The sequence below is a fragment of the Emys orbicularis genome, chromosome 23 (assembly GCF_028017835.1).
Source record: "Emys orbicularis isolate rEmyOrb1 chromosome 23, rEmyOrb1.hap1, whole genome shotgun sequence".
In the NCBI taxonomy this organism is placed as follows: domain Eukaryota; kingdom Metazoa; phylum Chordata; order Testudines; family Emydidae; genus Emys; species Emys orbicularis.
This window is the reverse complement of record NC_088705.1, coordinates 3,723,381-3,795,469: the sequence shown is the minus strand read 5'-3', so window position 1 is coordinate 3,795,469 and position 72,089 is coordinate 3,723,381. Positions and strand designations below refer to the sequence as shown.

The 72,089-nt window shown below is 46.0% G+C and overlaps 1 protein-coding gene across 1 annotated transcript; it reads right to left on the bottom strand.

Annotated features, from left to right (window-relative positions):
• Positions 1-43,853: 43,853 nt before the first annotated feature.
• On the bottom strand, positions 43,854-70,247 carry CLSPN (claspin). Its single transcript, XM_065421740.1, has 25 exons — positions 70,236-70,247; positions 68,201-68,336; positions 65,393-65,862; positions 64,795-64,959; positions 64,291-64,380; positions 63,938-64,010; positions 60,854-60,962; positions 58,756-59,321; positions 57,353-57,544; positions 55,863-56,047; positions 53,903-54,105; positions 53,306-53,370; positions 52,760-52,965; positions 52,051-52,211; positions 50,915-51,141; positions 50,526-50,640; positions 49,710-49,794; positions 49,261-49,361; positions 48,550-48,714; positions 48,307-48,428; positions 46,240-46,370; positions 45,474-45,585; positions 44,682-44,764; positions 44,316-44,477; positions 43,854-43,970 (listed from the first exon to the last, which is right to left on the bottom strand). Exons 1-25 carry the CDS (start codon positions 70,245-70,247, stop codon positions 43,854-43,856), a joined length of 4,053 nt encoding a protein of 1,350 aa, XP_065277812.1.
• Between the last annotated feature and the right edge of the window lie 1,842 nt (positions 70,248-72,089).

Below are 72,089 nucleotides of genomic sequence, written 5' to 3'. Positions count from 1 at the left end.
TTCCCTGGCCTCTACAGTGGGACCAATGGGAAGAAATGAACTCAGATAGCCTGAACCTTTGAAACCTTTTGCTCTGCATGCAGGGCTTGGCCCATGGTGCTTTGGTCCCCAAAACGAAAGAAGGACCTGAATCAACATAGCAAGTGCCTCATCTCTTTTCCCAGCCCTTCCTTGGGTCCCTCTCCTGGGACACAGTGGCAGTCAAAGAGGAAACGTGTAGCACCGTTGGTATTTACACTGTTCCCTCAGGTAGTGGCTTTCTAGTAACATCGTTATTTAAATAGCTAGCAACAGTAATACTACGGGTACATTGCTGCTCTGGGGCGGGGGGGGGGGGCGTTCATACCGTGGGAACAGCTAGCGATGATAACACTGCAGGAAAAGGCACTTGGATGCTGGGAGGGGGGTGGGCACCTAAGTACTAAATCAAATGGAGAAAAAATTCTCATTACAAATTTTTCCAAAGAAGGCAGATCAGGCCGCGGTGTTTGTGTGTTTTGCCCAATGAGGAAAATCGGTTTCTCTGCTTAGCCAAAGTGTTCAGCCTTATCATTGCAATTTCCATACGGCCGGAGGGTACAATAAAATGCTTTTAAATTTGTTCTGTCATAAAGCTCACATTAAGCATCAGAAAAGTCAGAGTGTATAATTGATAAATTATAAAAACATTTTAATTTCCATTCTCAAGAACAGACACGGCGAACGCAGAACAAGGAGGCATCAAGGACCCTAAGATGTCCCGCTCCAGCTGTGTGTCGCCTGGCCGCACAGGACAGCAGGGTGCTGCTGGTATCAATGTTTTCAACCAATGTGGCTCTTCCTTTTAGTTTCATCAAGACAGCCCCTGGAATGTTCTGCTCTCACCTTCTTTATTGGTTTTGGAATAGCAGGTAGAGGCCCTGTCCAAGATGGGGGTCCCATTGTGTTAACCACTGCACTTCTACAGAGCAAGAGACATTTGCTGCCCCAAAGATCTTGCAATCCAAATAGCCCAGGCAAGGGTGGTTATTCCCATTTTACAGCTGGGGAGCTGAGCACAGTGAGATTAAGTGACTTTCCTAAGGTCGCCCAGGGAGATTGTAGCAGAGTCGGATTTGAACCCAGATCTCTTGATGCCTAGTTGAGGGCCTTAGCCACCAGCCCTTCCTTCTTCCGGAAAGCTGACTGTTTCATTGGCAGACTGAAGCCCTACCTGCCTCTCCCCAGTAAAGCCTTTCCCTTATTGAATGTCTTTTTACAGTGGGAGCTGTGTGTGCTCCCTTCCCCGCACCCCAGAATCATCCCTCTGGGGACCCTGCACATAAGGGGCGAGTTTGGGAACCAACATGAAGAGCTGAGGGATTGGTCAAAAACATCCCAGTTCCCAGCCCTGCCCAGGTGAAGGAGACCACACCTATGGGAGGGAGACGTGGGGGCTAGCGCCGGGAGCAGGGAATTGCTGGCTTCGGCCCTAGCTCACTGTGTGGATGGCATCACCTCGCGGGGTCTTAGCTAATCCCGACCCATCTCCCCAGGGGGGTGAGTCTCCAGCAGCCAGTGTAAAGGCCTGGGGAGTGACGAGGGGCTACAGAGGTGCTGCCGCGGGAGTGGGGGGGTCTTATTCCTGTAGCCCACCCACCAGCTTAGCCACTGGGAGACTCTATAGTAGACCTGCCCTTTCAAGGGCACAGTTGAGAAGGAGATAGCAAGGCTGGGAGCTGTTAAAACGGGGGAGCGGTGAGAGAGGGGGCTGCTGCTGGCACAGCCTCAGCAGACGCCCTTTCCCTGCTGGCTTTTCGTGCCATTTACTGGCGTGCAGACGGTAACAGTGGGGGGAGCCCCAGCCATTACGGCTCCCAGAGAGTATTTAGCATAAATTATTTCATTATAAATTAGCCCGTTAGCCGGCCATATTCTGGAGCACAGGTCAGGTTCTCAGGGGAATGTCAGCGGCAATTAGCAGCCTAATGACCTCTTTCCTTTGGGAGGAGGGGGACCAGGAGAGTCTGCACCGGTCCAGGCCTGTTTCAGACGCTGTGTCTTTGCCGGGTGAAAAGGTGAAGCACGTAACGCACCCGGGGATGGAGCCTTCCCTTTCCTCTGATCCAACACTTTTCCCATTCTCCCCGTCCCAGCGTTTCATTGTCTTGCTCATGGCTGCTGGTTTGCTGGACCGCAGCCCATTCCTGTACCACTTTGCATTACTACAACGGCATCTTCCAAAGGCTTTGCCGGATAGTTCGGCCCCGCCTATGCGCTGCCGAGGGGATGGCCCACAGGCTAGGTACATATCACTAATGCCGTGGCGATAGGCGCCTTGAGAATGCGATGGATGAAATATCATTTTATCCCCATTTTACAGTTGGGTAAGTCGAGCCCCAGAAACCAGAACTCAAGGGTGAGATGAATGGGGTTGCAATTAACAGAGCAGTGTGAGCTGGTGAAACTTACCGTGAGGGAAGTGATAGCGATAGCAAGAAAAGGAACAGTAGGAAGGTGTAATATAAAGTAAGTCCTTTGGGCTAGCTGCAGTTAGCACCCAGGCCTGGCAGTGAGGAGATCCTGCTGTTGACTTGCTAAGTGACCTCAGGGACAAATGCCGCTTATGCCAGCTGTGAATATAGCCTAATCTTTCTCTCTGCCCCTGCCTGGAAAACAGGACAAAAATACCCACTTCTGTAAAGTGCTTTGGGATCCATGGATGAAATGCATCAAGGGGTCCAAATATATTTATTATTATCCTACAAGTGGAAAGACCAACAATCGAGACCAAGAGTTTAGCAGGACTCAAACAAGAATTAGACTTGGGTATAAATGACTAGAGTATCATAGAGACAAGGTGGGTGAGTCAATATCTTTTATTGGACCAACTTCTGTTGGTGGACAAGACAAGCTTTTGAGCTCCACAGAACTCTTCTGCAGGTCAGAGTGTCATAGTAAGGATTGAAAAATAAACAAGAGTTCTGCGAGGGCTCTAAATCCCCATGCTTCAGAGCATAAAACAACCTCTTACTAATAGGGGTCAGGAGGAAACTTTTCTTGAGGGCAGGTTATTCCATAACTGCTGGGTTTCTTGCACCTAGCCAGCCTTGTTGGAGACAGGAGACTGAACTCGATGGATCCTGGTCCTGTCCAGTTTGGCAAGTCCCCTTTTCTATGCGTCACACCCTGACAAGATCTTGGTGGATAAGATGCTGGCTGGAGAGAACTTCTAGGTTTTTTTGTTGAATTGTGTAATTCTTATGAATATTCACACCCGTGTCAGGGAGAGAAGGCTCATTCCCTAATGGCAGGATATCAGTTGGAACATCATCTAATTGATTACTTGGAAATTGCTCTTGGTGGAAAGGGAAGGCCGCTTTTTACTCTCAAGGAATTAATTTCGCTCGTGTCATTCTTTGCTGTGCTCAATTAATCTCGTTAGTTAGCACTTCACACTAAGATACAGGAGGAAGGAGTTGTTTGATACGAGGAAGATTAGGTAATGATAGGGTAATGGAGGGTTGTTACCCTGGCAAAAGGGTGTGTGGCCCAATGCTGAATGAGCTAGGCTAGGAAGACTGGGGAAAATCGTTGGAGTCTTTAGGGTGGTGGTGATCACCTCCAATGACTGGCTAATATGTATATAGCCTACTGGTATAATAGCACGTCTTCCCGTCTGTCATGGGGGAGACCAGTGTTTGAGTTACAGTAGCACCAAGGGGCCCCAAACAGCATCAGGGGCCCCATGTATTAGCTGCAGTACAAACACATCGTAAAAGACATTCCGTGGCCTGAAGATCTTATAATCCAAACAGCCGAAGGAAAGATCACGACCCCCATGTTAGAGGTGGGGAACTGAGGCATTAAGTGACTTGCCCGAGGTCCCACAGGAAGTCAGTGGTAGAACCAGGAATTAAACCCACAGCTCCGGCAGCCTAGTTCAATGCCTGCCTTGGTTGTTCTCATGGGGGAGAGGGAAAGGCCGTTTTAGCCGCTCTCGAGGCAGTATGCTCATGCTGGTGGTGACAAAGGGGCTATGTCTCAATGTAGGTGGATAATTTCAAATGCACAAATGGCACCTCCCTCCCCCTGAAAATGAATGGTGCCCAGCTGCCATGAGGGCCTTTGCTATTATTAGTCCTGGGAAAGATTTGCCAAGTGCTGATGTCGGTTTTATTAGAGGCCTGCTATAGAGAGAGCAGTACTGAAATTTGGGTATTTCTTCTCCCATCTTTTAGCAAAGGGTCTGACAGGCATCAATGAAATCCGCTTCACACACCCCTTCACCCACACCCATGGTGGGGAAAAACAGATCAGCGTTGTTCCCTGTTGACAGGTGAGGAAACTGAGGCACAGAGCAATGACATGGCTTGCCCAAGGTCAGCCAGTAAGTCATGCCATAAGCCTATGTGCCCTCCAAAGAGATCGCTTGACATGCTGCGGAGATGCCACAGTCTCCAGGGTTAGAAAACCAAATTCTCTTCCGCTTTAATAAGTGGCAGTTGGTTACTTCAGCAGCAGCTCCTGTTCTGTTTGGGTCCCAGCAGGGAGCCTGCACTCTGCAATGGGCAGACAACAAGCCCCTTTGCAAGAGCGCTTCCAGGGAACAAAGCGCCATAGAACCTCTGAATGCAAGGACCACGTCTCTTCTCCACGGCTGTGCTGACTGCAAGTTCCCAGCCTGCAGAGCCCTGGCCCATAGCCATAGGTTTCATCCTTTCTGTTTTCCCTGATGCAGCATCGAGTGTGGGGTGGGGAGGGAGGAAAAAAACTGCTATGCCAGGGTCTGTTCCTGCTCACCTGACTCTTAAAGCCATAGCGCAGATGTGTTTGTACAGTACCTGGCCACTGGCTTTTAGGCAGAGCCACAATACAGGTGATGATCATAATGAAGATGAAAGCTCACCCCTGCCACTGGCTTCTCTTTATCGCATGGTGACAGTTTTGCATTTTGTTCATGTGTCATGTAATCAGGTAAGGGGCAAAGCCACTTTCCCCCCCCCTTTTCCTGTGGGGCAGAACCAAGCAGACCTATCAGCTCTTCCCGCCCATTGCCAGGCGGGACGTACGGCATCCATTTTTAACTCGGAGGGTTAAGCACTGGAACAATTTACCAAGGGCTGTGGGAGAGTCTCCATTGTGGACATTTTTTAAATTAAGATGTTTTTCTAAATGATCCGCGGTAGGAATGATTTGGGGGAAGTTCTGTGGCCTGTGTCATCCAGGGGGTCAGACTAGATGGTCCGAGCTGGCCTTGGAATCTAGGAATCCATGTCCCTGCTCCCCAGCTCCCTGTACAGCACAGAATGCAAACCCTAAATCAGCCTGCCATGCTAGAGATGAAAGGACCCCATCTTGCAATCACATTCTGCAAGCAATCGAAGGCTATTGAAGGGGAGGGATAACTCAGTGGAGTGAGTGTTGACCTGCTAAACCCAGGGTTGTCAGTTCAATCCTTGAGGGGGTCATTTAGGGATCTGGGGCAAAAATGTGTCTGGGGATTGGTTCTGCTTTGAGTGGGGGTTGGATTAGATGACCTCCTGAGGTCCCTTCCAACCCTGATATTCTAGGATTCTACTCACAACAGCCTGCAGACTTATTTTAGTTTGATGCAGTTTAAACCTGCTCCTAAACAACATAAGCTAAATTGAAATAAACCTGGTTTAAACTGAAGCATCCACACAGCCCTTGCCCCCGGTTTAAATTACATCCTAAACTGAATCAGTGCAGCTCTGTGTGCAGAGACCCATTTAGAGTTGGCAGGATCGGACCCTCAAATTGTAAAATCTCTAGAGCTCAGACTGTCGTCTTCTGCTTTGCTAAGTGTCGTATGCTATAAGTAATAATCACGTAGGAGCTCTCCAGACGAAAATCTGAAGACAGGCTACTTGCAGATAAATGCTTATTCAGTCGTTAGTAAGAAACAGATACACACAGAGAGCCCAATGCATGTAAAGCTACTAACAAGCTGTAACCAGCCAATAAATGCTTTATAAAGTTTGCATGAAACTCCTAGTGACCTGCCTTGGAAATGCTTTAGCTTAGCTGCCCGGGTTGCTTTCCAGGAGCTGTTTGTATCCACTGCAAGTCCTCTTGGAGGAATCAACCAATAAACTGCAGACACAAAGGATTGCGCCTGAACTTGAGCAGTTAAAGCTACTCACGCAAAGATGGGCTCCCCCATCTCCAACACCGGCAGCTGGCTTTGTGGGCCGTAATCCCCCTTCCTCTGCAGAAGGAGGTGCAGCCGGGGGGAGCCCGCAGAGAGCAATACCACAACAATTGCTGCCTTTTCTATACTGGCTATTGACCGTCTAAATCGTTCTTTGGTGATTACAATATAAATATAGCTTTTCATGGAGTAAAGGCCTTTTATGGGATCCACACACACTTAACCACTTAACCCCAGGGACAAAAAGAGCAGTGAATTAGCTGTTCAGAGGCTGCTCGTGCAGAAAGGCGAGGCCTCAATAGGATTTGGGGAGCTCGGTGTATCAATTGCTATGCTTCAGAGGTTGCCAATGGGGGTTTTGGAGTCAGAGCATGTGCCAATAAGGGTTGTGTGGATATGGATGGGGTATCAAAAAAAAAAAAAGCAGCTGCTTCCTTTTAATAAAACAATGATTTATTCATCGTGGCAGGGGGGAGCAGGAGGGGAGGAATACATTGCAGAGCACCCTGATGGCCCAGCGACTTAATGCCATCAGCGTTCGTTTTCTTTGGACACTGAGCAACAAAATGCTCCTGGGATTGTTATTAGACAAGGAGCCGTAATGGAGATTGACTGAATTGAACCCTGCCCATGAGTGAGCTCGGGGCTGGGAAACGGCATCCAGCGCAGAGGTGAGCCGGCTGAGGGTGGTGGGACCAGAATCCAAACATCCCCAAGGTGCAGGAGTACTGGGGTCTGGTGTTCTGGGGCAGCCCAATATGGACAGTGACTTACGCCAACAAGCTTGGATGTGGCCTGGGCTCCAGACCGGAACATCTCTTACCTTGGAGGGGAGAGTTCGGATTTGCTGTCCCAGTCTGGGACACTCCCTGGTGTAGAGAGACACAGAAATGAAAATGCTCCAGTGGTTCTGGGCATCGCAAGGCGCAGCCTGCACATCTCGCTGCAGCCTATGGGGGGGGGTCAAAGCTCTGGTAGGTGCGGTGCCCAACTCTGACCTTCACCAAGTCGCCCAAGGGGTGTGATGAGGACAGACTCATTCATGACTGTGCTACCAAGCCAGGACACCCAAGGTCCCTTTGAAGGGCTCACACTTGTCTATGCCCCGTATGACCTGGGGAGCAGGAACTCCTTCTCCAAGGCTCCTGACCTCCTTTTGCCAAGTCCAGCTTCGGGATCTGTGGCTATTTGGGGTGGTGACAATAAAGGGGTTGGGGGGAGTGAGCGGTTGGGTCCTACAGGGAAGCAGGTGTACAGCAGAGATGGCCTTACAGGAGTAGAGCCTTCAGCAAGGGAGAGGGCTGAGCTGCTAGTGCACGTCAGCGTCCTTGAGCCCAGAGACGCTCCCCTCACCCTGCTTTCCAGCTCGGTTAGTAGGTTATGGAAATCCCAGGCGATGCTCAAGAAGCAAGGTGGCCATGCGGACTGCGTGTTGTACTGGGATTCAGAACAGCCGACCTGCCAGTGACCCTGGGCACCCTGGATGTGTCATTTCCTGCCTCTGTTTCCCCTACCGCCCGTTATCTGTCTTGTCTATTTAGATGAGAGAGAGAGACTCCCTGCCCCAAAGCATTTATGTATGTACAGGGCCTGGTACGATGGGGCTCTGATCTCGTGTGGGTGCTCTCCGTGCTAGTGTAATACAAATAAACCATACTAGTGTAGATACCACAGAACCAAGACATTCGATACTTAATGGCTATGACCATGTACATTTAAAATAAAGAGTCATCAACTTAAAAAATACCCGTGAGGCTCTGATTGGGTGTTCTTCCTGTAAGAGTGCGGCAGGCTGGGAACCTTGTCCAGGGCATCGCACAAGAGAGTTAGCAACAGGGAGACAATCTGGCTCTACCTGCAGGGGCTGCCATGGGGGGCCTAGTCAGGGCACTCTGTTTGGAGGTTGCTCCTGAGTTTCTTTCGCAGTCACTGCTAATTAGACTGGGGTTTGGCTTGTGTGTCGTGAGTCCTTCCCCACCTTAGGCTCTGCGATCCCAATGAGCCAGCACCACTGCTGTGATAAAATGACCCTTTCCCTTCTGCGCAGTGCAGCTGTCGCTGCGTCAGTCCCAGGATATTAGGAGACAAGGTGGGAGAGGGAATGTCTTTTATTGGACCAACTCTACCTTGAATGGTCCCTTACAATCTGTGCTGACTACTCATGCCAAACGATCTGTTCCTCCTTGCATTTAGCTGTGACGCTGGAGGCTTGAAGAAGAGCTTGGCATGGCTTGAAAGCTGGTCTCTCTCCTCAACAGAAGTTGGTCCAATAAAAGAGATTGTCTCTCCTCATCCTCTTCCAAGCACCCAGTCCCAGTGTTTGGCTCAGTCCAAGGTGCATTGGGCCCAGCTCGCTCTGTGCATCCTGCCCAGACCCCGTGCATAGAGCCTGGACTCCTGAGAGGCAGCTGCCATGAGACGGGAGGTTAAAGAGTTCAGACAGATGCTGCTTCCTCTCTGTGCTGCCCCCATCTTCTCCCCTTTCAGCACCCCGTCTCACTCCCAGCAGATGCCTCCTTGCAAATGCATTCATTTCATTACAATGCACTGCAGTTTCCCCATCGCTGTGGCTGAGGAGCCAGGCAGCAGGCAGAGTGGACACATGAAAGACAGTGTCGGTAATTAGAGAAAAGAAGTTTGCAGGCGGCGGGCGCCCCCAGCATCTATCTTACAATACGGCCGGGAAAGGGTTAAACTAAAGAGAGGATTAACATAACATCCAGCCCATGCAAAATACACAAGGCACATCAGCTACGTAGGCACAAACAGAGGCAGTTTGCCTAACAGGTAGAGAAGAGGACTCCGAGTCAGGACTCCTGGGTTCTATTCTCTGTCCTTACCACTTATTTGCTCAGTTATCTTGAGCAAATAACTTAAGTGAGCTCCACTCTTCCCAGCTGTAAAATGGGAATTCAGCAGGGACACCCGTCTGGAGGGCAGAGGTTGTGAGGCTGTGAATTAGCTAGTGTTTGCAAAGCATGTGGAAATTGATGGGTGAAAATGGCTAGAGAATTACTATTATGCTATTAATATTAGTGAGGATGCATAAAGACGAGCGTCATCCCATTGGGGGATTCTGAACATGAATCCGAATGAGAATGTTGAAATGAAATGAGAATGTTGAAATGAAATGAGAATGTTGAAACTTCGTTTTGAGTTTTTCCCATCCAAAATGTCAATGAAACTGGCATATGCCTCAGCCTGCAAAGTGTAATGAGTTTACCAAAACTGCATATGTGATGGAAAACTATTCCATCAAAAAAGTTGCTGCCAGCTCTACTGGACAGTAATAGAGTAGACTGTCATTCACCCTTGCAGCTTCTGATCTGAGCTCCTCAGCCCCCAGCGACATTACACTCCTCATTGTTCCTGTGCCCTGCTGCCCTCCATGCTAACCTCTCTTTAAAATGTAGATTTTCCGCAGGAATCAATTCCGCAAGGCTATGCCACGCCTGGATCCTGGACTTGGATGGTTGTTCTGTTGCAGTCTTTGAGAGAGAGATGGCATCTGTGGCACCGTGTCCCAGAGAGGAAATGTGCAACTGTGCTGCAGATGGACTGGATTTCCATGCCAGCTGCTCGGACAGCCACTGCTCGGCACCCAGTGCCAACGAGCCGTGCAGGTGTGCTCCGGGGCTCTTGATGGCAGGCAGAGGAAGAGCAGTGATGATATCTGCAGGAACCTGACTAAGCCCAGAGAGCTCCGGATTTGTATCTGTGTCTTTCATAGGCTTTAATCTCTCCTCTGCATCCCTGAATAACAACAGGAGATTGGATCCCCTGGCTGTGTTTCCACCATTCAGGAGCTGAAATGAAGTTATGAGCAGCCTGGGCTTCACTTTGGTTTGGTCCCACAAACAGCTCCCTGTGGGTATTAAAATAGCCAGTGAAAAACTCAGATGCAAATGCATCCAGATGCTGGACACACAGATACAAATGAGAGGACCCAGGCACTCCCTGAGGGCGAGACCCTTGGTACCAGGGCATAGCAAGCCAGATGCATTCCCCACAGACAGAGGCTGCAGTTTGCTGCCCAAGCCTCCCAGTTACACTGAAAATTCACCGGGGTTTTGCTTCATTTTCCTTTGGCGTTTCTTTTTTGGTGCTTCTGGTATAACCACCTCTGGCCTGTGCCCACGGCTGAGGGCTCTCACGCTGTTCCGAACCAAACTGGAAACACAAGTGGCAGACATTTTACCAGCGTGTGTGTTCTCCTGCGATCTCCTTCACGAGTCCTTGCAGATGGGAAAGGTTTGGATTGAAGAGTCCAAGAAATAGCCAGGATTTGGGTCCTTATCAGAACTGAACCTGAGATCGGTGTCAGCTCGAAAGCTTGTCTCTCTCAGCAACAGAAGTTGGTCCAATAAAAGACATTCCCTCCTCCACCTTGATATCCTGGGACCAACACAGCTGTGACAACACTGCACACATTTATATTGAGCCTTTCCCTGCAAAGATCCCCAAGTGCTTTTTAGATGTACACGCACCAAATGCAGCCACCTCTAGGGTGGAGTGAAGCACCAGTTGGCACACACCATACTGAAATTTTGGCCAGAGGCACTGGAACAACCCCTGCCTCATTCTTTCAGAAAGTGCTACAGGATCTGCAATGTCCATGCAGAACCTCGCTCTTCAAGGTCCCAGTACCCAGCAAACTTAGCATTCAAATGGCCAGCTCAGAAGGAAGGAGGACTACATTGACCCTACTGGGATTAGAATCTGGTTTCAAGTCTCCTGGGCGTGTGAAGACTTGAAGCTTGGACCCCTGAGCCACCCGTCCACCAGCCAACAGGAGCGGAGGCAGAAGTGGTGACTGGGAATGTGTTGGAAGCTGTGGTCAAGTGCTGGGTGCATTGAGTGTTGGCTTGGTCTCCTTTCGCAACTGTGCCCCGTGTAAACATGAGAAAAGCTTTCACTGAGCGGGGATGTGGGGGAAGAATCAACTCAAAGCAGACCTGTAACACTGCTGCAAAAAAAAAAAGCCAACAGCATTCTGGGATGTATTAGCAGGAGTGTTGTAAGCAAGACACAAAGAAGTAATTCTGCTGCTCTACTCTGCGCTGATTAGGCCTCAACTGGAGTATTGTGTCCAGTTCTGGGCACCACGTTTCAGGAAAGATGTGGACAAATTGGAGAAAGTCCAGAGAAGAGCAACAAAAATGATTAAAGGTCTAGAAAACATGACCTGTGAGGGAAGGTTGAAAAAACTGGGTTTGTTTAGTCTGGAGAAGAGAAGACTGAGAGGGGACATGATAACAGTTTTCAAGTACATAAAAGGTGGTTACAAGGAGAGGGAGAAAAATTGTTCTCCTTAATCTCTGAGGATAGGACAAGAAGCAATGGGCTTAAACTGCAGCAAGGGCAGTTTAGGTTGGACATTAGGAAAAACTTTCTAACTGTCAGGGTGGTTAAGCACTGGAATAAATTCCCTAGGGAGGTTGTGAAATTTCCATCATTGGAGATTTTTAAGAGAATGTTAGACAAACACCTGTCAGGGATGGTCTAGATAATACTTAGTCCTGCCTTGAGTGCAGGGGACTGGACTAGCAGACCTCTCGAGGTCCCTTCCAGTCCTGCAATTCTATGAAATAATTGGACTGAAACAAGAAGACGCAGCCGTGGGGAACAGAGCAGTGGAGTTTAAATAGAGGAAAAACAAACACCACTGTGCGCATCAGCAAAGTGCATCGCAGAGGAGCATGTCTTGCAAACAATCCCCATGCTGTCTGACAGTCCCTTTGGGGATGGTCGTGAGTGTCACTCTTAGGTGGGCAAGAACCACGGGTGCATTGGATTATACAAAACTAGAGCCAAGCTTGAATCACGATTCCAAGACTTGGGAGAGAAGCCAGATAACTGGTGCCAATTTTTATCTTGCACGGGGCAAAAACTTGAGGGTGCCCTTGATTTTTAAAAACCTGGCTGATCCGTTCTTTGGGTTGCAAAGCAAATTCCAAAGAGGGGCTGGTTCTACTCCATTTTATCCAAAACCCCTCATGTTAAAGTCTGTGCGTACGGGGCCGAAGAGTCAGCTAAACAGCGCCCTCTTTGGGTCCAACTCCAATTTCCATGGCCCTATTCCCTTGTCATCTCAACCAAGCGTGTGTCTGTATCCAACTGGCCTTGTTCGTGTAACAAGGGTCTGAAATAATAAATAATAAACCGGCTTTGTCTGAAGGTAGGTCAATGCCCTGGGCCTTTCCTAGTTTAATGAGATATTTGTTGATCTGCTTGTGACAGCGACAGATGTTAGGGTTCGGGTCCGAGGCTGATGGCGCCTACTAACCGCGGGCCACCAGTTCTCTGCTGCACTGCTGAGGAGTATGTTCCTGGGCTGAGGCAATCGAAGGGGAAATGGCCTCGGAGCTCCTTTGTCCTCTCCCAGAGTTACAGCTCGATTTTATTCTGGCACCATTTGAAAATGCAGATCCCAGGACGCCGTTGGGAGCTGCCCCTGAGCAAAACGCTAGGAGTCTGTCCTGGGGTTTGGTCGCTCTATAAATAAACACTGTCCAGTCTTGTGATCGTATTAGTCAAGTTGTTTCTCAGCGTGCAAGTGGGAAGATCTCTGCAAAGGAGACAAATGCCCTCTGGGAAGTGAATGCACAGCTGGGAGGTAGGGGGAGTTTAAAAGAAACACAGCCACACTGGTACAAGAGACCACTCTTATTTTCCTGCTGTAGTGACTGCCACAAAGTAACCCCATACGTAGTAAGCACAGTCCCACTCCACATTCAGTAAGGACACGTCTGCTGTGACATTCAGATACTTGGCCCTTCAAAACGAAAATCTTCTGGGACAATATGACCCAAGGAGACAAGTTGCATTGCAGTGCAGAGCCAATTGGAGGGACTGGAGGGCAGAAGCATGTGCCTGCTGCTTGTTGTGTGCCAGATGCAGTGATGAGCCTATAAGACTGTTGCGGGAATGAGAGAGGGAAAGGGTTTATGAGGGCCCACCGAGCCCACCTGGAGGCAGTGCAGAGACCTAGCTGCCTTCTAGTCCCTGGTGTGTTGTCTGCAGCCTGAGGTTTTGGTGACACCGGACCTGCTGGGGCCTTCCTCCTGCAGCAAACACAATGAAGATGAGAGGATCTGACTGGGTCTCGGTCCCTTGGTGCTCATTGCCAAAGCTCCCATACACACCCTCAGGCCACCCACAAGTGTCCATCCCACTGCAGCCACCCACAAAATGTCTGTCCTCCGCTCAGCATACAGCCACCCATACACTGACGTTGGTTCTGCTGCCCTAAGTAACAGCCTGTAGGAGTAGAGTCATTCCTGGTCATAGCACCAGGACTGAGCTACAGAACTGAAAAGCAGACGCAGTTTGGGCAGGCGAGACACAAATCAGTTCCTTCCCCTCCTGTCCAGCCTGGGAAAAAGAAGGGCCACAAATGGGATTTCATTGAAGTCTCTAAAAGCTTAAGCAGAGCCGCTCAAGTCAGGCTGAGGCCCTATTTTTAGCCCCACACAGATGGGAGGATAAAAGGGGGACGTGAATGGAAATGAAAGACAAACAAACGCCGAGCAGATGTTGGAAGAGGTGCTTTCCCACTCTCAGGATGTGTGTGCGCACAGAGAGCCGGAGCGGCACAGGCACCACCGGGGTCAATCACAGAGCAAGGCACAGGAACGCTGGAGCTTCATGGGAACTGAGGAGCCAGGACACCGGCTTTCTGGGCAAGGCTGGAGAGAGGCAAATGGGGCTTAGCACCCCTAAAACACTGGGGGCTTCACAGAGATAACCAGCCTCCCCTCACCCCATTCCCACCCACCAGATGAACTCATCCTCCTGCCAAGTAAGCAGCCGATCCCGCACCAACAGGCAGTTGGCCAGCAGCTACTCGGCCTCCTTCCTCCTTCCCAGCTCCCTCGGCCCATGGAACCCAGAACCGAGCCTCACCTCGCTCGGTGTGAGGACAGCTATAGAAAAAGAAATGGAAGGGGGTGGCCTAGCTAGCTAGCTGTGGCATTTCTTATCAGCTTGGTCTCCATCAGGGCCGGCTCCAGGCACCAGCGGAGGAAGCACGTGCCTGGGGCGGCACATGCTAAGGGGGGGGCATTCCAGCCATTCTTGGGGCGGCACAGTCCGAGCGGCTTTTTTTTTTTTTTTTTTTGGCTTGGGGCGGCAAAAATGATAGAGCCGGCCCTGCTCTCCATGCACTGATAAGAGTGCACAAGAGGAGGAATTCCCAGTGAGACGTGTACCTTTGCTGAGGTACTTGGCCAATACAGCCTCCTTGCCTAATGCAATCTTGTCACCCTCTGGCCAGAGTGCAGTCCAGGAGGGTTGAACATTCCCATGATGCCTCGGGTCGGACTCAGTCACCAATTTCCCAGAGGGAGGATGGTCTGGTAGCTGAAGCACAGCAGAGAGAGCATCAGGACTCCTGGGTCCTATCTCTGGATCTGCCACTCATTCTTTGTGTGACCTCGGGCAGGTCACTGAGCCTCAGTTTCTCCCCCTAGAAAATGCAAATAGTGATCCAGACCAATCTGCCCAGGGGCAGTTCGGAGGCTTACTCTGATAAATGCCTGAGCTCATCAGCTAGAACGTGGCAAGCCTTAAAGGGAGGCAGCATGTGGCTCGGATTGCATTTGCTCCTAGTGTGGCCACAAGCCAGTGGGAAGAAATGCCGCCAAGTAAAGCAGAGATACTGGGCAGTTGGTCCCCCTTCAGCCAGAGAGCGACTGACCGGGCAAATGGGAGACATGCCTGCTCTCCATCACTAGTGTATTCAAGTCCATGTACAGGAGGCAACAAGTCTCCCACTTGCCTCAGAGAGACCCAACCATTTGGGAAGGGGAGCTCTGCGTGGGCCTCTCTATTTTAAGGGAGGCAGATAGACATGGGATTGGAAGGCTGACGCCTGGGGTGCTTTCTGGGACGGGGGGGACTCCTCGGGGAGAAGACAGGGGCTGCTCTGTGTAGCTGAGAGGGGCTGGGGAAGAGGCAGCTCAACACGCGCAACCGTTTTTACAAACAGCCTTGAAGTAAACAACGAGGTTATAAAAGTTCATGGGTCTGGGCTTTAAATAGTCCATAACTAACTGTGCCCTGGGCCCGTCTGGCGGCTTGGGCATTGGCGCCCGACTGAAATTCATTGCATTGCACCAGGAAGCCTGATGGGTGGAAAATTTTAACAAGAGCCCGGGAAACCTGTTTCGATGACAAGCTAATGGGAGAGCACAGGAGACAGTGCGGGGTTGCTGGCCTCCACTCTCACCTACCCCTGCCCTTGGCATGTTCCCTGTCCTCTCCAGGAAAAACACCAGTTTTCCCAGCCCTGGGAAGACAGGATGGGGTAGAGCAGAGGGAGAGCAGGAGGCTTAGAGAGAGAGAGACAAGATCAGAGCCCAGAAAAGGGGAGAGATGAGGGTGGTGGGGAAGAGAGAAAGGGGCATGTTCCCTCTTATGGGGAAGAGCAGGCTGCCCGGGGCCGGGACTGGGGATAACCAACAGGTGCCTGGCACCACATGGGCAAAGTGTGACCCCATTGCCATTAGAGTGTGAGTCAAGGGTTTGAACCCTGCCATGTTTGAGTGGATTCAGAACCAGGCCAAATGACTCCATCCAACCGATCTATAGCTATGGCTAGATAAACAGATACATGACACATGCATGTGCACTCACACACGCTGGCAAAAAACATACCCACATACAGTCTATTTACACAGAGAGAGAGAGAGAACTAGCTTTCTGATGCTGCTAGAACCTTTTTCCATTTGTTCCCAGGTCCTCCCCAAAGACTTCCAGCCACACCATCTCCGGGAAGTCCCCTCGCTTCTTACCTTTGGGATGCGTTTGATCTAGTCTTTGTCTCTCCATGAGTCTAAGGCTTGGTCTACACTTACCCCCCAAGTCGAAGTAAGGTACGCAAATTCAGCTACGTGAATAACGTAGCTGAATTCGACATACCTTAGTTCGAACTTACCGCGGTTCAGACGCGGTCCACACGCGGCAGGCAGGCTCCCCCGTCGACTCCGTGGTACTCCTCTCGTCTAGCTGGAGTACCGCAGTCGACGGCGAGCACTTCCTGGTTCGATTTATCGCGTCCACACCAGACGCGATAAATCGAACCCGGAACTTCGATCCCCAGCCGCCGAACTAGCGCGGCAGTGTAGACATACCCTAACTCATGCAGCCTAAAGATGGATTCTGGGATCTCCCGGGTGCTGTACATACAAGCGTACCGGAAGAGGACAGAGGGACATCCCTGTTCCAGGCACACGCAGCCCTTTGCAGCCAGCTTAAAGTGTCCCTTGTGCGGGAAGGAGGAGAGAAAAGTCCTTAACAATCATTTATTACAGCAGCAAAGTGCATTGACTTCCTGGTCAGTAGCAAGTCTGCTGGCTGCATTAACTCCAGTGCCTGTGCCAGATATAGAACAATGTGCCAGTCAGTAATTGCTGTTGGATGGTATTTGTGTTTAATTCCTCAGGGAATCTTAATTCCCTCTGCCTGGCTTACTGTGCACTGGCGAACCAAGGAGACTAAAGGCACTCTGCACTCAGTAAAGGCGTAAGCATCATTTCCCAATGGAGATAGCCCATGGCATCAGGACAGGACTGGATGCTTCTCCTCAGATTCCTGTCCAGGACTTTAGAACAATGAAAGAAAAGACTCCACTCCAGAGAATCCTACGGGGAGGCGGCTTTGGGCGTTAAGACATTTTGTGGGGTGGCTGATGCAATGCAGACATGGTCCTTAAAGCTCAGTGATGGACCTTACTATTGAGGTTCAGTGCACCTCAGTCACATGGCACAACATAGCAGGAGCCAAAGGGGCAAATAACTTTGGAACATATGAATTGCCATATTGGATCAGACCCACAGTCCAGCTAGACCTGGGCTGGAGTAGTCACTAGGTTTATGGCATGCCCAGCTTCTGCTCACACCAGAAACGCCAACCAAATGGTTCTGCTCACAGGCATTTGGCAAGAATAACAGACAACAGCGAGGATGAAAAATGAAGACTAAAAGAAAAGTCATCCCAACTACTTCAAACCTGAAACAAGGGTTCAGGACCATGCTGCCGGATTATTATGATCTAATCCAGTTTGTCCAGTTCCTAATTTTGTCCTTTGCAGATGTTCTGATACCTTGGCCAACTGTGTTGCCCCATCAAAGCTCTTCAGCTTCATTTTTGTCAATATAAGAGAAATAAATTGGCCAACTCTCTGGGGCTAAGGCTTGTAGGGATGTTTCTGTGCACTCCTACAGCACTTTGCTGTCACCCCACGGACTGGGGGAGAAGGCGCTGTTCCTGCCAGATGTATTATCATACTTCTTGGCTCATGTAATACATTTCCCAAAGAACACACACACAGAGCAAGCAAGATCACAGAGCTAAGGCTACCATAATAAGGCCAGATCAGGCTGTGATATCATTCTCCCATGAGGACCTGCTCATGGATTGATATTCCAAGACCACAGCCCTCACAGAAAGCACAATGGGGAACACATGTCGGCTTTAATCGACTGTTGCTTTAATTATCCTCTTTATATTATGTGATCATATTTTTATATGTTGCGTTTGTTCTGAGCTGTCTGCTAATTTGGCTTCCATTATTGTGACGCTAGAAGGTGTGTGCCTCACTACTTAATATCTGTGGGTTACGGTCAAGTGTTATCTATAGCCAAGGATGCCTCTTGTTTTCTCTGGGCAGGTTAAGGGAAAGTCTTCAGGGCCAGAAGCCTCTGGGTGGGATAACGAAGAGCCCATCTGGCTATTGCTGTAATAGTCAGTGTAGCAGGAATACTTGACATTACTATAGTGCCTCCCATCAGACGGTCTCAATGAACACTAATGACCCTGGAAGTCGGGTACTTATTGTTCTCTCTTCTGGCACCAGAGTCCCAATCTGACGCCAGCGTTGGCCCTCTGCTGCTTAGTAGCAAATGTCCGGAGTCCTCCAGGTTGGCCTCTCCTTGCAGGGGAAATCAGTGATGTGCATCCTGAGTAGGTTGGAAGTTTAATTTGTTTTTGTTTCACACATGTAGATCAGTTCTGGAAGTCTTCCCAAGCCTGCGCATTTGCCTGCCCAGTAAGAATTTGGAAGACTGTGTGTGACTCCTGCCATAACAATATCATGCCCATTTTGCAGCGGAGTAAATGGAAAAGTTAAGTGACTCACTGAAGGCCACGCAGCAAGTAAGTGGCAGACATGTGTCTAGACTCCCAGTCCTCTGCTCTAACTACTAGATGACATTCCCCAAAAAACAGAGGCTGTGCAAATTGGTGAACTACTTGGAGCATTTAAATCATACAAATTACAGCCTTCCTGTCACAGTTACAACCCAGGGAGGCCTGTTGGATCTCCATATTGTTGCATTTTATTGGTCTTCCCTGTCGGCAGTAAAGAAGAATTGACGTCAGCTGAAGTTATTGCCCTGTTCCATGTCGAGGTGTAGTGCAGCCTGGGAGTGTTAAAAAGGTTAAAATAACTGGCTATGACCATGCATTGCAGAGCGAGAGCTTTATAATAAATCTCTGACAGACCCAGCTTGTGTGGCTGAGGGGACACAATCGCAGCAGAGAGGGGGTGATTGACAGGCCTGTTAATCCCAGGGAGGGCCTGACTGACAGCTGTTGTGGCCAATGCCCAGGGCCTCGTCACAGCTCACTGAGGTGAAATGTTCGGTCAGAGAAGGAGAGCTTGTCCCCAGAGGGGCATTCAGGACCTTTAACCTGTTTTCTCCCCCTGCCCCGTCCCCCTCCCTTAGCCAGGCGTTCGGCTTCTGCTGAACCCCATGCCCGGCCAGGCTGGCGCTGCTGCATGGAAGGGGGTTCATGGGCTACAGAGACCTGGAAAACTCCTTACCTTGCTGGTGCATAAGGGAGTGCTGCTGGTGACTGTGCAGCAAGCACAAAATATTTGTGGGCAGCATTTATTGTAAACCTCAGTGCTCCCCCCGCTCATGTCCTGCTCCTTTGCAGTGCCCCTAAGTCAAATGTGCTGCACTTGGTCTTTGTTCTGTTTGCAGCTTTAGGAGCTGGGGGGCAGTGGAGGGGGGAACAAGTATATACCAGGGTGTTTAGTTTTGTGTTTTTCCTCCTAACATTCTTTACTGTGAAATGGCTGGACAGTGTCTTGGTGGCAAGGAATGTGTGTGTGTGTGTGTGTGTGTGTGTGTGTGAGAGAGATTGCATGCATGCACATGTGGGTGAATGTGAATGTATGCATATGCAGGCGTGTCTGTCTAGCCATGTGTTTGTTCATGTGGGAGATATGTGGCGAAATGTGAACATTGTGTGTGTGTGTGTGTGTATTTGCATTGTGTGTGTAAGCAGGTGGCAAGTGCCTGTATGCAGCTATAAGTAAAATAGTTTTATGTATTTATTTAGTCGTATTTTCGAGATCAGACATTCCCCTTCCTGAGTCTCCCCACTCCCCCAATATTCTTTGAGCCAGGAGAGACAACAGACCCTCCTTGGCCAAACCTTGCACTCGGGTTCGCTGTGGATCCGGTGGTGAGACCAGGGAATTAGTTCTTGTCTCTCCCTGGTGCAGGAGGGGATGGGTCAGCCCAGGGCCTGGGACGCCCTGGTCCGGGAGTTGCCGGCTGCATCGTGCCTGCCCTCTCACTGGGCCAGTAATGGAGCGGAGACAGGAAGGGAAAGCCATTTTTCTAATCTGGTATTTAATTAGGAAAGGTTGGGGTTTTTCAAAGTCCCCCTTCAGGCTGAATGTAAAATAGGAATGTGGAAATACCACCTATTAATATCCCGAGCAGCTGAGGACGCGGCCTTACCTCCTCGCCTCGGCGATTAATTATGCTTTTTTCACAGAAATGAGGCTATATTACCCATGTCGGCTGGAATTTTAAACAGCGTGAAGAGGTTCCAGCCTGCGCTGCCATGGCTCACGGAGGGGGGCGCCGTGGCTCCGCCCACGGAGGGTGTGGACTGGAACCTCAGGAGGGGGCTGAGCGGCCGGGGCCGCTCTATCCCCCCTGCACTAGATGCCGTGCAGTTCTGTGCTCAGCATTAGAGGCTGGGGAGGTGGGGGAACTTACAGGGCTTTAACAGTTAGAGCAAGGCACTCAGAGCCTGCTCTGGGAGGGGAATGGGGTCTAGTGGTTAGAGCAGGACTCCTGGGTTCTATCCCCAGCTCTGCTAGTGACTCGCAGTGCAGAACGAAGCAGTTTAGAAAGGGCTGGGCTGGAGAGGGCACAATGTAAGAACAGAGGGTCAGGTGTGGGGCAGAATGGCTCCCTGAGCTAGGAGAATACCAGGCCGTGGGAAGACAGGGATCCGGAGTGATGCTGGCTGCGCTCACTGGGAGCTGCGCCCAGATCTCTCCTGCTCCATGATGGGTCAGCGTGAACCAGCCTCTCTGTGGGGCAATAGCTCCCCAAATCAGATCCCCCCAGGCCTGAGCCCATCACAAGGGGAGCATTGGAGCCATGCGTCATGGAATCGTTTCTATCTGACTTTATCAGCCAACCCTCCGTTGGGCTCCCAGAGAGACAGCCCTTAGCCACGTCCCAGCCAACCCCAGGGGTTCCTGGCAAGCTGAGCTGTCCTCTATCGTAACGCAGAAAATGTGGCGTTGGGGGAAGTGGGGATGGGAGAGAAGCGGCACGTTCGTGCGGAGCCCCCGCCCCGGGGATGTGGCCAGATGTTCCCGATAAGGGTCTGTGATTCCTTTTAATTAATCGCAGCTGTTTTCTTGTGCGCTGGGTTTTACGGGCAGGAACGACAGGCAATAGCGCAGGAGAGTCCTGGGCGGGTGGGATGTGGAGACGCGTCGTTTCCCCAAAGCACGCGAAGGTGGCTGCGTTTGCGGGAGGTGGCAGCTTAGGTCTTCTCCTCCCCCAACCTGCTGCAGAGTGTTGCAGGCAACAGAACCTGTCTCCTTTAAGGGGAGCACTGGTTTGTGGGTAATCACCAAGCTACCTCATTCAAATAACAAATCATTTGCTCATACTTTAGCTCTTTTCCAAGGGTCATTCACTTGGCAGGACTCAAAACACTTTACAGCCATTTAGCACAGGACCCCTGTAAGACAGAAAGGGAAAAACAGAGGCACCCAGTTCACCCACCACTGAGCTGCGACCTCCTCTGGGGCAGGACAAGACACCTCTTTACCAGCCGTGCAGAATAGCAGCTTAAGGCAGGAAATGCACAATGCTGTCCCCAATTGAAACCACAGAGGGAAATTTGAAGGAGGCTGAATGTACTGACCGGGGTTAGGCTTGGGCCAGGACACCCTGCCTCCAGAGGGAAGTGCTATGAGATCTTAGTGACCACAAGGCATCCGGACCTTGGCTTTACACCCCGTTGGAAGGGTTGCTTGAAGCACTAGCTGCCTTTTGCCCGTACTTACAGGCTATTCCGCTGCCACAGACTCCTGCCTTTGGAAATGGGGCCCTTAGTCGCTCGCTGACTTGAGAGACGTGATGAAGCCGAGCACAGAGCCCAGGTGAGGTGAGAGGGAGCTGACGCTGGGAAGCCTGTTGCTGGGGAACAGTCAGTGCTCTTTGCCCTACCAGGATGGAGCTCAGCACATTAACCTGGTACCTCCAGAGACCTCAGCTCAACTCCTGACACAAACCAAGAGCAAAAACAGCCTTGAGAGTTCTCATTTGTCCACCTCACAAAACCAACATGTTTCAGCATGACCGAGAGGCTCGGGGCTGGACTAGCAGGGCCAGGAATGAGGGCGCTGCAGAGCTGGGGGGTTGGGCAGGACTCCAGTGGGAGGGGGCCCAGGACTGGAATAGGAGGGGGCTGATGGCTGGGACTGAGGTTCACCAGCAGAGGTTTGTGGAGACCAGGACGGGCGTAGCAGGGAAGTGGTGTAAGTGAGAAAAGACGTTATGATTATTTATTTGTGTTGCAGTCCAAGCATGGCCCAGAACCCTCTTGCGCTAGGTGCTCTGTGCAGTGCATTGGGAGAGCTGCGGGGCGTGGGAGAAGCTAACACACGAGTACAAACGACGAACCCCAGGTGGGCTCAGGCTGACTTCCTTCCTGTTAGTGCCAGGGCCCAGCATGATGGCAAGCTTCTTGACACAGAAGTTACTTGCTGCGGGGGCCATTGCTTGGCACTTACCTGTCCTCCCCAGTTGCTGGGGTCACAGCCAGTGGGAGCAGCTGGTGTGCAGGGGACCTCCCTCCAGCTGCCCCAGCCTCAGAATCTCCATGTTGGTGTTAAACATAAAGGAGTCCTCAGTTTGTCCCCAGAACAAGTACAGCATGTTCAGCGGCAGGGCAACCATTCCATAGGCAGGGGGGGACCGGCTCTTAGCATCAGCCAACGACAGCCAGCTCCAATCAAGTAAAGCTTCAGACATGGGTTTGGTGTGGGTGAGCGTGTTGGCACTTAATATCCTCGCTGGAGCTTTGGCGAGGGGTGGAGTTTCTCTGGAAACGTCGGAACTGGACTTCACCAGGCTGGAGAAGTTCTCAGCCGTGTCTGTGCAGTTACATTTTGTCTCCTACTACAGTAAAACAGAAACACCGTCATTAGAGAAGGAAAAGACCTGTCCCTTCCCATGGGGTCCACCTCCCTCCTAGCTTAAATTGCCCCTCTGAGTAATTCACTCCATTTCTCCTACTTTCGTCCCCCGCCTTGTAGCACCCGTGTCCAGATGGAGGCTGCCATCATTCAGAACACATTCAGGAGACACAGCATATGTGCTCAGGTTTACAATAAATCCACAGTAGGGCCATTTGCATTCAGAAATATCATCTCGCAGAATGAAGTAGAATAGGGCCCCAGATATAAATAATTGACTCATACATAAATTGCCGAGTGCTGCTTCATCCCTTGGAACACAGATTCTTGCGCCTCATGCTGCGAACGGGAAGTGCGGTAAGTAGACGGGACTGTTCTTTGCTTGGGAGTGGAAGACTGATAGCTTAGGCTGGAACACTAAAGATGGATACCGGTAATTATAGATAGGTAGAGAAAGAGAGACCTCAGACTAGAGGGTCTCTCTAGAGAAGTCCCCAGTATTGGCTGCTTCAGAAGAATGTGCGAGATAACCCGTAAACTAATATCTATCTTGGGTATTTGGCTGACCCCATTATCACAGTGTCTGGGCATCTCATAATCATCACTAGGATCCTCCCAACGGCCCTTTGTGGTAGGGAAATTCAGATGGGAACACAGAGACACTAAGTGACTTGCCCAAGGTCACACGGGCTGACGGGAGGTCTGTGGCAGAGCAGGGACTGGAATACAGGGCTCCTGAGTTTTCCTATCATATCTGCATTGCTCTGGCCCAGCTTGGGCTGAGATTCTGAGCCTGCCTGTATCAGCGCCTGCAGAGAGCACCTGAGAATGACCAAGGCCCCTGAATCACACACGGCTTCCTGAACTGTCTCCATTGTTACAAGAGGCTTGTCAATCCCTTTGCGCTTTAGAATGAACCCACCCTCTGAGCGGTCGCATTTGCTGGCAGCTGGCGTGCAAAGACAGAAGGAGCTCTCCAAAAGAAAGCTCTGGCCAGCCCAGTCCCTGATCTTCCTCCCGTTCTAAGGGATCGAGCTAATGGTGGTCCCAGGAGATGAGCGCAGCGCATCTCACCCCCACTGGATTTTGACAATTGGACCATGCCAGCAAATGTAAATCATTCAATCCCTGAGCTCTTTGCTTGTGCAAGCCCGAGGGTGGCTGCAGAAGGTGCAGCCCACAGCTCTCAGCATTCTCAGGGAGGCAGGTCAGACACAACCTGGCCATCTGGAGCCATTCGCTTTGAACGGAAAGCCAGTGACTGCGTACAGAGCAGGTACCGCATGGGAACAGCTGGGGCATGCTGGGCCCATCCTCCCTGCTTCGCCAGTGTGCTTCACTCCTGACCTGGAACAACCAGCCAGTGAGAAGGGGGTTCACTTTCCAGAGCTCACGTGGTCCTTGAGCACTGTGCCAAGACTGCCCGTCTGGGGGCTGGCTCCTGCCAGCGGAGATGGGGATCTGACTAAAACCGCCCACTCTGCTCGTATGGACGATGCTGCATCCACCAGACCCTAACCCCACTGCGGTCACCGCTGACTTGGGCCACCTTCCAACCCATCACTTAGAAGAAATGTGTCCCAAGAGCCATCCCCTGAGCCATGCAGCCTCCCTGATCCTTTCTGACTGCTTAACCAGCCCATGTGTAAAGAGGATGTCAGGTGTAGGATCAGATCAGGAGGTCAAAGATGAAGATACACAATTTTAAATGATGCAGGATCATTAGGTTGTAAAGAGAGAGAGTGTGTGTGTGTGTGTGTGTGTGTGAGAGAGAGAGAGAAATAATATTTTCTGACCAAACCACAAACCATTTTCAGGTGCTTTTAGAATTATGAAAACAGACTGATTGATTGATTGATTTCCCACCATGTCTGGAACACCTTACCTGCTTTAGACAGGCGTTAAGCCAGACCTGGTCCAATAGGTGTGAATGGGACTTAAATGGGATCGCCTTGTGAGGCCCTTTGAACACAGGTGAATTTCACCCAGAAAGCAGATTTTAATTTTGCATGCCTAAGTACTCCTTTTGGAAGTGCTTTGGGGCTCATCCAGTCAGGGAACACAAAAAATAAATAATATCATGTGACGTATCCAGCCAAATGCCTCAGCTAGAATTTGGAATATCCTGCACTGAACACTCAGCAAACTGCCTGCAAGCAATCCAGAGAGTGTGAAAATCCAAGATGAAAATTCTCCCAAGTAAGTCTGAGTAGTAAATAAATTGTGATCAGCTCCCAGATAGAGGCTAATTTTGTTATTGGTTACTAAATATTCGCACTGTTCTAATCTGCCCTGGGGTTTGTCAGTTACCTTGCTGAGTGTCTGTTTTCCTCCAGTGCGGCACAGACTGGGTTGATCGCCTTCTGTGCAGCGACTGCAGCTTTTCAAAGCTCTGATATTCCAGTGCATGTGGTGTATTATTAAAACCAGCAAAAACCAAATAAAACCTTTAATTTATCATAACAGAACTGAACGGCACAAAGCATAAGCCAATAGCCTGTAGGAAATGAACCGTCCTGAACCGGCTGAAGGCTCTGGAATGGACGGCACGTGGCTGGTTTTCCCACCTCTCATTTCTATGAGTCTCTACTTTCAGATCCCTCTTCAAAATACACCTTTTGCTACATCCTTTAATTGCTTCCAGCCCATCCCATAATCCGTTGCACTATGTGTTTTGTCCGTGTCTGAACTGGCTTATAAACACCTGGCAGCAGCTGCACAGTACCGTCTGCGGCTGAGCAGAGCCGACTTTCGCTGTTTTTCATTGAAATTTAAAAATGTTTCAATGTTCTGCAAAAGTTTTCACTGAATTTTCTCCCGACCCTCTGTTTTCTCAGCCATGCCTAGTGTTTATACAGCACGCGGCAGAATTGTAGAGCTCATGAAATGATAACGTATGAATAGCCACAGTCAATGGTTCATCAAGTTCAGTATCCTGTTGTCTGACAGTGACCGGTGCCAGATGCTTCAGAAGGCATGAATAGGACAGGGCAATTTTGAGTGATCCATCTCCTGTTGTCCAGTCTCAGCTTCTGGCATTTGGCGGTTTAGGGACACCCAGTTGCATCCCTGACCAGCTTGACTAATAGCCATTGATGGACCTATCCAATTCTTTTTTGAACCAAGTTAGACTTTTGGCCTTCACAACATCCTATGGCAGTGAGTTCCACAGGTTGACTGTGCATTGTGTGAAGTAGTACTTCCTTATGTTCGCTTTAAACCTGCTGCCTGTTAATTTCATCAGGTGTCCCCTAGTTCTTGTGTTATGTGGAGGGGTAAATAACACTTCCCTATTCATTTTCTCCACACCATTCATGATTTTATAGACCCCTATCATATCCCCCCTTAGTCGTCTCTTTTCTAAATTGAACAATCCCAGCCTTTTTAATCTCAGATGGAAGCTGGTCCATACCCCTAATCACTTTTGTTGTCCTACTCTGTACCTTTTTCAAGTCCAATGTATCTTTTTTTGAGATGGGGGCAACCAGAACGGCTTGCAGCATCCAAGGTGTGGGCAAACAATGTGATGTGCATCACTGCCCTTGCCTGGAGGGAGTCAGAACAGCTCATCTGTATGTCATAGCCCATATACTGCCAACAGCTGATGGAGATTTCTCTTTGGGCCTGGGCTTCTGGAGCAGAAGGATCTGAGTTCTATCCCCATGACTGCCATCAAGTTCTGCAGACCTGGGATGTGCCGCACAGAGACATCGGGGAAGTCATGGCTGCCACTGATTTATTACAGTGATAAATACTGAGTTATGGGCATTATCATTCAGGACTGGAGGGCTCTCAGAGTAACTTTTCCCTGCCATGTCCTCTTCTTCCTGAATTTAATTTTCAAATGGGAGTTTTAAAAACAAACCAGCTGGGAGCGACCAGCCCTCCCTGCCCCTCTGCTCCCTCACCTCCACTAGCTCAGTTAGTTCTGCATTTTCCTGCTTTGCCAAAGTCCTAAATGCAGGAAACTAAGCAGCATTGCTGAGTCACGTGGCTTTGTCCAAAGCTCTTTCACTGCACTGTTGGCTGAGGCAGGAGGAGGTTAACGTTACAATGGCACCATCCTGTGGCCACAGCATGCAGGTTCGGAAACTACCTGTGGAGCTCACTCATGCTGCCAGATCACTGGTTTGAGAACATCTGTGCTAATGAAATATGCTTTTCACGAAGCACAAAGCCTGTGAATCCTGCATTAACAGCACACCCCTGTGAGCATCGCTAGCGTGACCACTCCCTTTGCATTTCACGGTACCAGGCAATCACCTCGCACGTTCCCTGGGGCGGCAGAACGAATCCTGGTTCCTTGCGGGCGCTGCAGCAAACTCGTTTCCCTGCACAGGGTTCATTCCGGGCCTGTGGAGCACCAGGGACTTGAAAACTCCCTCCTTATCCACAGAACCAATGGGTAGCAGCTGGCTGAGCCTGTCCTCGGCCAACATCCCTGCATGGGAGGATGAGCGCTGTGGGCCAGAGGGGAGTTCAGTCTCTGGGGTCTGTTCTGTCTGCAGTGCTAGTCTGGCCTGGCCTGCACATCACACAGGCTCAGTGGCTCTCAACCCATCAGTTGCTCAGTTACCCTGTCCCCATGCTTGGGCAGGGATGGAGGGTGGGGGACAAAGCTGTCCTTAAGGCACCTTCACACTCCCTGTATTCAGGGGCCTGCTTGGCCCTCGGTATAAATTTAGAGCAGCCTAATGCCTGCTCTAACTCATGCTCCGCTTCCCATGGCCCCCTATAGTCCTGGGAAGGGCGGGCCACGAGACCGATTAAAAGATTAGAAACCTGCTTTATAGTGATCGACTCAAGGAGCTCAATCTGCTTAACAAAGAGAAGGGTAAGGGGTGACTGGAGTACTGTCTAGAAGTACTTATATGGGGAAGAGAGTTAATAATGGCTCTTCAATCTAGCGGAGCAAGGTATAACCTGCTCCAGTGGCTGGAAGTTGGAAACTAGACCAATTCCGAGTGGAACTCAGGCGTACCGTTTTAACAGTGAAGGTGATTAACCACTGGAAAAAGCTACGAAGGATTGTGGTGGATTCTCCATGCCTGGCAACTTGTACATCAAGATTGGCTGTTTTTCTAAAAGATCTGCTCTAGGAATGATACTGGGGCAGTTCTCTGGCCTGCTCTGTCCAGAGGGTCGGACTAGAGGATCACAATGGTCCTTCTGGCCTTCGAATCTATGACTAGCCATAGCATAGTTCAGTGAAGTGACGCTACCCCCCATCTGTCCCCAGCACCAGTGGGAACAGTGGGTCAATGCTGAGGATTTCTGAACATCCCATCCCTCATCCCCTCCAAGAAACAAGAACCATAGAGCACTGCAGTCTGAGCCTCGATGCCTGAGTGCTTTCGAGGAGCTCCAGCCATACACTGGGACCAGGGCCGGTACAACCATTTAGGTGACCTAGGCGGTCGCCATGGGCGCTAGGATTTGGGGGGCACCGTTTTCTTCGGCAGCGACCACAGTGGCTGGATCTTTGGCCGCCCCGGTCGCCGCCAGCATTTAGGCGCAGGGGAGCACGGGGAGGGCCGCCTGCAGCAAGTAAGGGCGGGGGGGGCAGCACGCAGGGGAACTCCCCGCCCCAGCTCACCCCTGCCCCGCCTCCTCCCCGAGTACGCACGCCATTGCTGCTTCACTTCTCGCGCCTCCCAGGCTTGCGGCGCCTATGCTGATTGGCGCCGCAAGCCTGGGAGGCGGGAGAAGTGAAGCAGCGACGGCGTGCTCGGGGTGGAGGAGGAGCAGGGGTGAGCTGGGGTGGAGGGGGTGCCTCAGGGTGGACGGGGGGAGCTGCCGCGGGTGGGGGGAGGGGAGAGGGCACAAGGTGGAGGTTTCACCTAGGGCGCGAAACTTCCTTGCACCAACCCTGACTGGGACATTCATAAATGTCTAGCTATATTCCCCTCCGAAGGGAAATAACCCCCACCCCCAAGGCTGAACCTTCCCCCAGCCTCCACGGAGGGAACATCATCAAATATTGAAACTCAGTGGGATGCCGCAAGGGAAACCACTCTGCATGGTGCAGTCAAACAGCCTTGAAGTGGAAGAAAAGTCTTGGCTAAATGTAAAATTCATCTCTTGCAAAGTTATAAGATTGGGGGGGGGGGGGCGTTCCCGTTGGGTACAGCAACCTTTTATGCCATTTTCCTGACTTACGGCTGGTTCAGATGTCTCCAATCTGGGCGAACATAGCTGGGTGTAGTTGTTAATTGGGACTCTGAATGATACAAGAGAAAATAATGACCCCGAAGACCCAGACTCTGGCCACACTACTGTGCTCACAGAATTATAACTAACTAACTCTACCCACAGATGGTAATCCGCAGTGAAGCTTTTGCCACACAGTTCGGCCAGTACACTTGACCCTAATGGCCCAGAGTGGTAGAACAGTTCGTATTTGTTACCCGCTAGATCTGTTTGTTTCTTTTGCAAACAAATATTGTTCTATTCCGCAAAGTCAAAGCTACTGGAAATTGAGGCCTGGGATCTGTTGTCAAAATTCAGGGGGTCCCCATAAAAGGCTCTAGTTCAAGTCCATCTCTAAAGAGAACATCTATGGTTAATGCAGAAGTAAAGACAGGAGAATAATATTCACTGGCTCTCACCCGGTGTGTGTCTTGTCTATTTAGACTGGGAGCTTTTGGGTCAGGGGGCTGGCTTTCACCCTGTGTTTGTACAGCACCCTGCACAATGTGGCCCGTAGTCATTACTGTGCTGTACTTGACTTGTAATGCAAACACTTAATAACATAAGCAAAAGACCCAGGGGTCAGTTCATGCCTCGCATCTTCCTGCAATTTACCTGCTTCGATTTGCTACTTTCCCAACACTTCACAAAGTCCAACTCCTGAACTTTTTTAAGGGGGCAGGAGGAGGGGTATCTGCAGTTGCTATTTAACAGCCTGCAGGAACTGGGTGCCAGGGATGTGCCAAGGAGCCTGCCACAGGCTCTGGTCTGCTCAACGTTTAGCAAATGTTCCCTGGAAACACACAGCGTCTGACTCATTCGAGACACAGGACTGCTACGCTCGCTCGCTCTCTTTTCTCACTGCTAAGTCCCTGGTGTCTTTTATAAACCATCTCTCCTAATGTGACAGGTGGGATTCAGTGAGTGATTTCCTCACCCTGGCTCGGTCCGGGGCTTCGGGGGGGAAGGTCTCCGTTAAATTTCAATTTTCCCACTTGCTTTCAGATCATTTATAAAGTGTGGGAGTCAGGGAGATGTTGGGGGCCCTTTTGACACAGTGTTAACTTCATCACGACTCCAGCGCTGAGCCGAGATGGATGGAGCATCCCTAAGGTCTGTCACTGGCAGATTAATGTGGTTGGCTAAATGGCCCTTGGATGGCTAGGAGGCCAAAAAATTTCGTAGTCATAGGAATAGGAGGGGGGATAGCGACTCTCCGGACCCAGGCTAGGCGTCCTCATCTGGCAGGATGCACCATAGATTGCACTGTCTGCGCCTGAAGGAGACAACGCCTTGGAATAAACACAGCTCTATCAGATTTTGGGGCTCTGTATTTTTGTCTTTTCAACGGGCTCAGAACAAATACATGTTCCAGGCGCAGGTGAGCCTGTTTAACCGAGGAGCAGGCCCGGGGAGAGAAGACTGTGCCGCTGTGCCAGATGCCGACAGACAACGCAGCAAGGAAAACTGCATCCAGGAGCTTTGACGGCGTAAAGGCTGGCTGTGGGCTAAGATGGCGTTACACTGAGCCGAGGCCCAGTAAAACGGTTCAGATCAGGATTTAGGCTGCCCCCAAAGCTCAGGGCTGCTCCGATCCAAGGTTTGCATTGGACACGACATAATGATAAAAGGAAAATTCTTTCCCACTGGAAAGTTCGGCTGCTGAGCAGGCTTTGGGTTTCAAAGCTCCCCAAGACTTCAGACTGGGGTGTCGGTTCAGGCCAGTCTCGGTTACTGTTACTATTAGTAGGGAACCTACCAAATTCACAGTCCATTTTGCTCAATTTCACGGTCATGGGGTTTTTTAAATTGTAAATGTCCTGATTTCAGTATTTAAATCTGAAATTTCACGGTGTTGTGATTGTAGGGTTCTGACCCAAAAAGGAGTTGGGGGGGGTCACAAGGTTATTGTAGGGGGGGTTGCGGTACTGCTACCCTTACTTCTGTGCTGCTGCTGGCGGCGGCGCTGCCTTCAGAACTAAGCAGCTGGAGAGCGGCAGCTGCTGGCCGGGATCCGAGCTCCTAAGGCAGAGCCGCCACCAGCAGCAGCGCAGAAGTAAGTATGGCACGGTACGGTATTGCCACCTTACTTCTGCGCTGTTGCCTGCAGAGCTGGGCCCTCAGTCAGCAGCTGCCACTCTCCGGCCGCCCAGCTCCGAAGGCAGCAGCGCAGAAGTAAGGGTGGCAATACCATGACCCGCCTAAAATAACCTTGTGCCCCCCCCCCCCCCCCGCAACTCTCTTTTGGATCAGGACCCCCAATCTGAGAAAGGCTGGTCTCCCCTGTGAAATTTGTATAGTATAGGGTAAAAGCACAAAAGACAAGATTTCATGGTGGGAGACCAGATTTCACGGTCCGTGACACTTTTTTCATGGCCATTAATTTAGTAGGGTCCGAATTATTACGCCTCCGGACAAGTTTCTGCAGCATATCTGGTGAAATAAAGACATCGTGTGGGATGTCCAGGGCCAAGAAGGGGCTGCCCCGGGTTTTAGGGGCCTTTAATCTTCTGATTTCCTACTCACCAGGCACTATCTGAACTCAGCGCGGTCCAGCCCACTGAGCTCCCTTCATATGCACGGCAGCTGCTCCGCTTCCATTACACTCCCCCTGCCCGTGTTTCTGCGTCCTCGGAGAGAGCTGGTGAATCACCAGTCGGTCGCTTGGGGGCTGGAATGAAAAACCAAACATGTCAAAAATGTTGATTTGGAACAAACCAAAGTCTTTGTTTTCGGGGGAGGGGCGGGTGTTACTGGCCAAAATTGTTTGCTGAATTTGACCCAAACCCAGTCATTTCAGAGCCTCCAGTCAGACCCTGCACCCAAGGGTGCCCAGGTTGCCCTGTGGCGTTTCACCAAATCACACGGGAGCGACAGGGCGGGATGACATCAGTCGCCATTTAAACCCTCATTGTAATGAAACTCAAGGGGCCGCACTCACCTTGCTCAGCTCCCCAGCACTGAACCCATAGCAGCTAGTCACCGAGCCACAAGCTGCTGTTAGCTTGCCCCGTCCAAGTCTCTGTGCCAATTCCCCGTTCCCTCAGCACACCCACTGCTACAGCCTTGATGGCTCTGCAGGTCGGTGCAGAGCAAAGTGCCCGGCTCCACCTGGCTCCCCTCACCCAGCAGATCCAGGCATCCCAGGACACTAGGAACAGAACAGCCCTCGGATTCCCCAGGGGCTGCCAGTCTGCCTAACACAATGAGGTAGCAAGCTATGTATGTGCCCCTCTCCCCATAACTGCATCCCCCAAAAAGAACAGGCAAAGTCTGGCCCTGGCTCTGATTGAGAGCACACTGAGAAATGACAGCAGGCCAAGGCAAGTATCAGGGCAGAGGGGGACAGCAGCGGGCAATGGACAGGGAAAGCTGCCTTTGGGGAACAGTCTCCAGCTAGTAAATCCTAGGAACATTTGTGTGTGTTTCTGCCTTGGTGCTTCATAACAATTTTCATACATTGGCCCTAGAGTGGGAGCTGAGGGGAAAAAGGGGACGAGCCTAGTGATCGGGAAAGAGGCAACCCACCCCGAGCTAGCTTGGGCTCCGTTCCTGGTGGCTTAAGACATAGGCACTCCAGGCTCGGCTTCTGGTGTCAGTTGCTTACATCAGAATCTCAGCAACGTCTGCCTGAGTCTGCTGAGAGCCTGGAACAATAACTCTAAGGGGTGTAAACTGAGGGGGACTCTCTGCTGCAACCATGCCATGGCAAGTGTGGGGTGGAACTAGGGCGGGCCCATGTCCTGGTGCACACAGGATCTTGGATTGCCCGAATCCAGCCCTGTTTCACTCTAACAAAGCAAAAAAGAAAGGGAAGCCAGCACCATGGCGCTGAAGAGGAAGGAAGCAAGAAGTAAATAAGGAAAGAACCGCACAGCATCCTTCTAAGCCAGACATCTTTTTCTTTATGACAAGGGAGAAAATTAAATTATCCGCTCGCTTTCAGCTAAAAACAAAACCAAAAAAAAAAAAAGAAGAGGAGAGAGATTTTCCCCCTCATCCGTTTCTGCTTCTTTATTTTCCTCATTGCATTTCTGATAACAAAGAACCTGAAGGAAAAGAGACAAATGCTGATTTAGTCACCTGCTCGGTTCCAAAAACAAATGCACTCAGTACATAGTTCATGGCTTTGAAGATGTGCCCCCATCCGTCACTGCCAGAGAGGGGATGTGCCAGCTAATGAGATGGTTGAAAACCAGAGAAGCTAAATAATTGTGACATGGCTGTTTTAGAAGACACTAAAAGACCCCTCCACCCCTACTTCCATTAACCCCTTAGGGGGTCTTTTTGTCCTTTAACCCCCATAGCCGGGTTTGGGCATGTGATTAAGGATCCAGGGCAGATGAGGTTCAAGAAGCTCACATGTGCTTCTCACACCCCTGCTCCTATGCACATACACACACTCTTCTTTTCACGTGTCCACTTTGATATAATTTTTCACATTTTGAAAATAGAGATGATTGTAGCCTGGGTCCATCTGGTTTCCCAAATAACCTGTCTCTTTGATAAATAACATAAATTAAATTAGACAAGACAAACAAATAGTTTTTTTTCTCTCCCCCTTTCGGTCTCTTGGAAAAAGAAAGGGAAAAAAAAAAAAGAAAAAGAAAAACATAATTCAGTGACTGCCTTGAACCCCCTGGGGAGCCGTGCAGTGGTGAAAGCTATGATTATAAACGTGTCTGCAATGTTAACCTTTAACATGGACCAAAGACCATTGCTTCCCTTTGCTTCTAAGCTCTTTAATTTCTTTGCCATAATATGATTTCCCATGAGCTGGCTCTATTAACAAGGCCAGCAGAATAACAATGGTCACTTTTATTGCTCCTGTTATCCAAAGTGCTTTGCGGAACCATTCATGAATGGCACCGCGTAGCTGGGAGTATTATTTTCCTCTTTAAAGAGAAGGAAACTGAGGCACAGAAAAGTGCAGGCCAAGGTCACACAGCAAGACCATGGCAGAGCCGGCAATAGAGCCTAGGTGGTCTGAAGAGTCCCCTGCTCTAACCACGACACCGTGTTCCTCACCAGAGTCAGGACCAGGCCCTAGGAGTCCTCACTCCCAGTCCTCCCTGCTCTAACTATTTGACAATGCATCACCATGTGATTAGAGATGGGAAACAACAAGCTAAGCAGATTATTTCAGGTGCAGCTGCTGCGATTTCTCTCCGGGCCAGTCCCACCCAGCTGGGGGCTAAACCGCCTTCCGTCTCACAAAGATCTGGCATTGTCCTACTTTACTGTATTAGCGCAGAGCGGCTGGAGCAATCTTAACGTCCCTTAGTATCTGCCCCCTCAGTCCCTCCTGGAAGGGCTGTCCCTGGATGGTGTCAAACTCTATGGCATCAAAGTACGGTGTCATTAAGGCCAGAAGGAACCACCAGCTCATCTAGTCTGAACCCCTGCATAGCATAGGCCGCTAACACCAGGCAGCACCCGCGCTAAAGCTAGCAACTGAAACTAGACCAAAGAATCACAACCCAGAGGAGACGAAGCTATTGTGGGCCCAGGCAGAGAATAGGAGGATTAAGATATCCCAGAGCCCGAGGCCCTGGCAGGGAATTGATTTTGTGAGATATACCCAGATAATCCTGGCCAGCGACCTGCGCCCCATGCTGCAAAAGACAGTGAACGCGCCCCCACCCAAAGGTCTTTGCCAATCTGACCTGGGGGTAGGGTGATCAGATGTCCCGATTTTAAAGGGACAGTCCTGATTTTGGGTCTTTTTCTTATATAGGCTCCTATTACCCCCCGTCCTGATTTTTCACATTTGCTGTCTGGTCACCCTACCTGGGGGGAAATTCCTTCCCAACCCCGACCGTGGTGATCAGTGTTACCCCGAGCATGTGAGTAATTTAACCAGCCAGCAAAGCACGAGAAAGAGAATTCTCAGCACCACCGGCCACCCCAGCCAGTGTCCCATCTCCAGCCATGGCCAGCTCTTATGCCGCAGAAGAGGGAGACAAAAAAAGACCCTGCCATATCCAGAATACATCACTGGGGGGTGGCAAGGAGAAGAGGAATACCTCCCTGGTTCCTGCAGATGATCACTAGAAGCCTTGAAGCAAAAGATTTTAGGAATATAAGACATGAACCACAAAGGACCCCCAGGAACTGCTGAGCCCAGCTCCCTTCCATCTCAGGCAGACCTGTCATACGATCCCACTCATCAATCTATCATCAGTTCTATGTCCCACTTTAAAAATACACATGTGAAAGCAAGGAACGGGAGAATGGGCTAGAGCCATTGGGAAATGGACCTACTGTGTGAGCTTCCCCAAAGGCGTGTTTGTTCCCCAGTCCAGACCCACAACTATCCTGCTGACTGATGATCTGGTTCATACAATGGGTGCTCTGCAGCTTAGTTAGTTAATAATGTTTACAGAGTTTTATTGTGTCCATTTTCCAGATTGAGCTGTGAAGTGAATTACCCAACGTTCCACAGTGAATCAGTGGCAGAGCTGAGACGAGAACCCAGGAGTCCTGACTTCCAGTCCCCTGTTCTGACCATTAGACATCACTCTCCTCCCAAAGCTGGGAACAGAACCCAGGAGTCCTGCTTCCCTACCACTAGTCCCGCCTTCTGTCTTGCTTAGCTCAGAAAATTCAGCTGGCTTGTCCGGACTAGAGATGGCGCTTGCTGTAATGGGGGAAGCGGGGGAGTCTCTCTCTCCACATCATCCCAGTGCCAGGAGGAGAGAAATGGATCAATACCTGAAAATGAGACGAGGAGGCTGAGTTAATGTGAGAGACGGAGGCGGGGTGGAGCCCGGAGGGATTAGTACATCAGCAACAGAAGCAGGGAGGTGGGAGTGGCGAGATGGATGGGAGCCGATGACAAAGATGAATAGAAATGACAAAGGAAGACAGACTGGGGCTAAGGGTGGGATTCTTCAACCCCTGAGAGCAATGTGCCACCTGGGATGCTGCTGCTGCTCATCCTCTCCCAGGGCCTCACTTCCCAGCTTTACAGGGAGCTTTGCCAGCACCCTCCCCGTTACTGACCCCCTGGGAAAGACAAAAAAGTTGCCTTCCCACCTCTGTGCAGCCTCAGGATGTGTCTGAACTAGGAGGGGCAAAGAACAGCCCCCGATAATTGGTCCTTCCACCAACAAACTCCAGCTGATGGCAATGGGACAAGGGGTCTGGGTACCTCAGACTGGAGATGGAGCTGAATCTCTGCATTCCCTGCTTTGTGGCTTGACATTTGAGACCCCTACATATAGCTTTGGGTGGGCTACAGTTCTATACCTCAAATGATATCATTAAATCCCATTAACTGTATTCCCTGCTGCACCCCCTCCCCCGCACAGACACTCTGCTCTGCTTTCAAGACAAGTGAGACACCAGGATTATACTGCTGCCTATGTCACCAGTACGCTGGGGGGGCTTTGGACCTCAGTTTATTCCTGTTTAAGAGGGGGTGGTAATTCACTGACTCAGAGGAGTCTAATTAGATTGTGAAGATCTAATTAGCTACTAATTGTGAAGCCTAATTAGATTGTGAAGTGCTTTGAGATCCTTTGACCAAAGGCAATTAATAAATACAGTATATTACTATATCCTTACCCTTCTCTGACAGAGTAGGATAGGGAATATTGTGTACACCAGAAAATGCTTATAGCTCGAACTGGGTCCCCATTGGGTTAGGTGCTGGACGAATGAACTCCCTGCCCCAGGGAGCTTACAGGTTAGAAATGACAAGACACAATGGGGTGGGCAATAGAGGCAAGAGTGAACCAACACTGTGGTTTGCAAGTTACAGGTGCTTTCTGCAAAAACAAAGTCCAGTCATTGGCTGTTTCCACACATTTAAACCATTTTCAGGCCAATTGCACATGCACTGACTCAGGATGGGAAGTGAAGTAAGTGACAAACTACAATCAAATGTGCATTACCCTGTCGCTGAAAATTCCTCTTCATCTACTGAAAGGTTGATTTGATGGCAGGCCGATTATCATGCAAGCACCTAACCATTAAGGCAGAAAATACTCAAATGAGAACTCCACAGCCTTGTTAACAATTAGCTGCTCACATAGGTCCTGATTCAAAGCCCGTTAGAGTCAGTGGAAAGACTCCCACTGACTGCAGTAGGCATTGGACCAGCTTTTGGTGACCTCGGGAAAGGTTCTTGCCTGCCCCTTTCTTTCTCAGGCTCCCACTAGCTCTGCAAAAATAACAGGAGTACTTGTGGCACCTTAGAGACTAACAAATTTATTAGAGCATAAGCTTTCGTGGGCTACAACCCACTTCTTCGGATGCATATAGAGTGAAACATATATTGAGGAGATATATATACACACATACAGAGAGCATGAACAGGTGGGAGTTGTCTTACCAAGTCTGAGAGGCCAATTAAGTAAGAGGAAAAAAAACTTTTGAAGTGATAATCAAGATAGCCCAGTACAGACAGTTTGATAAGAAGCAAGTGTGAGAATACTTACAAGGGGAGATAGATTCAATGTTTGTAATGGCTCAGCCATTCCCAATCCCTACAAGAGGCTAAACACTAAGAGACTTTAATTCCCTTTAAAAAACTAAAATGAATGATGTGTTTGTGGTTTTTTCCCTTTCACTCTATTCCATATTGCCCACAACACAGCCAGAGGTAATCGTTAGGACAAATGGATCTAAACTAGAGTTTAAAAATCAGCAAGAATTATGGTATCTTACAATTAAAGGGAGGATGCGATACATTAGATGTGACTTAATGAAGTGTAACATTGAGGGTTCTCTGGCTGCACTGCCTAATACAAAGCCACAAGGAGAGCTCTGCTTTCTGCACATTGTTGTTTAAAAAAACGATTTTGAGCTGTTGTGACGAACTGGGGGGTTTTCTTGTTTTCTGGGGGGTTTTCCTGTTTTCTGGGGGGTTTCAATGGTTTGCATGCAGAGGGGGTGGGACTCAGTTTCCCTGGGTGTTACTGGTTTAATGAGGTGAGGGGAGAGGGAGTGTGTTTTGCAGAGGACCGGAGAGAGGACGTGGGGACCCAGACGGTGGCCGGGAGGATGGATACCCCAGCGACCAGTGACCTGGCGACCTGGTGACCCAGAGGCCCAGCTGAGGAGACGCAGCCGGTTCTGGCCAGTGGGAGGACAATGGGCTGCAGAGTGAGGACCCAGTGACCTAACCAACCGGTTCCAGCCAGAGGGAGAAGCAGGAGAGGAGGCCCCGGTTTACGACCCTGTTTACCTGGAGGGAAGACAATGGACAGAGGCGGGGCCTGGGGCCGGTGATCTGAGATGCCCAGCTGGGAGCAGGGGGGCTCCGGGCTGGAGAGGGGAAGCAGGCAGAGCCCACCGGGATGCAGAGAGACTGGGATGTGCTGGGCTGAGGGAGGCCAGGCCTGAGGGTCAGAGAGTTTCCTGTGCTGTGTTCAACTCTCAATAAACCCTCCTGTTTCATGCTGGCTGAGAGTCACTCCGGTCTAGAGAACAGGGTGGCATCAACCCCTTCGGGGGTGGAGGCCCCGGGGGTCCAGAGCGCGTGGACTCCCTGAGGGGGCCCACGGCAGAGACAGACGTGCTAAGGCTCAGAGAGGTGCGGATCCAGGAGGTGGAGGGGCCGGACCCCGAGAGAGAGTGGACCCCCGAGAAGGGCTGTCTCACTAAAAGGGGCACCCCCCACGGACCGCACGGGGCCAAGAGTGGGCACGATCTGTGAGTCCGTGACAGCTGTGGAATCAGTCTGGCTTCTGCTCCATCACATCCACACAGGCCCTTCACCCCCGCCCCCAACGTTAGCCTCCTTAAGGCGTACCTCTGCCATGCTGCCTACAAAACCTGCCGCAAGATCCGAGCTGGCTGTGAACAGCTGCTTACCGCGTATAGCTCCTAATTTTCATGGTTACCCCATCCTGCCCCATTTCCCCCCCTCATCTGCTTGTTTCATCCACCTCCTGCATGGTGTTGTAAACCAATAGTGGAAGCTTTTGGGGGGTACTGACTCTTTGCCTTTCTTGTGTGTACAGCAGCTAACACAATGGGGCCCTGATTCCTGGGATAGTTGTTAGTGGATGGATTTAGGCTGGATTTACACTGGTGTAGCAAAGCCAGATTTGGCCCATAATGCGTATTCTCAGTTGGTGACCGTACTGGAACATTTTAGGCACATACTGCAGGCAGCCAGAGATGGTCCAAAGGCAGCAGCTCCACGTGGTTTAACTTTAGCATCAGCTCCATGTGGCTTAGCACCTGACTATGACAGAGACTGCCTCTGACCCTGTCCACTACCACACCACGGGTACTGACTGAGGGTTTCTTACCCACATGCCCTAGTTTTACATGCCTGAGGATGGCAGCAAGCCTGCAAATTGGAGGGTTCCCACCTCTGGCACTTACTCTCTATAGAAGCATACCACGGCCTGCTTAGTGGCCATTAGAGCACAAGATAACAAAGCTCCTGCTTTTAGGCCAAGAATTTGCACGATTGGGTGTAAACCTCACAATCGCTCCCCCGCTATGGTGAGCATGAGTGGTTAACAGAGGGAGGCAGAGATTATTGTTTACCCCTATGAGCAATCACAGATGTCATCTATCATGCTCCTAACTGCCCATAAAATAAGGGCATAATACATTCCTATATAAGTAAGCTATACACCTGATGCAATTAGTTTCCTTCAACATTGACCATTCCTCTCCACACGTTATAACTCCCACACACACATGCCCACCCACACACCTTTCCTACTAAAATAAATCCTAGAGATGGGGCAAATCTTAGACAGAGCTGGTTACCTCTTCCTCCCTCACCAAACCCCCCCCCCCCCCCCCCAGGATAATAACCTAGATCCCAATCCTGTGAAGACATACTTCTCTTTACTGCCAGCAGTCCCATGGATTTCCATGGGACCAGAGAATAACCCACAAAAGAACTCTGTCTTTCCTATCATGGAATGACAGCAGGCTGCTAAATCATGCAAAAGTAGGGCTATTTTACACAAACTAAAAATAATGTATTGCTGGTTCCTACAGGGCCAACCGTTCTATCATCCACTGCATCAAGTTCTGTTATTTAAACTAAATGTACGGGCTCCTGTGGTTACTTAAATGTGTTATGATCATGAGAAGATTAATGGCAGCATTTAGTAATCGCCTGAACTCCTGCACCTTTGCTATGGGAAGCAAAGTGTTTTTTCACTCCCAAAAGCTTCAGCAGTAATTTTTTTTTCTATTTTTGTTATAAGCTCTTCAGGCCAGATAGTGTTTTTCCCATTTATGAGACACCTGCCTAGCATGCTATGAAGAGTCATCCCTGGGTAACAGTTCTATGCTTAAAGGAGAGCTAGGTACCACTCTTATGGTAGGTCATCCCATTGGCCTCTCCTCAGATCTATCAGAACCACTTCAGACGGACATGGTGAGCCCTCTCTGGGTACTTTACCTCACCCATCCAACACAACAGCAATCCTGAGTCTCATCATCATTGGCCATCCCTCGATTCAATGATCTCTACCACAGATTTACATACGGGTCCTGAGATGACTCAGGAGTCCGATCCTGGAACCACAGATCCGCCCGCAGTAGTCCTGCGTCTAATTAGGTGACGATGGATATTTTAGGATTCCATGATGGAAGACGATCATGATTAACTTGCATTCCCCTTCCAGTCAGAGATGCTATTTAAGGGCTTGTGCAATTCTAAGAAACTAGCCTCTCTCCTCGCGCCTGTTCATTCTCTTGCTGCTCTCTAGGGGCTGGAACTGTTAGCAGAGCCTTTAGGGAAACAGTAGTGTAGCTTCTCATGAGCTGCAAAATTCAAAATTGTTTTCTAGGGTTAGAAACAGCCACATGTTTAAAAACAAAGTAAGAATCAATTATTTTGAGTCCTCTGGTTGTTTTCCTGTAGGCAAGTCTGTGCTGAATTAGCTTAGTTTGCAGAATAATATAAACAATTCCAGGAACCAGAGAACCACCTAGGGAGTTGTGACTCCATCCTCTTTTCTTTTCAGTCCCTCATTAAAACTCACCTTTTGCATTCTCTCCACAGAGAAGCAGTAGTCAAACATGAGGGCTGAAATCCCAAAAATCCAGATACAGAGATCATGGAATTACCAAGAAATGTGCTGGGAGCACTCTGAATTGTCCAACCTAATTCACACTTTGTGGATACTGCAGAATTACACACAGGGCACAAGTGTCTGCTGGCCTGCTGACTGATGATCTGTTTCATACAATGGGTACTATATTGGAAAGTTTTCTTAGAAGAAAACTACTTTTCTCAGCTTAACTTTGCACTTCTGTAGCACCTTTCAACCAAGAATCTTAAAAGCATCCACACAAAGGATAGTCAAGCCTGGAAATAAAAACAAACAAACCAAAAACACAGACACACTATGTGTCTATACTACACCTAGCACAACAGGGCTTCAATCCTGATTTGCTGGGGGGAGGAAGGGGCTTTCAGCTCTGCAAACAATTAAAAAAAAAAAAAATACAAGTCAGGATTGTTCTATGGAAGCATATAGGAAACAAACATTCCCTGCCAGATGCTATTGTTTTCAATATAGATGAGAAAGAGATGTACTGTATTACATTCCTAAGCTAAATAGTGAATACATCATAACTTGCCAATAGCCAAGACACACCCCTTACCTTGGGATGGGGGGGCGGTAGCACATGGTCTCATGTACTCGGGACCCCTGTTGCACAGCAAACCTATGAGTGCGACCCCCCCTTATAAATTAAAAACACTTTTTTGTATTTAACACTTATAAATGCTGGAGGCAAAGCGGGATTTGGGGGTGGAGGCTGACTGCTCACAACCCCCCCCCATGTAATAACCTTGTGACCCCCTGAGGAGTCAGGACCCCCCATTTGAGAACCCTGCACTAAACCCAATTACAGCCACTCTACACAGAGTAACCGTTTGTGCTAATCTGTGTTACATTAATGTAACGTTCAGGGAATTATGAACTCCTTGAGCTTTGATTTTAATGTGCCTTCCTTTTCTCAAAGCAGTAGGAAGAGGCATTTTATTGCTGAAGTCATTGAGTACAACACTTACCTTATTAGCACATTCACTGTTCAGTCGCTCTCTGCTACCCTAGTGGGTTGGGGCAATGCTCCTGCCACACCGTAAATAACTGGAGATTTGTCTAAATTTATGGCAGCCACATGGCCTAAATGCAGAGCGATGTGTCAACAAGTCGGAAGCCAAGTTACCATGTGTGCAGAGCTAGTGATGAGGAGTTTGACTGATAGTAACAGCTCAGCCTACTTAGTAATACGAAGTAAGGAGGTGCAAATATTTATTTGAATATATTTAATGAGAGAAAAAGTGCACCAAGAGACTGCAAAGCACAGACATCTGGTAAAGAGACACTGGCTACATCTAGGAGTACAAACCCACCCAGACCCCATGGGTACATGTTGAGGCAGCTAGCCCATGCTACTGTGGCAATGCTACTTTAGCACCCTAGTTCCAGGGGAACTAACATGAGTAGGTCTACTCCAGCTGGGAATCACACCCCCAGCTCCAAGCGCAGACATGCCACTTTCACCTCTAGGTCACCAGTTCAAATCTGGCGAAGTGGAGCAGTTAATGCACACTTTTAGCCAGCAATAAAAGTAGTTTTGTTTAGAAACTAACAAAACCAAACTATTAGAAAAGGAAGTTAAGGAAATTTACTCTCAAGTCCAAGAATGTATATGCAAATATAACCCCTGTGAAAAAGACCTTACACGGAGTAAAAGACACCTTTTACTGAAGCAGTTCCTCTTTGTGCTAGCCCATAATAGGATCCTCTAATGTGGCAACAGTGACAGAGAAAGCAAGCTTGGTAGATAAATGTATTCCTTGAAATACTTGCACACGGCTGCATGAGATTTTGTAAATTAATTTTAACTTCCACAGAAAATTAAAAACAAACACACGTTTATTGTAAAATTGCACTCCAATAGTACCATAGTTCCTTATAAACACAATATACATTAAAATATTTTACACCACCAACACACCAAAGTGTGCTTATGAAATTACAAAATGTACAACTCAGGATTCTTCTGTGATCAAGTCAGTATCTTGAGCATTTCAAATCGAGCCATAGGAACATGTGAATTAAGAATTAGCCTGTATATTACAATAAGTTTTAGCTTCACAAATTCACAATATAGCCAGGTGCACGTTGTACACGCTTACTGATCTTCCAAGTATCTGTTCCTGCCTCAGACTTTAGGATAGTTGGGAATAGTGGTTCTTCACTAGTATAAAATCTTGTTTCTTCATTCTAAAGAAGGCCTTACATTTCTGTCTGCACTACAAAGGGTGAAGTCTCAGGGAAGACGGCACCTTGGTCCAAAACAAGGCAACAGGTAATTTTAAAAAAAATAAGTCTTCATTTGTGTAAAAGAACCTCTTCACATCACATACATGTAGACATGATGGGATGATGTGCAAGTTTGGCTGTAAAAGGTAACTAGTTGGGGGAGAAAAGCTACACTGCTGTTCAAGAAATGAAGGAGGGTTAACTTAAAAAAAAAGTATTTAAAATGTAAACCAGAACCTTTTGGGATATCAAGTCTATATGGTCAGCATTAGAGAAAGCAGTAGGTATCAAAGGAAGATAGGAATACCTTATTACTGCAATTGTAAACAGTGTATGCAAACCATTGCTATTATGGACACCACACCTCCCAATGATGCAGCCCTCGGTCCTTCATATATCAGTTCTCCACAATACAGAGGTGGTACAGCTATACTAAAAACAGACTACTTCACTAACAGAACTGTCAGGAAGAAGGGGCACGGAGTCAAAACATTTGAGGAGTTGTTCTCCACAAGATCTGCATCCTGTAGTGTAATTTCAGTAACGCTTTGGCATGAAGTATTAACTCAGTCTCTGCCCATCCAAAGCATGGACTTTTTTAGGTTTTGCTGGTTGTCCTGGAATACTGGGAAAGACCTTGTGGAAGAGACAAAGACTTATCTGGCAGCACTGACACAGGTAAGAATCCAGGCAAAAGAGAAACAGTTTTCCATTGGTGCTTGAAGCTAGAGATTTGCAAAGCATATACTGCGACTGGCAACAAGACATGATGCAATTTCTGTCCCCAAACAAACATTCAGCTCTCCAAGTATCGGAATATGCTTCGGCTCTGGTTCCCTTGTGTTGCAGCATCATCAGTCCTGGGCCGTTTGGGTGAAGGTGTTACCATCACTGTAGGACCTCTTTTCTTCGCCTATAAGAAAGCATGAGACCTGTGATTATTCAGGACAGTTACAACAAGATTTCCCATCACCACCGTCCAATGAGAGCAAATATGCACATCCTAATCCCAAATATTCCACTCTGTTTTCCAGCGTGTCCCCTATTTCAGGCAATGCACCCAAACAGCTCTCACTACATTGTGCATAGTGCTATATATTACAAGGACACATTTGAGACAAAGTGTAGCTGTCCCCATCTGCCTATCAGGGTTTTGCACCTGCACATTCAGTAAGAATGCAGCCAATTAACTGAACATTCTTTAACATGGTAACATAGGCAAGTTGACACTATTGGCACATCCCACATAAATCTCTACCTGGGGTTTTGATTTCTCCTTTGCCTCTTCACTCTTGACTGGGGAAAGCGTGTGGAAGACGAAGTTTCGTGAGTTTCGGGGAGCATTTGGATTAAGGTCTGACATGGCTGCAAGCTTCTGAAGGACAGCTTTAGGTCTGTTCAGAAGTGATCCATTCTTTAGCTGAAGACAACCAATGAATTTCACATTAACACATTGCATGAATAATTTTAATAGATTGCAGTTCTTTAGAGACAACCACATTGCACCCACACTCCCCAAAACCCTTCTATAGCTGGTCAGTCATCAGTTATCTGTATTTTTAAATGCATTCGGTAGATGCAACATGAAAATACACATCCAAGTTCATGCCATGCAGGTACCAACCTGAAGATCGCTGGTAGGTCTGAATGTTTCAAAGGGATTTCTTGGTAGTGATTTTGTTTCCTGTACAGCTGCTACAGGGTTTGCTGAGGGCAGAGAAAAACACAGAAAAGAAATTCAATTCCTGAGTATCATTAGAAAAAAAAATAATGTTTTGTACCAGACAGGGAAATACTCACAAATGACAGCAATCCTGTTCCAATAAATGCTGCCACCAGAATTCTCTTTTAACTGACCAATGAGCCATATAACTGATAGCTAACAACAATGGCAATGACGTCTTTATCACCTGGCAGGGAACTTGTTTATTTCGGAAGTAGTTATGCAGTTTCAGAATCACATTTTGCCATGTGCAAGTTAAAAATTGACTATATTATTTGATTTAAACTACATTATGCAATTTTTCCTTAAGCAGTTTGCACTCTGGGAAGTAGTGTGCTGTGTTGAATGTCACTACACTCAAAAGAGTCTTTGTGAGGCAGTGACCAAAAGAGGAATAAGACTGAAAGCATAGGGACATTCTGCCACATTAACTATTTCTTTTTAAAATTAAGGGAAAAGAAATATTTTAGTAAAGAAAAAATACTGCTGGCCATCAAGATTGCAGCTGCATCTCTTAGTGCCAGACAAGTCAAAGCACTAACAAACTTGGAGCCCATCCTGCACTGGTATGGGGGGAATGAGTGGAGATATCTAGTCTAATAGCAACTTTCACTGGTGCTTGGAACAGTCAGTAGCTTGTCAAGGTTTTTTTTCTTTCTTCTTGGATGCCACTTCAATGTGAAACAAGCTTACCTTTCTTCTGCAAGGACTTAACAGTCACCTTCTTTGCTAGTTTCATGAACAGACTATTTTCACCAATTTCTTCTTCCTCCTCCTCCTCCCCTTCATTTTTTCCTTTCTCTATCTGATAAAAATAAAGGATGTTTTTTAGACTGGTTTCAGAGCGGTAGCTGTGTTAGTCTGTATCAGCAAAAACTGTATCAGCCCTTGTGGCACTTTAGAGACTAACAAATTTATTTGGGCATAAATAAATGGTCATTCATAAATAAGCGAATTGCAAGAATCAGAATGCACATTTCATTCAGTGACTTGAACTTACTAACTCTCTTTACTACATCAGTTTTAGGATACAAGGCCAATATAAACCAGCAATTAAAGTTTCCTGCAGTTTTTCAGGTCGTTTATCAGCATCATCTTTTTATCTATTACAAACAGTCAAAGCTTCAAGATACCAACCAGATTTCATTCCTCAGACCCTATGTTAATTAAAGCAACTTGACCTGGAAGTTTCTAAGCCTTGGAATTAGGATTCTGGAGCAGGAAACAGGATTTCTGGATCTGCCACCAACTCAGTGCATAACCTCATGATGGGGAAACTGCTTGCCAAGATCACAGGAGGAAAAACAAAAGGTGCTATATAAGGGAGAAGTGAAAACTATAATTGATATGGTTTTTAACTAACTGGACCAACCGAGAACTCTGCCAACAGTCTAGCATGCTTTGTTAATGGTGTACCGAAGTATTAAGCAGTCAGCCTTTCTGCAGACTAACACAATACCTGCTCACGGAGCCACTGCTCTCGTTCAAATCGCTCCTTTCTCCATTTTGTCTCTGTCTCATCAAGCTGTTCTTCATTCTCATCATCATTATCAGAGTCTCTGTGAAACAAGTCCATCTGGGAAGCATCATCTTCAAAAGAAGAGACAGTAGTTAGTTCTCCCAATCAGAGAGGGGCATGAGGAATGTAGATGAGCTCTCCTGTCCATTAAAAAGAAACCTATACTTCCAAAAAGGTTCCACAGACAAAGCACATAGGTTTTGTTTAAGAAGGTAGTAGGTGGACATGCAGAGTTTAGGAAAGGGTTACAAACTCTCTCTCCACCAGAAATCAGTAAGAATTTCAGAAACAATGAAGACAAAAAAAACCCCACACATGTGCGTGCGCGCGTGCGCGCACACACACACACACACACACACACAATTAGAACTAGTTAAGCTGCAACAAAATCCTTTCCTAAACAACTCCTGGCAATGAATCTCTGAAGTGAATTACATGCAGAATGCTTCCTCTCGTTTAGATGGATGACACAGCTGGAACCAAAGCATTTAGCAAACAGTGATGAAATATCCAGTGGAAATGTTTCCTGTGAGGAGTTTTAGAAAGCATCATTCGACAAGATTAGCACCAGCTTTAAACAATGTAAAGAACTAAAGCAGGGTACTTGAGCGTTCTGCAGACAAAATTTGTGTTGTTTATGTATATGTAAACCACATTCTTGTTTAAAACACACAAAGATAATATTAATTTACTCTTGGCTACTAAATTAAGATTACCATATATTTACAATTGCCACAGTCTGCTGCTTATTCCTTACTGACATCAAAATTAGCAGAAACATTCCCTGTGCACATTTTATATACACAGCACTCAATGGTACAGGCTGGAGACTGACTTGTGAAGAAACAAGTCTTGTATCAGAGGCACAGTGGTTATACAAGGGATCTTGCCCCAGCAAATTAAGTGTGCTATGCTATACCCAAGAATAAACCCTAAAACCAAGCCATTAACAATAATTTGAGTATTGCCCATTTCCACTGGAAATATACAATCAGAATGTCTGTAGGATTTTTCCTTTTGCCCAACTAACCATTCCGCCTGCTCCCAAGCAAATGGGCCATGGCAGTCAATAGTAAGAGTCTGTTTAATATGTCTGTGCCAAAATGCAGAGATAACAGGAATGTTTCAGAACAGAGTAGAAGAGTTACAAAATCTAGCAAGGGGCAGTGAAATCCTCACTTCAACACTTGAAAAAAAATAGTAAGTGACTCCTTAAAAGAAAGCTATTGAGGGAAACTATAGACTGTATCTTGTCACAATAGTATTGTCCTAAGGGAGTTCAGAACAGCAACATATGAAGCCTTGCTAAAATATTAAGTACTTGTGTGTAACAAACTGGCTATGTTGTATCCCCCTCTAGTGGCTACACATATAGAGTAAGAGCCTTCTGCTGACAAAAAGTGATTGGAGATGCTCCTATATCTCCTCAAGTGGTAGAGGCCTGTGCTGAAAATTCCAGGTTCAAGTCCTGCAGACAACCTATAATGGGGATCATGATATACATCTTAACTAAAAGATTCAAAGCCATGCCCATCAGCGTTCTGTTTACTTTTTCCTGGACTTAGCCTGCAGAAGAGCAATATATAGCATCTATATACTATTTTAGTTAGATGGATGGAACTTAAAAGATTCTCCCAGTCTTAAGTGGTTTTAATAGCTACTATTTTTTTTTAAAGTTATTTCTTTATATTAGCTTGAAGTTATTGATTCCCTGGGAGTGTTCTGTTTTAACTAGCATGTGATCCAAAAATGGCTTAAAATGGTTTCTTCTTCAGACTTTTCAAGCCAAGGTTCTACTGTGGTCTGAAACCAGGCAAGAGAAGTCAAAGCAAGTCCCCCACCCCCAGTTACAAGAAACATGTGTGTATTAAAACAATAAACTAGGGCTCAGTAGATCTTACAACCGTAAGCCTCATATTAAAGTGCTTACTGAAGAGTTTTCTTCCCCCGACCTCCCACACCGTATTTTTTGCTCTACAATAGAAGATTAATATGCCAACATTATACCTATGTTTTTCCATTTGAATTTTCTCATTCGCCCAGGACCATCACTGTGCAGGTCTCCATCAGCAAGATATCTTTCTTGGTACAAGCGTAACTGACGCTTATCATCATCAAGCATCGCCTTCCTAATGTTATTGTCCAAGGGAGAGAAGCCTAGGTTAGTTTTGCAATTCCAGATTATAACCGATTATAACTTTTAGATGTGCATTTCATGTACTGTATAAGTATACTAGGATTGCTACTGACATGTGTATTTTGTTAATTTGATCCTGTAGTTCCACTTCGGTAGGGAGTTCTTCATCAAGAATCTCTTCTTCATATTCATCCAGCTCTTCACCATCATATTCATCCTCACTTCCTACTTCACTCCCCGACAGCTCTGCCTCATCTTCCAAGAAATCCTGCAGTTTTCTATAAGAGAGTTTCCAAAGGAGTTAACGTTAGAACGTTCAGCTGCATCACGTGAATCTTTGAAAGCAAGAGCAAAGTCTTTCTGGAACTACTGTGTATGCTAAATTAGTGATGCTATTATTCGGTTTTCGTTATCAATTTGATTAAGTAATTTAAGTTTAAGAGCACATGAACGTGTGGAAGGTCTGCCAGTTTACTTCACCTCGGTCCCACAGCACCCATTATTATTTTAGTTCTGAGCTTTCTTACCAGTTGCCCATCTAACAAGATGACAACTGCCTTCTAAGAAGAAAACCAAGGTCATTTCACTTGCAAAATGTGTACTACAGCACCCACTGAAAGATCTTAAGTCACGAGCAATATTAAGAGATGTACTATTTCATCAAAAACAAAAAAAGTCACTGTTACTTTTATCCTGGTCTCTTGCTCTTTATTTTTAAAGCTCCTTAATAGCGCTTTCAACTCTGACTCTTAACTATTAACTAAGTTTCTAGTGACGTGGTTCTGTTTTTCTGGCAGGTCAGATAGGGAGAAAGATTTACTCACAATTTTTTCTTTAAGCCCTGTCTTTGTCTCAACAGCTCCTCTTCATCATCACTAACTTCTGCTTCATCTTCGCTTCTCTCAGCGCCTTCACTTTTTTCATCCTATCAGTCAACAAGAAACAGTTTTCAGAAATTCCTAAGATATTCAGTAGAGTGTTTACTCCCTAGAACAGCAACGGCCTCTGTTTTTCAATGGCTAAAAACAAAAACAAACCAAGAAAAATCCAGGAGGTTTTAGTCTAAGTGCTCACAAAACCAAGATATTTTACCTAGTACATCAGAATTCTAAATCAGCACTTCTTACAATGACCCAAATACTGCTCTTCAGCAGTTTCAGTAATCTATGCTGGAAGTTTAGATTTTTGCACAAATGGATAGACCACTGAGAAAATAAACTGAATGCTTATGGGCAGAGCTCTGAAGTTATCACTTCATTCCGTCAGTACTCACCTCCTCGCTATCAAAGGCATGATCATCTGTTACGAGCTGAAAATTGCCAAATTCTTCCTCCTGCTCCTCATCATCTTCCCCTTCCCTATAAAAACCGAACCACATTACACACTTACAATTGATCTCCAGCAATGGATATGAAATGGATTGACGCAGGGTTTTAACTGCTGGATGAGCTAGTGACAAGCAATTATCCATGATAGCATCTGAAACACTGCAGTCTCCCAACACTGTAGCATGGAGCTTTAGGTGCTTAATTCCCCATTAGCATTAGCGGGAGTAATATTGGCAAGTCATTATCTTTTGTGTTCGTTTCCCCTTCAGTAAAATGGAATGCCTCTTGGGAGTAGGTTGGTACTCTTTAAACAATTAAGTCTCATAACATCCTTGTTAAGTGCACATGAATCAGTCCAGTTTTAAAGAGGAGGAAAACGAAGGTGCAGAAGTTAATGACTTGCGCACAGTTCCTGCATTCAACTGCAGAACTGGGAACAGAAGCCAAGGAGTTCTCAATCTTGTGCTTTGATTTGATCAAAATTCTCTACCCACTTTCCGCCTCCACCATCAATAGCAGTAGAGACTCTTTCCTCACAATGGACATTGGGAACTGCAGTGCCTTAGGAGTCTCTCAACTCTCACGTATCACCAGTCAAAGGAAGAACTGTTGAGCACTGAGATACTCAACTCCTTCACCTCCAAGGCAAACCACCTTTGTGTCAATAGCATTTTGAACTCCTGTTGAACCAGAGTGAGACACATCAGAAGTCAAGTCAGATCATGATCACCATGCAGAACTAGAACTCCTGTAATGCTGACCTGTCAGTTGGGAAGGAGCCTGAACAAAGTGCTAGTGCTTCTGCCATTGGATCATCTGTGTCGCTCTCTTTTTCTGGCTTAGAGGATGCTGAAGATGCCCAGATTGGAGATGTTGCTACAGAAAGAAACCAAAAGAGAAATCATTACACAGCTTCCTTTTGGCCTTTGGAACATCATTGAATGTCTTGGAAATGATAGTCAACGCATGTCTATAAAGATTCCAAACAGTTAAAGCGCACTAAACTCTTAGGGTTCCAAGTACACTATTAAAATTCCTTAGGCATGAGCAGCCCTGAAGGATTAGTTAGTACAAGACTTCTTTTTAAAACTGAGATTTGCCCCCAAAAAGTCACAAATCAAAGTCACTGGGAACAGAACTCGGGACTTACTCTGAGAGATGAATTTCCCTGAACACAGATTGAGCAGTTCTTCCATGTTTTGTTTTTTGCCAGTATTGGCATTTGGAGTGTGCTCAGCCTGACTGCTGAACTGCCCAGAACACAAGTCCAACAACTCGTCCATGTTGGCATCCATTGCATTCTCATCCATACTAGCCAGAGACAGCTGATGCTTTGAGGACTGGTACTTATTCCTGTGGTGCCCAACATTCAAGAACCTGAAAGTAAATTTTATTTAGAAGTTGGCAACTACAGTTTAATACCCATCTCATATTGGAAAATTTTGCCCTTCCACCTATGCGGAGGGCTTGTCTACAGAGACAAAGCAGAACTCCCAAAAGAGCCTTAACACTCAGTTATAGTATAACTAAGCATGACATTGTGGGAGTTCCATGTTTGTCTCTCACTGATTCTAGATCAACTTTGCTCAATTTAAGTAGGTAGATCGCTTCTCTAACTGCCAGTCTTGCAAACTCAATCTGGAATAAGAGGATCCAGTTGTGTTTTCCAACGCACACTGCCTGTAGTAATGGTTCTGCCAATGCAATTTGGCTGTTCTGGTGATGTATGATGCAGAATAAAATCCATCTTGCTCTGCCAAAGCTGCAATGGCTCTGCATTGGCTAGCAAGAGTAAAATGCATTCAAGTCTTTTTAGTCAGTAAAGTTAACAGCAGTCAACAGATCACTGATTAAGAAGGTTTTCGTTATTACATGGTTTTCTGATCTTAACTGTTTCAGCAAATGAATACTGTACTGAAACCCGGAAGATAAAAAAACTAATTAAAATCTAGACCTGCTTCAGATTTGTGGAGGGTTTTCTAAAGAGGGATTTAAAAAAAACAAAAACAAAAAAATTTAAATACCAACTAAAAATTTGTGAGGGATAGACACATGCATTGGCACCTTCGGGACTCAATATACTACAGTTTCCAACATTAATAAAGCGGTTATCATTGGGGCCATCACACTGTGTAAAGCATGGCATAACAGAAAAGACCAACAGAGCCCTTTAAATAGCATGCCTTTTCATGTAGCCTAAGGGAGTAAGAACCCCACAAAAATCTGTGCTACTTCTGTTAACACACACAGAACGCCACCCCTGAAGGATGTAGATCAGTAACCTACCCATCTGCATCAAGAAGTTGGCTCTGAGTATCATCTTCCAGAGAAAACTGAAACTGAGACTCTCCAGCTCCCGGAAATAAACTCTTGGGCTCAGGAGAGGCATTGTACAGATCCTGGGAATCCTCTATGGGAAGAGAGGGCTCAGACATCTTTCCTGAACTCTAGTCAGGGGAAAAAATAAGATAAAATTCACAAGATCTGATAATGAACTAGAATATAAACACTTAATCTTTTCACAGTCCTACAAGTTGGAAGCAAAAAGGCTTAATGGTTGTGCCATTTTAAACAGATGAAAATACAGAAGAAGAAGGTTAACAAGTATTCACGATTGTACTGCTACCTAGTTAAGAATGCACTAGTGAGAGATGTTGTATAGGCCATGGGAATATTTTTGTATAGTTCTTAAAGAGTTACCAAAAACAGCAATGGGTTTCCTCCAATACTTTTTGGATTTTTAGAATTGGATTTGTGTATTTAATACATCACCCTGATTTGTTCCGATATGAATTTTTTAAATATTTATCTATCGGTCAAGACAGAGATTCTGCATTGATTAAATCCCAATTAACCACAGAGGGGACACTGGCTATCTGCTACACTTACATTCTTGACCTATAAAAGGAAGCTTGACTTTGGCCTGAAGTCACAGAACATCTGAAGTTGTCAGGAGAGTGCAATGAAGGGAGAAAAGATGGGGCAGGAGTCTTACCTTGGAAGCAGAGCTGATGAAGCTTGCTTTGAACAAAGCTGGAGAGGAAGACCGGAAACCTCCTACTGCAGGTAGAAAGTTGGCCCCACGGGCCGTCTGTTTGTTACAAGGCTGGTAGGATGGAATCATGGAGCCAATCAACTCAAAGCTGCTGTTGTGGCTGCTCTCCTTTGCGGAAGTTGGCAGTGAAAACGAATCGTCGTCTTCTAAGGAAGAAAGCAGCTATGTAAGAGGAGTTTTAGGAATGCCACTGTACTAGGAGTGCAGACAAAGTTACATTGGCTGCATCGGCAAAAGAAAGTCACGTGCCTCAATGGTTCACAATGAATTGGAACCAGCAGTTCCCTTAAAATGCCTAATCAAATGACATTTTACAATTCAAATCCAACCCAGTAAAAGTAGCAAAGCAGCGTTTCACAGCCCCAGTGCAAGCATGCGATAGAGACACACCAATGGTAACTAGATACAGAAACGTGCAAATCACTTGTGCGCCAGAACTGAAAATTCCAAAGCAAAATGCTTGCTTTAACAGCAGTTTCACTTTACCTAACTTGGTAGGTCTTTTGCCTGGAGCTTCCTCCAACTCAGCTTTTTCATCAGGAAGAGAATATCTGCAATTTATTAACAAAACAAAACAAAACAAAAAAAGTATTTTGACCAAGTTTTGTTTTGTGTGCATTAACTATCAGGCCTGGTCTTTTATAGACAAGGTAATGTATGTGGAATGCACTGAATACACTGCCATTAGGAAGTTGATTCTTCCGCCAAATGACAAGGATATTCATTGAGACAAGCTAAGCAAGGTAATATCGTTCATTGGACCAACTTCTGTTGGTGAGAAAGAAGCTTTCAAGTTTACACGGAGCTTTTCTTCAGGTCTGGGAAACTAACTCAAAAGTATCACTATCATAGCGTCACTTTCACATGCAAACTATTATTTTCATATGTGACTGTTGCAATCATGACGGATGCAACAACACTCCTAAATATTACCACAAATGGTGAGACAGCAGGCATTCTTATATTTAAACACACACATGAATCCACTAGTTCTCAAATCAAATATCTCATGCGTATGTTAATCAGATTAAAACATAGTTGGGGCAGGCTGGGTTCACCGTTTCTAAAGACTGGTTTATTTACCCCATTTTGGAGGAGTTGTCCTTGAACAGCATCAATGTAGACTCTGTTGAGGAAGGTTTGGGAACAGAGTCACAATGCACAGACTTGTCCACCCTTTCCTCATCAACTGATTCTTTGTCAGTTTCTTTATCGCCATCTTCAATACCCTTCTCTTCCAGCTCCTCATCATCTTCCTCGGCCTCACCAAGAAGGAACTCTACAGTCTAAAAAACCCAACACATATCCATGTAATGAGACAGCAGGAATTATTATTTTGACCATCTACTTAAACTGCATACCTTTATATGCCCAGTTCTAACATGGAATTATTGAGGGGAGAATTGAAGGATGTTTCCAACTCCTGGACTTCTCTACTCCAATGCCTGCTCTGAAGGGGCTTAGAATAACCAAGTCATTTTGACCCCTTAATAACTGTTTGGAAAAGAATGTCTAGCCTCCAAGACTGACACTACTGCATCTCTGAGATCAGCCAAGGGATCTCAATTAAGTCTTCATACATCCTGTTGTAATCAAACTTCTTGCAGCCAGGAGCTGAAAATACTGGCACCACTCAAAATGGAACAATTTAAAAAGTATAGGCATTGTGTTTACTTGGCTAGGTGAGACAGTGGGAAGGGCTTCACCTCTGTGTGAAGGATCAGATAGTGGCCAATCCTGGAGGTAGCATACCTAAACTGAGAGGGGAGTTATTTGAACTCATATGGCAAAGCAAACATTTACTATAAGCAGAAAAAAGTTTTAAGTTGCTAAGACGGTCAGCCAGCCACTAAAATGCTGTAATAATTTTAAAAGATTCTGACTATGCATATATTTCAAGTGTTTTAGGTCAACCTGAACTAGCATATGGACTGGTAAAGATCACTTAATAGCCAGATGCCAGTGCTGTGGTCCCCTTTTCAGGGTCACATCCCAGCTTAACCCTGTCCGTGCCCCCTACTCCACCCTCCCCAGCCAAGACCGGGAGCGGGGGTCAGATGGGGGTAAAGGGGACCGAGGCTGGGGTGGGAACAGAGCCCCGGCCAGGGGCGCAGGGCTGGCAGCTGAGGCCAGGAGCAGAGCTGGGTGGCACTCCCTCCCCGCACCCCGAACGGTCCTCCGCGCACAGTCTGGGGACCTCTGTGCTAGTGTCACTGAACAGTCAGGAAGAGACTGGTATTAAAAAAAGATCTGCTGGATACTGTTCTGTGAGCACATGGAATCTTGAACATTCTAATTACAGTAACTCCTCACTTAACGTCGTCCCAGTTAACATTACCTTGCTGATCTATTAGAGAACATGCTCATTTAAAGTTGCGCAATGCTCCCTTATAATGTTGTTTGGCAGCCACCTGTTTTGTCCACTGCTTGCAGGAAGAGTAGCCCGTTGAAGCTAGCTGGTGGGGGCTTGGAACCAGGGTGGGCCGGCAGCCCCCCTATCAGCTCCCCTAAGTTCCCTGTGCGCAAGCCACCCAGCAGGCTATCAAGTGCTGGGCAGTTCAGGTGTCCCTCCCCCACTGCCATGTGCTACTCCTGCCCTCTGCCTTGGAGCTGCTCCCGGGAGCCTCCTCCTTGCTATGTGGGCGGGGAGGGAGAAAGAGGGGGGCTAATGTCAGGGTATCCCCCTCCCCCCGCTCCTGTACCCCATCTCCACAGAGCTGGGGGGGAGGGGAGGTGACACGACAAGGCTCAGGAGGGAGGGAGCTTGCTGGCAGCAGCTGCTGTCTCAACTTGCTGATCTACTTAAAAACGCAGTGTATTAGAGTGGGGTCAGCATACTTAAAGGGCAATGTGTCTGTGTGTCTCTGTCTGTCTCTCACACAGTTTACTGTACAGTATTTTTTAGTGTCAAAGAACGGTCTCTATTTGGCAAATTGTGCATATTAATATTGCACAAAACTCTGATTTATCTCATTTCCCTGTTAATTATGAGGAGTCAGCAGACAGACATTGACAAAGTTATGTAAAAATGCTGTGAATAGACCTCTGGGTTACATTCCTCTTCCTCAGACTCATCTGTCATTTCTTCCTCCTCTTCTTCCTCCTCCTCCTCCTCCAACATGTCCTCATTATCCAGTTTAAGCAGTGCTTGCCGCTTCTGGCGTTCCTCAATCCTGCGGAGTTTCATGGCCTCCTGTAGTTTAGCCTTCAGCACTTGTAGCTTTTCACCTGGACAGAAATGAATAAATGAATACATTAGATGCACTACAATGAAGCCTTAAACTTTGCTGCCTCAAGCACAAAATTTAATGTAACTACACACACAGAAAGAAGATTAAAGGCATTCGTGCCTTTTTTTTTTTTTTTTAATAAAAGATTTTCTGACTTGATCTGCTAATTAGAAGAGCTAAATCTCTTAGCCTAAATAAACGCCATTTAGAGAGGTAACACAACTTTATGAATTATCAGGAAGATTCCTTATTATCAACAAATGCCACTGGCACAGCCCCATGAGCTAGCAAAGGGTTCTTCTTTCCCTTGCTTCCGATTGGCGCAGTGGCTTCCAGTTGCCCTGGGCAAATGAAATATTCACCAACAGCTAGAAAGCATGCATGTCGTAGAACAAGCCAAAATTACCTACCTCTAACATTTAAATATTATAGGTGATTCAAATTAAGTTTCCCATATATTTATCATTTTTAATACATGCAAATAAAATGATCTGATACACAAACAGCCTGTATTAAGAATTGCGACAGGGATGAAAGTGCTATTAATTATGAATACCACACAAGGGTTAATCTACAGATTTTATGTAGATGATTGATGTCCTGTAGATATTAAGGATAAATATGTTTTATATGAAATCGTGGGGCAGGGGGAGAGAGATTCCAGAGGGCGAATGGCTAAATTATGGCACAGAGCAACATCCTCTTTAATAGCTAACACAGTTCAAGAGTTACCTTTTCAAGCGTCTAACATACCAACCTGGTTAGAAAAAATATAGCTAACTGGAACGGTTAATGCCTGTTAATTCTGGAAGCAGGGATTCTCATTTATATTTTAGATAATTTTTTTTTTTTTAGGGGGAGGGAAGGGGAGGGGGGAAAATATGGTTGCAATTGCAAAGAGAATCACAGATTAAAAACTCCCTTATGTTCTATTGACCATGATCAACCAGTAAGAGAATCTGAATGTTTTTCTTCACAATTACTTATCTATTGATTGCAGCTCATTATGAAACTGAAGCAAGCATGTAGTTTTAATTGTCAATGTGTTCACTACTTTGCATGAAACATCCTAAGACGATCCTTGCTCACGGAAGCTTATAATCAACGAGGCAGACACACGTAAAAGATGATCCAGACCAGACATCCTGAATTATCTTATACTTGTATTTTGGTGAAAGTAAACTCCAGTTGAGACCTTGGCTTCCAGTAAAGATGTAGGATATTAGATATTCTAGAAGTTTCTTAACAAAGAAAATATACTTCTTTTCCGACTCAACAACTATGACCCTCACCCCAAATATACCTGGCTTTCCATGGACTGTATCATCTAGATTTTCTGCAGCCAAAGTCACCGGCACCACAGCTACTTTTAGCTCCTCCTTTCCCTCAGCAGTGGTCTCTTTACGAATAATGCTCAAGTTCACAGTCCGTTCAGTTTTTAACTGGGCTGTGTGAAGTGTATGCTTCAAGAAACGCGCTTTCAGAGCTTCCAGTTCTTAAAAAAATATTATATTATATTTAAGGTCAGAAGAAAAATTCCTGCTAAGATCAAGTTAATTTGAGGCAGCAAAAAAAAAAAAAAAAAATTCCAGTCACTTTTTATACATACAGTTGTAACATGCATTTCTAAAGTAAGTTTTTTTTTATAAAAAACAAAAAACAAAAAAGTTTTACAACACATTGGATGCTGAAATGCAAGAGGGGTCAACATTATTTGATTTGAAAATAACATTAGTAACAGTGGCCCATCTCTGGATAACTTTGCTCAACCATGCACTTAGGATGGCTTACTTTAATATTTGGGCATATGATCAAATGCCAGTTGAAAACCTTAAACACCCCACAACTAATTATTCACTGGAGATTTGGGTATCAACATTCCATTTCATTAACAGACTCTTCCCCCCCCCCCCCCATATGATCAGACCGACATATAAACAGTATTTAAATCCAGGTTGATAGTGGAGGAGTCATCATTTCATGGCACAGGCCATGTTTCTGTACAATTTAAAGAACAGACTGAATGCTATTAATAAATGTATGTAGGTATAAATGGAAACTTACTAGAATGATATTATAGGACCTCAAAGTGTAATGCAAACAAACTGATATGGGATCACCTATCCACCACTGAAACAGCTGAAATTTTCAAACATGGGTGCCTAAAGCTAGACACCGATATCCTTAGAGTGCTAAATAAGAGTGACCTGATTTTCATTTGCTGTGCAGCCATGACTTCTAATGATAGAATCAGAAGGTCCTCCTGCTCATCATCTCTGAAAGTCAGGTTTCTTATTCAGATACCTGAATAAAAAGATTTAGAGGCCTAATTTTAGGCACCCCAAGTTGAAAAATGTTGGCCTTCCTGCTTAGTACAAAAAGCAAATGCCATCTTATTTAACTAGAACTGCAGGGAGAATTGAAGTATGCAAAACATCATTAAACTCTTCTTATTGACAGATCCGAGAGATCTTGAACAATCACAAAAGGATCAGGATTTCTGTTTTTAAATCTCATCTGAAAGACAATACAGCCACCAGCATAGCCAGCACTATGCTGTGACATTAGTTCTCCTCAAAAGAAAGTGTGCCTGCCCCTTTCTGATTCACCAACTTCTAGTTGTTCCTCAGAGTTCTCCCATCTAAGTTCTGGCTTAACCTTGCCTAGCTTGTCAAATCTAGCAGATTTTAACAGGTAATATTGTACCTTTGTTTGATTCAGGTTCATCAAGGATAATAAAGGAATCACTATCAGAGTAAAGTCTTGGCTTGATGGATAGATCCACTCCCAGCTCCCGAAGTTTATCCAGTTTAGACTTCCTTACTTTTTCAGGTTGAATCTCCACCACTGGTACCACCTGTTGAACAGATTCTTCATGTTCTACACATATTTTCTGTGACTGGTCCTCTCTTTGTATATAGGCACATTCTTCAGATGCCAAGGGAATTTCACTCTCCATTTGTTCACTGCATTTGTTACGGAGTAGGCTAGACTGCTGCTGTTCTTCTGAATTACCAGCAGTTGTAGGTCTCTCACAGATATCGGAAGCACCATCTTCTCTGTGCTTCTCAGCACAGTTCTCTATCAAGTTCTCTACTACATCACGGGAAGGTTTGTCCACAGTGATAACACCAGTATCCTTGTTAAACCCCATTTCCAGTTCCCTCGCTGCCGGCTGATCAGCCTCTTCAGTCTGATTATTACTGCAATTTACAGCTGAGTTCTTAGTGGCTGCACTTTCTTCATTTAGACAGGACTGATATTTAGTGGACCTGCCAAGAACAGAAAAATAAAGTCACCAACCAAACCACAGTACATCAGTCTTTAAAATGACTAGTGTTAAATGTGAGAAAAGCCTAAATCAAACCAAGGCAACAAAACCATGTTCTATTTATTGTCCTTGAAAAATCAGTTTTGAAGGGAGGGGGGAGAAAATCATCGTTCATAAACGCTACTTATTTTAAACATATCTTCATTTTCAAACTCCGTTTTAAAAATGGACAAAAATTAATCTGGCACATTTTTACTACGAAGAGTTACAATAGGTTCACTCTAAAGGGTGCAGAGTCAACTGGTAAGTAAATTACATTATCACAACTTGGATTAAGTTAATTCCTGAGAGATTTTGTAGCCACAGTAGAGTACAATTTGTCTACAATATTTAAAACAAAAAAGATGACCCAAGCACAAAAAGTTTGGATCCTAATCCAAACTTTCTCTAAACTCATGGTGGGAGGAGGTTTGGGAGAGAGGGGGGCAACCAGGGTTAATCTGGAGTGCTCAATCAGCCCTGCTTACTTAACATATTCGCTTGAAGTCAACTGTAGTAATGCAATATTGTAATTCAGATCTTAGATGCTCAGAAGCCTAGAATTGAGTTGGTTCTCATATCACATGACAATACCAATGATCTATTACTGCACATTATAATTTTTATGCCCATGTATAATACTCTACTCAGTAACACAAATTACTAGTTCTATGCAAATGCAATAATATCAAGTTAGGGTGACTCTAGGAAGCATAACAGTAAATAGCCTGACATTTGGGCATTTAAAATCTCAACCATTAATGCAAGATTCTCTGGATTTCATTTCTTTTTAAATTAAAGGAAAAAAGTTCACTAACTGCGCCCTGAATACTCTTTATTTCAGTGTACAACACACCTTCTAAAACAGGATTTGGTATTAAATTGAGCATGGAGGGGAAAAAAATCACAGCAGTGGTTTGAATTTGGAGGGGAGAATGGGACACTGTCACAAGAATTTAGATGAGCATGTTCCTTTCAAATTTTACTTCTGAATAGCAAGTACAATATAAATAAGGATTTTCATTTCACTCCTGTCAGAGACTAGCTGGTAAATAAATCTATTCAGGGGAAAAGAGATGTGCCCTGCTATTACATACTAGTTACTAAACTAGCAGGTTTGCCACTTAGAACATTGGTTCTCAGACTGTGGTCTGTATCCCATTGATGATCAATCAACACCCTTGCTGCTGGTCTGCGGAGAGTTGGCAAGTCACATGGTGATACTTCTTGTTTCCAGCTGTTAAACTGCATTAAAAACATAGTTAAAAACATAATAAATACTTCTCTAGTATTACTTTCCCACTGACGCAATCGCTTTAGTTGCCATAGAAGCAGTATGGGATTACCAAGGAAAGATGGGAGGCCTATGTGGTTGCAAATAAGAAGGGAGGCTGTATATTAGTAGCTTTTTCATAACATGGACCACATCTGCTTCAGGAAGATTGAGAGCCCTGATTTAGAAAAGAGAGACTATGAGATAAGCTTGGTCCTTACTTTAGCAATGCCATTGCATTTCCCTGCAATGCTGGTCGAGGTCTACGCTTGAAGAACTCATGGATGGTTTTGGTCTCAGGCATATGATACGGGAGAGACAGAGATGATTCTGCCAAAAGGAAAAAAAAAAAAATCATTTAAATTGTACATCAAAACAACATGTATTTTTTTAAATCCAATTGCTCTTGGGACAAGTATTTTCCAGCTAAAGTATCAGAGCAGAGATGAATAGCAGAGTTTAACCCTGAATAAAGGTTGTATCTGTAGGACCTCTTCCCAATCACCAATCTATTGTCATGAAGAGTGAGGACTGCAGCACGCACAGGGACTCATAAGAAAGCAGATTGTACCATCAAGAACAGAATTATAAGACCAATTCTAAAATCTGTTGCAACTAAATACCCAAGTCAGTTATATGTGTAGTCCAGCTATAACTTTTAAAAGACTCCAAGTGACTTCCCACAGTTGCGTAAAGGCAAGTTTTAAGCTCCAATCAGGAATTTTGCTTGCACCGAGAGACCATCCTTGAACAAGATTTCAACAAAACTGTTTTGCAGCCTATCCACTTTAGATCCTGAATAGTTCATGTTAAGCAACAGCAGAATCTGGCCTGTCAGGAGTTTCTGCTGCTCTCCTGAAGATATCTTAATAGCTCTCACACACAAGAGGAGAGGTAATTCTTGATTTAGTCCTGAGTGCAGCACAGGATCTGGTCCAAGAGGTGAATATAGCTGGACCACTTGGTAATAGTGACCATAATATAATTAAATGTAAACATCCCTGTAGCGGGGAAAACACCACTGCAGCCCAACACTGTAGCATTTAATTTCAGAAAGGGGGACTACACAAAAATGAAAAAAAGTTACTTAAACAGAAATTAAAAGCTGCGTGGAAACTTTTAAAAGACACCATAATAGAGGCTCAACTTAAATGTATACCCCAAATTAAAAAACATAGTAAGAAAACCAAAAAAGTGCCACCATGGCTAAACAAAGGAAAAGAAGAAGTGAGAGACAAAAGGCATCCTTTAAAAAGTGGAAATTAAATCCTAGGGAGGAAAATAGAAAGGAGCATAAACTCTGGCAAATGAAGTGTAAAAATATAATTAGGAAGGCCAAAAAAGAATTTGAAGAACAGTTAGCCAAAGACTCAAAAAGTTATAAAAAAAAAATTTGCTAAGTACATCAGAAGCAGGAAGCCTGCTAAACAACCAGTGGGGCCACTGGATGATCAAGATGCTAAAGCAGCATTCAAGGGCGATAAGGCCATTGTGGAGAAACTAAATGAATTCTTTGCATTGGTCTTCAAGGCTGAGGATGTGAGGGAAATTCCCAAACCTGAGCCATTCTTTTTAGATGACAAATCTGAGGAATTGTCCCAGATTGAGGTGTCATTAGAGGAGGTTTTGGAGCAAATTGATAAACTAAACAGTAATAAGTCACCAGGACCACATGGTATTCACCCAAGAGTTCTGAAGGAACTCAAATGTGAAATTGCAGAACTACTAACTGTAGTTTGTAACCTATCATTTAAATCAGCTTCTGTACCAAATGCCTGGAGGATAGCTAATGTGACGCCAATTTTTAAAAAGGGCTCCATAGGTGATCTCAGCAATTACAGGCCGGTAAGTCTAACTTCAGTACCAGGCAAACTGGTTGAAACTATAGCAAAGAACAAAATTGTCAGACACATAGAGGAACATAATTTGTTGGGGAAGAGTCAACATAGTTTTTGTAAATGGAAATCATGCCTCACCAATCTACTAACATTCTTTGAGGGGGTCAACAAGCATGTGGACAAGGGGGATCCAGGGGATATAGTGGACTTAGATTTTCTGAAACCCTTTGACAAGGTCCCTCACCAAAAGCTCTTAGGCAAAGTAAGCTGTCATGGGATAAGAGGGAAGGTCTTCTCATGGATTGGTAACTGGTTAAAAGATAGGAAACAAAGGGTAGGAATAAATGGTCAGTTTTCAGAATGGAGAGAGATAAATAGTGGTGTCCCCCAAGGTCTGTACTAGGACCAGTCCTATTCAATTAGTCATAAATAATCTGGAAAAAGGGGTAAATAGTGAGGTGGCAAAATTTGTAGATGATACAAAACTACTCAGATAGTTAACTCCCAAGCAGGCTGCGAAGAGCTACAAAAGGATCTCACAAAACTGGGTGAGTGGGCAACAAAATGGCAGATGAAATTCAATGTTGATAAATGCAACTATACATACAAAATGATGGGGTCTAAATTAGCAGTTACCACTCAAGAAAGATCTTGGAGTCATTGTGGATAGTTCTCTGAAAACATCCACTCAATGTGCAGTGGCAGCCAAAAAGCAAAACAGAATGTTGGGAATCATTAAGAAAAGGATGGATAATAAGACAGAAAATATCATATTGCCGCTATATAAATCCATGGTACGGCCGCATCTTGAATACTGCGTGCAGATGTGGTCACCCCATCTCAAAAAAATATATTGGAATTGGAAAAGGTTCAGAAAAGGGCAACAAAAATGATTAGGGATATAGAACAGCTTCCATGTGAGGAGCAATTAATAAGACTGGGACTTTTCAGCTTGAAAAAGACAACTAAAGGGGGATTTGATAGAGCTCTATAAAATCATGACTGATGGGGAGAAAGTAAATAAGGAAGTGTATTTACTCCTTCTCATAACACAAGAGCTAGGGATCACCAAATGAAATTAATAGGCAGCAGGTTTAAAACAAACAAAAGGAAGTATTTTTTCACACAAAGCACAGTCAACCTGTGGAGCTTCTTTACAGAGAATGTTGTGAAGGCCAAGACTATAACAGGATTCAAAAAAGAACTAGATAAGTTCATGTAGGATAGGTCCATCAATGGCTATTAGCCAGGATGGGCAGGGATGGTGTCCCTAGCCTCTGTTTGCCAGAAGCTGGGAATGGGCAACAGGGCATGGATCACTTGATGATTACCTGTTCTGTTCATTCCCTCTGGGGCACCTGGCACTGGCCACTGTCGGAGACAAGATACTGGGCTAGATGGACCTTTGATCTGACCCAGTATGGCTGTTCTTATGTTCACCCTTACACCAAAGAGTTTAGGTTTTACCTCTAACAAGTCGCTGGGTCTCACTATGCAGTCGTTTAATGGCTTCTTTACTTAATCTTGCTGCCTTCCGTTCCTTAAACAGAGAAAAGAAAGACCCTTGAAGCCACAGGACTGATGTGCAGAAGTATCTATATTACTAAATAGTTTTCTTCTTTCAAACAGCAAGAAAACAGAAGAAAGTACTAACAGTTGGAGCAGAGTTTAAAAAAAAAAAAAAAAAAAAAACACAAGACCCAAATCAAACAGAAGAATAAAGATACTTTGACGAGCAATATAGATAAGCCTTCAAATAAAATTATGAAGAACTACTGAGGAGTTAAAAAGGAACAGATATGTATAATGAAATATTCCACCTTTCTTTTAGGTCCTTTTAATGTAGGTTCCTCACTATCATCATCAAATACACATTTGTAGTCTTCACTCTCAGAAAACAGATCTTTACTCTATAATTGGTAAAAAGAAGTCTATTAAATTTCAAAACAAATGGGAGCTGTCAAGGGCAAAGAAGCTTGCAACAAAATAACTTTGTACAATTATTTTCTGTGCCATCAATCTTGAAATAGGAGCAGCAAACATTTTCATAAACCAATGCCAACTATTGTCCTGGTTTCTGCAACTTCTTTAAGTGCCTCTACAGCCTCTGTTGCAATACTATTTTTGGAATTTTCTATGACAATGCTCTTCAGAGAAGGCGCTAATATCCCTTCACCTCTAGCAAGCAATGTGATAGTGGGGACTATTTTCTTCCACTTTTACCAAAAGTGGAAGCACCCCAGTGTCACCAAAAGTGTGTGTTACATACTCAGGTACAATACCTTCTACAAAGAATATTATAACCTTAAACTAAAGTACGTTACCTTATGTTTTTTCATTTTGTCTTTCACAGCAGCTCTTATTGATTCTAGTGACTCTTCATCTTCAAGAAGGGGATCATTTTCCTCCTCTAAATCATTCTCAAAGAGTTCTTTGTCAGCAAGAAGACACCCACTATCATTAAAATGGTATCTTTCACCGCCATCCTTCTGGTAAACGTAAGTACAAAGAATTATATTAATTTACAAGTTTATTTCAAAATTTTTGAAAGATACCTTCATGATTTTAGGGTCATTAGCAAAATTCAAAAACAACCATCCCATCATCCCCAAAACAAAAATCTTTCAAATTCTGTAGGCCAGTCATGTTGACTTTATAGCATTCCAAAATTAGATATGCTAATTTATGGAGGCAGGTTCTCAACTGCTGCAATCAGCATACACAAGGAAGAATTACACAAAACCCACCAATGGCTCAGAGAAAAACCCTGTCCAAAGCTTGGGGGCCCCTATGTGGATGTCTAACTTACTGTTGTGATGTGGACTCACATATTTTGTTGGAGGCTTCAGACCACCACCACCACCAAATGCTGAAATTTAACAACTGAAAACACCAGAAATGTTTGCAAGTAAATTTTTATACCTCCTGTTTGTATTTCTTTTCCTTCTTCAGCTGTCTAACAGCCTCTATTTTTCTCTCTTTTTCCGTCTTCCTTCTTGATTTGCCTATCACTTTGTCTGTTTCTTTCTCAAAATCACTTTTATGTTTTTTGTATTTTTTCTGAGATTTCACGGACATCTCCACAGGTTTCCTCACTTGTGAGCCAAACTCATCCTTAGTCAATTCGGACTTCACATCTATTTCAAGGTTTCCAGAATGCAATGGATCACCTGTGTCACTCTCATCACTGTCCCGCAGAGCTTGGCGAATCCGATGAGATTTTTTGTTCTTCTGGGCAAAATTGTTCTCATTTTCCTCCCCGCTTTCCACATCTCCATCCACAATGTCAGTCTTCTCAGGAAAAATGCCTTCCTCTTCGCCCTCACTCTCACTGTCCTGAAGCACGTTCTTGCTTTTTGATTTTTTACTCACAAAGATCTCCTCATCTGAATCTGGTGGAAATACATTACACTCTTTATGGCACACAACATGTTTTAATATATATATATATATATGATAATTGACAAATGATTAGTTCATGCACCATGCCAGATACTTTTCTCTGAGACATTTATTATCCCCTGAAGTCTCATGAATACCAATGGAAGTTTAGTACAGCATAGCAAATCCAATTTAATCTATACTTTGAAAACCCATTCCCTCCCCCCCCCATAGCATTTATATTTATATATATATATATATATATATATATATATATATATATATATATATATATATATATATATATATATATATATATATATATATATATATATATATATATATATATATAAAATTATCCACCCTTAAAGAAACTTAGAACCATCTCAAAATAACTTTAGTTTTTAGTATCTTTCCTTGAGACTAAAGTATTTATATATAATAAAAACATGAACATATACAGGAAATAGTAATATACTAAGTGAATTATAACAGACACATTATGGCCCAATCCTGCAAATATTTAAACAGGAACATAATTTTACTCAAATGACTAGTCCCATACAAGTCACTGTGCACGTTTCCTCTTCTGCTATACCGGGGTCGGCAACGTTCGGCACGCGGCTCACCAAGGTAAGCACCCTAGTGGGCTGGGCCAGTTTATTTACCTGCTGACGCAGCAGGTTCGGCTGATCGCAGCCCCCACTCGCCGCGGTTCGTCGTCCCGGTCCAATGGGGGCGGCGGGAAGCGGTGCGGGCCGAGGGATGTGCTAGCCGCGGCTTCCTGCCACCCCCATTGGCCCGAGATGGCAAACCGCGGCCAGTGGGGGCCGCGATCGGCCGAACCTGCCGCATCAGCAGGTAAATAAAGTGGCCCGGCCCGCTAGGGTGCTTACCCTGGCGAGCCGCGTGCCGAACGTTGCCGACCCCTGTGATATACAATAGTTAAATATATTTTTAAAGTGTGTATTCCTACCTTAAAACAAAAACTTACAAAACCAATTATCTTCTTTTCAAGGATATGTGGGGGACCTTAACTGAACATTTCCCGGTTTTCTATTGTTTGAGTTTGGAGTTCTGATGTTCCGTATTTCAGAACGGTGCAGGGAGAACAATGCAATGTTGTTCAGCAGAAACCTTAGTCGCACTTTACAGTTTTTTTATAAATGTTATTTAAATGCAATATTTGTTTAGTTTTTTTATATGTAAAAAAGCCTGCAATCCAGAACGTCAGAAAACTACTAATGAGCTCAGATCGAAAGGTAGTTAGTGTATAATACTTATTAAAATACTTAAAATTTGAGTGTGTGTTATCAGGAAAGAACTGATTCATCTGATAGACATGGAACAAAGTGTGCATTCAGAATCCTCTTTTATCCTCTCATTTACTTTTCCAGCCATACCAGGTACAGGAAACATCACTAAGCTTTAACTTTAATAGGAAACTATCATTAGGACAGTGTTATCTTAAAGTGAAAGCTTTCCTTATAAAAAACACTGTTAGAGCTCAGTGGAGAAGTGTGAGCATTCTTCTTGCAGCATCAGAAAATTCAACACTTTTCAAATGGAACTTCTACAGACAAATGCTTCTCTTCCAGGCATCAGCTCTATACTTTCTTCCCCCACTCACAACAGCCTTTACAAATTTGGCCACATTGGATTGGTGTAAATGTAAGAGAAACATCACACACTAAGCCGTTAGAGTTAACGCTGTTAAATCTGCTTTGCTGGGCTATGCAAGTCATAAAAAAAAAGAAGGAAATAAGCAGTTAAGATATTCAATACCCCACTCAGCATTTCCTCTCCTCAATCTCAACTACTGCCCTTTTACCACCCTCACATCTCTACCCTTACCCTGAGCAACCAAAAGGGCACTTTGAATTCAGACCAGACATATTTTTATATGTTCATGTATTTTGATTATTAATACGGAATTGGTGTGATTTTCCTACACTACATCATGCATAAATTCTGTATGTTGTTTTGGATTGGTATGTTAGTGAGCCAAGTGGTGTCAGACTGCAAATGACTGTTATGAGATATTTTCTTCTATAATATTTAGAAAAACACTTACATTGTTAGTGATTGCTCTGATTTTTTTTTAAATGTAAACATCTGAGAATTAAAGTCTGTATACACAGAGGAAAAAGCAGCAGCTTATGCAGGTTGCATAGAAAGAAAATAATCAAGGGTTAGCAAACCAAATGTGTGACTTCTGAAGGGCAAATAGTCCAAGACCACATTCTCTCAGCCTTCTGCAAAAGGAAACACCTATAAATGCAAAGTACATTACCCAGGGTTTTTTTAAAAAACTAAAACCCAAAAGAGAGACCTGACAGTATTACAGACCTATGTCACCAAGAGATGCAGTTCCCTTGTTGGATTGATTTGGAGAGCTTGTTTCACAGCTGCCCTGTCCACTGTCAGAATCACTGTCAAAGGTTTTCTGCAAGTCAGATTTCAGATCCTCTGCTTCTGAATTAAGCTAGAAACCAAGAATAATATTAAGCAGCTTATACTGTATTAAGGTTAACAGAGATGACTCATTGAATTCAACTTCATCCCAATGCATCAAATTGGATTACACAAGATATATTGAAATGTTATCACTATAACCTCTTAGGAATTCAGTTCATTCAACTGAAACATGATTATGCTGTATGCACCTTTTATTATTGTATAAAGTTGATTAAATGATGAACTCAGTGAAAGCATCAAAGCAAAAATCAAACATTATACCCAGACACTGCTTGGTAACCACTGCTTGAGACAACACTAAAAGCCATGAGAAACTTGCAACTTTCACCTGACATATTAACACTTCTAACTTTATGTAACTTGACATAAAATAAAGCCATCCCAAATTGTGTGAGCAATTAAAATCATTCCAGGAAGGTGACAGCCCGACAGGTCATTAATTATTATTCTGTGTAATGGACAAATATAGTGAAATCACGACAACTTCAGCAGCAGGGCACATAGTTAAGATGACAGAAGACAGACCAGCTAAGCATCTCTTAGAAGGACATCCTTTTGGCATCTGATCAAGATGATGATGGAGAGATAATATGGAGCATGAGGTAAGAGTTCTTAATGTGCATTACCAAGGAAATGGGAAAAACATGTCCTTGACAGAAGGGGCAAGGGGGGGGAAGAGAGCAGCCAAGGAGCTCCATAGTCTGTACAGCCAGGGAGGAGTAGCCATAGACGTAGTAATGGAGAAAGTCTGCAGCCCTGCTGTAAGGGCTAAATGCGGTCCATGACATTTAAAAACAAAACAGATGCCACGCCAATATGTGCACCCCCAAATCTCATAGTTTGGGGTCTTCATTTGTATTGTGTGTGGGTCTTATGCTCTGTGGGCACTTCTCTCATAATTAACAGGAATCTGCACTGACATAACTCAGGCATTCAATTGCCCATCCCAGGTAGTGATGGTACAGACAGCAGTAGATCAAAGGTGTAGGAATTTGAATGATTGTCATTTAACCAGGCTCAGAGTCCTGGCAACACTAGTACTCCCATCCCACCAGGGGATCAGATGCCCAGCATGGGCCAGTGCGGACACCTTTATGGTGTACCTGGCCAGGCCAGGCATCCCAGCATGCATTACCCTTCACCCCAAGAGGTAAGCCAGGCCAGTGGTTCTCAAGCAAGGTTACGCATACCTCTGGGGGTACACAGAGGTCTTCCAGGGGGTACATCAACTCATCTAGATATTTGCCTAGTATTACAACAGACTACACAAATAGCACTAACGAAGTCAGTACAAACTAAAATTTCATACAAACAATGACTTGTTTATACTGCTCTATAAACTATACACTGAGATGCAAGTACAATATTTATATTCCAATTGATTTATTTTATAGTTATAGGGTATGTACAGTATGGTAAAATGAGAACATGAGCAATTGTTCAGTAACAGTGTGGCTGGGACCCTTTTGTATTTTTAGGTCTGATTTTGTAAGCAAGGAGTTTAAGTGAGGTGAAACTTGGGGTACACAAGCCAAAAAAAAGACTCTGAAAAGGGTTACAGTCTGAAAATGTTGAGAGCCCCTGAGCCAGGCCACACAAACACTCCCAGCATGCACTTGGGCAGGCCACTTGGCTCAGGGTGCCGAAGTGCACGCTGGGTAGTGTAGTCCTTATATGGGCGTGGTGCATGCTGGGACCTGTAGTATCCCCTGAAGCTGCCGGTGCAGGGTGGTGCCGCCGGCCCGGTGGCCGCAGTGCATGGCGGGAGTCGTAGTTCCCGCCAGCTGCGGGAGACCCAGTCACTCGGAACCGAGTGGCAGGGAGAGGGTGGCGCGGGGTGGGAGGTCGCTGCACCCCGGCATCCCCTCCCGGCGCCGGCCAGACGATGCAGGCCGGATGGGCTTACCTCAGCCGCCATGGCCTCCTGCTGTCCGGTGGCGAGCGGGACCCTTGGCGCTACTACCCCTCAAGGTCCCCGCCCGGCTCTCTTCAGTCGCCGCCGTTAAAGCCAACACCAAGCCAGCGATTGAGGCCCCTTCGATTCTTCGCGCTCTGCCTGAGCTGGCCCCGCCTCCCTACTTCAGACCAATCACAGCTCATTCTCTCCCTTACAGCACCCGCCTACTCAGCGCCCCATTGGACGACTAACTCGCTTCGCCCTACAGGTCTGTGGCCCAATCACAATCCGCTGTGAACAGGATGTCCCCGCCCCGCCAGCATCCCATTGGTGCCTCGGCGCTGTCAATTCCCTTCCCCCCCATCGCCTCGTCTGCTCCGCGGGGATAGAGAGGCCCAGTCCCAGCCGCTCTAGCCGCAGAATACATAGCGCGGGGCTATTGCGGCAATCAGGGCCGCGCCTCTCTGGTACTGTAGGGGGCGGGGGCACCCCCTCCCTCCGTTCATGGGTGGCCTAGCTCTGGCCAAAGGGGCTGCCTGGTTAGGGCTTATGGCCTCAGTTTCCCTAGGCTGGCCCAGGGTAGGCAGGCATGGGGCCATGGGGCACTTTCCACGGTTAATGGCCCCATTGTAATGGTATTTCTAGTGCTGGGGCGCTCTTCCCTTCCTCCCCAGCCCTGTGTCATAAAAGAACCCCACTGAGTGGCGCCAAGCAAGACAGAGCCCTTTAAGTAAGTTGGGGGCAGACTCCTTTTTGCCCATGCAGCCTGCCAACAATTTAAAGCAATTGTTACTTCATGCTGTCTTGGCATGTCAAATTGTTGTGGCCCGTGGCACAGCGGTGAGCTTCACCCTCAGAGAGTAAACCAGGGATAATTCCAACATAAATGAAGCAGCTGCTTTCTTGATACACAGGAAACATTACCAATTGGCTTCTGTTATTAAATAGCCCATGATCCCCACAGAATTCTGCATTTCAAGAGTTATAGACACAAATGCCATATTTGGCCTAGTAGTAAAAGGATGCTGGCATATACTATTATAAAGTTTTACTAATAGTGTTGAATGCTTGCCTTCACTTGTTCAGAAAGTTGGCAGCCCTGTAAGAGGGAAGTTAGATAAGTGTTTGTTTGGTTAAAAAAAAAAAGAGAGAGAATTACTAAACAAGAAAGAAAGAAAAAATAAACAGGCATAGCCCACACCAGAGTATAGTTTACCAAACAAGCCATGCTTCTGACATATATATATATATATTTGCCCTGAAGGATATAATGTTTTAAACAGATAGACAGTGCCTGGCTATGTTGAATTTCAAATAACCAAATCTAACCCACCAGGTATCCTTATCCTGATAAATAAGAAACATCCTCAGCAAGGCCACAATCTAGCAATGATCTTTATATGGCAGTATCTCTGTATCAACATGAACCCACACTGATTTCTGCCTACCTACAGCTCATTGTAGGATTGAGGCCAAAGTTGTTATTTGTGCTCCAGGCTGGGTATAACTGGCTGGGATCTAGGCAGATGGAATTCTGTGAATACACACCCACTATAAAGTTGTCACAGATCTCTCCAACAAAATAAATAAATAATAACTACTCCATCTGTATCACTGTAGAGGAAAAAACAGTCCGGGGACTGGGTCAGGATGTTCATACAAAATCCAACATCTTTACCTTTAAGGGTGAAGTACCACTGCAATGCTATGGAGAAATGTACACTTACAAAAATAAGATTTCCAAGCAAATAAGCGAACCCTTGCTTCAACAGGAAAATAAGGAGGAATCCAACAGAAAGCCATGTGAACAGCCTAGTAGCTATGCTAGTGACTTAAAGGGGATCAAAGAAGTCCTGATTTGTG

Excerpts from the sequence above, each read along its gene's own strand:
- CLSPN (XM_065421740.1), bottom strand. Across the intron at positions 57,545-58,755 it reads TGAACCTGAATCAAACAAAG|AACTGGAAGCTCTGAAAGCG; the intron begins GTACAATATTAC and ends TATTTTTTTAAG. Across the intron at positions 54,106-55,862 it reads AAGAGGAATGTAACCCAGAG|ACTGTAGAGTTCCTTCTTGG; the intron begins GTCTATTCACAG and ends TGGGTTTTTTAG.